This window comes from Pristiophorus japonicus, chromosome 16 (assembly GCF_044704955.1).
Source record: "Pristiophorus japonicus isolate sPriJap1 chromosome 16, sPriJap1.hap1, whole genome shotgun sequence".
NCBI classification, from domain to species: domain Eukaryota; kingdom Metazoa; phylum Chordata; class Chondrichthyes; family Pristiophoridae; genus Pristiophorus; species Pristiophorus japonicus.
Window position 1 is genome coordinate 32,842,029 of NC_091992.1, and position 55,763 is coordinate 32,897,791.

At 45.6% G+C, this 55,763-nt stretch overlaps 1 protein-coding gene across 1 annotated transcript; it reads right to left on the reverse strand.

The window, feature by feature from the left end:
- Positions 1 to 832: 832 nt before the first annotated feature.
- LOC139226150 (acrosin-like) lies at positions 833 to 50,940 on the reverse strand. Its single transcript, XM_070856792.1, has 6 exons — positions 50,850 to 50,940; positions 46,896 to 47,021; positions 39,026 to 39,224; positions 29,304 to 29,566; positions 17,271 to 17,413; positions 833 to 1,213 (listed from the first exon to the last, which is right to left on the reverse strand). Exons 1-6 carry the CDS (start codon positions 50,938 to 50,940, stop codon positions 833 to 835), a joined length of 1,203 nt encoding a protein of 400 aa, XP_070712893.1.
- Positions 50,941 to 55,763: the final 4,823 nt, after the last annotated feature.

Sequence of the window (55,763 nt, forward strand, 5' to 3'; positions counted from 1 at the left end):
TCTGGGGACTGCCTCATTTTGTCCTTTTGCCATGGTGGAGCTAAACTGTTGAGCAGGAGACCACCCAAGTCTCATTAACATGTTTAAACACTGGCTTATTTCATTTGATAATTCTTCCACAGCAATGTGGAAATAACAAAATACTAAGATTTGTTTTAGATTAACTTTACCTTCATTCTTAGTGTCAGCTGTGGCTCAGTGGATAGCACTCTCCTCTACTGAGTCAGAAGGTTGTGGGTTCAAGTCCCACACTTCAAGGACTTGAGCATAAAAATCTAGGCTAACACTCTAGTGCAGTGCTGAGGGAGTACTGCACTGTTGGAGGTGCCGTCTTTCGGATGAGACATTAAACTGAGGCCCCGGCCAGTGGACATAAAAGATCGCATGGCACTCTTTCAAAGATGAGTAGGGCAGTTATCCCCGGTGTCCTGGCCAATATTTATTTCTCAATCAACATAACAAAAACAGATTATCTGGTCATTACCACATTGCTGTTTGTAAGAGCTTGCTGTGCATAAATTGGCTGTCGTGTTTCCTACATTATAACAGTGACTACACTCCAAAAGTATTTCATTGGCTGTAAAGTGCTTTGGGATGTCCAGCAGTTGGCAGTAGATAAAAAATGCAAATCTCATTGTTTTGTTCTATTGCTTTTTGCGATAGGGGTGAAATTTTCCTCATTAAAGAGCAAATAATAGATTGAAATGGGGGATGAGGGCAGAGATATGATGCACCTTAATAAAGGTTAAACCACATTGGATGCAACATCAATTTTACTAAGGGTTTTGTGTTTCTTTCAGAAAAGTATTTTCATTATTACAAAAAATGTAGTTCAGGAACAACAACTAGTACAAAAGTGATACAAAACAATAAGCAAATTTAAAAGAAGAATTGTTCGTCCAGGTAAGTTTCTGTGTACCAATGCGATAGGCGACACTGGTGTATTCTCCTCTATGCCAGTGGAGACTGGCGGCTTTTCTTCTACTGTACTTCCAGCTGCTGCACCGCTGTTGTCATTCACACTGCCGGGATTTCCACTTTGGGGAATCGATATTCCAGTTTTCTGTTCAATCCAATCACCATATCTGCTTGTGCTTGAATAAACACCGGGCTTAAAACGCTGTGCACAGCCTTTTCCCCAGCTAACTATTCCAACCACGTAAAACCGATTTGAACCTTTAGGCACACATGACAGAGGTCCACCGCTGTCACCCTGAAGAAAAACAAAGTCAGACCAGTATCTGTAAGTGAGCCCGTTTGCAGACACATTTTATGCATACTGTTGAATAAGGTACAATGGAGTAGAAATTGAAATATTTCAACATCCGTTTATTTTATCTATTTTGACTTAGTTTAAAAAAAATATGTAGTCACAAATAATAATTATTCACAAAGTCAACATCCAAAAGTAATCTTCACATCGTCAAAACTGTCTATCAACAAACACCAGCTGAATGAGTAAATGGGTCTGCCATTGTGCTTACATAATATTTCACAGGGTTAAAAAATATTTGTTCTTTTGTCGTTCAGCCCACATATTGTTGCTGAGTTAAATATCCTAGCCTCACAGTTCTACTGGTGACAGAAACATTTAGATATGTAACACTTCCTTAGACCTGACACTAGAATGTGCCTACAGACCATTAGCCCTCATGCAGATCTACGCCACCTTAAGGCTTTTGAGATATGATCATTGTAATAGAAACATAGAAACATAGAAAATAGGTGCAGGAGTAGGCCATTCGGCACTTCGAGCCTGCACCACCATTCAATATGATCATGGCTGATCATGCAACTTCAGTACCCCACTCCTGCCTTCTCTCCATACCCTCTGATTCCTTTAGCCGTAAGGGCCACATCTAACTCCCTTTTGAATATATCCAACAAACTGGACTCAACAACTTTCTGTGGTAGAGAATTCCATAGGTTCACAATTCTCTGGGTGAAAAGGTTTCTCCTCATCTTGGTCCTAGATGGCTTACCCCTTATCCTTAGACTGTGACCCCTGGTTCTGGACTTCTCCAACATCGGGAACGTTCTTCCTGCATCTAACCTGTCCAATCCCGTCAAAATTTTATATGCTTCTATGAAATCCCCTCTCATTTTTCTAAATTCCAGTGAACATAAGCCTAGTCGATCCAGTCTGTCTTCATATGCAAGTCCTGCCATCCCGGGAATCAGTCTGGTGAACCTTCGCAGCACTCCCTTAATAGCAAGAATGTCCTTCCTCAGATTAGAATACCAAAACTGCACACAATACTCAAGGTGTGGTCTCACCAAGGCCCTGTACAACTGCAGCAAGACCTCCTTGCTCCTATACTCAAATCCTCTCGTTTTGAAGGCCAACTTGGCATTTGCTTTCTTAACTGCCTGCTGTACCTGCATGCCTACTTTCACTGACTGATGTACCATGACACCCAGATCTCATTGCACCTCCCCTTTTACTAATCTGTCATCATTCAGATAATATTCTGCCTTCGTGTTTTTGCCACCAAAATGGATAACCTCACACTTATCCACATTATACTGCATCTGCCATGCATTTGCCCACTCACCTAACCTGTCCAAGTCACCCTGCAGCCTCTTAGCATCCTCCTCACAGCTCACACTGCCACCCAGCTTAGTGTCATCTGCAAACTTGGAGATATTACATTCAATTCTTCATCTAAATCATTAATATATATTGTAAATAGCTGGTATCCCAGCACTGAACCTTGTGGTACCTCACTAGTCACTACCTGCCATTCTGAAAAGGACCTGTTTATTCCCACTCTTTGCTTCCTGTCTGCCAACCAGTTCTCTATCCACGTCAATACATTACCCCCAATCCCATGTGCCTTAATTTTGCACACTAATCCCTTGTGTGGGACATTGACAAAAGCCTTTTGAAAGTCCAAATACACCACATCCACTGGTTCTCGCTTATCCACTCTATTATTTACATCCTCAAAAAATTCTAGAAGATTTGTCAAGCATGATTTCCTTTTCATAAATCCATGCTGACTTGGACCGATCCTGTCACTGCTTTCCAAATGTGCTGCTATTACATCTTTAATAACTGATTCCAACATTTTCCCCACTGCCGATGTCAGGCTAACCGGTCTATATTTCCCTGTTTTCTCTCTCCCTCCTTTTAAAAAAAGTGTGATTACATTAGCTACCCTCCAATCCATAGGAACTGATCCAGAGTCCATGGAATGTTGGACCACCAATGCATCTACTATTTCTAGGGCTACTTCCTTAAGTACTCTGGGATGCAGACTATCAAGCCCTGGGGATTTATCAGCCTTCAATTCCATCAATTTTCCGAACACTATTTCCTGACTAATAAGGATTTCCCTCAGTTCCCTCAGCTCCTCCTTCTCACTACACCCTCGTTCCCCTAGTATTTTTGGGAGGTTATTTGTGTCTTCCTTAGTGACCTACATTGGTCTTCACTAATCTTTTTCTCTTCACGTATCTATAGAAGCTTTTGCAGTTAGTTTTTATGTTCCCTGCAAGCTTACTCTCATACTCTATTTTCCCCCTCCTAATTAAACCCTTTGTCCTCCTCTGCTGAATTCTAAATTTCTTCCAGTCCTCAGGTTTGCTGCTTTTTCTGGCCAATTTATATGCCTCTTCCTTGGATTTAACACTATCCCTAATTTCCCTTGTTAGCCATGGTTGAGCCACCTTATCCGTTTTATTTTTACGCCAGACAGGGATGTACAATTGTTGAAGTTCATCCATGTGATCTTTAAAAGTCTGCCTTTGCCTATCCACCGTCAACCCTTTTAGTATCATATTCCAGTCTATCCTAGCCAATTCGCGTCTCATACCATCAAAGTTCAGGACCCTAGTCTCTGAATTAACTGTGTCACTCTCCATTTTAATGAAGAATTCTACCATATTATAGTCACTCTTCCCCAAGGGACCTCGCACAACAAGATTACCAATTAATCCTCTCTCATTACACAACACCCAGTCTAGGATGGCCTGCTCTCTAGTTGGTTCTTCGACATACTGGTCTAGAAAACCATCCCTTATACACTCCAGGAAATCTTCCTCCACTATATTGCTACCAGTTTGGTTAGCCCAATCTATATATAGATTGAAGTCACCCATGATAACTGCTGTACCTTTATTGCACGCATCCCTAATTTCCTGTTTGATGCCATCCCCAACCTCACTACCACTGTTTGGTGGTCTGTACACAACTCCCACTAGCGTTTTCTGCCCTTTGGTGTTCCGCAGCTCTACCCATACAGATTCCACATCTGGTTCCAATGTCCCAGGAATTTGAATCCCCCCCTTGCACCATTCCTCAAGCCACATATTCATCTGAACTATCCTGCTATTCCTACTCTGACTAGCACATGGCACTGGTAGCAATCCTGAGATTACTACCTTTGAGGTCCTACTTTTTAATTTAACTCCTAGCTCCCTAAATTCAGCTTGTAGGACCTCATCCCATTTTTTTACCTATATCGTTGGTATTTATATATACCACGACAGCTGGCTGTTCACGCTCCCCCTCAAGAATGCCCTGCAGCTGCTCTGAGACAACCTTGACCCTTGCACCAGGGAGGAAACATACCATCCTGGAGTCTCGTTTGCGGACGCAGAAACACCTATCTATTCCCCTTACAATAGAATCCCCCATCACTATAGCTCTCCCACTCTTTTTCCTGTCCTCCTGTGTAGCAGAGTCACCCCTGGTGCCATGAACTTGGCTGCTGCTGCCTTCCCCTGATGAGCCATCTCCCTCAACAGTATCCAAAATGGTATATCTGTTTTGGAGGGAGATGACTGCTGGGGACCCCTGCACTGTCTTCCTTCCCTTGCTCTTCCTGATGGTCACCCATTCCCTATCTGCCTGTGTAACCTTTATCTGCGGTGTGACCAGCTCATTAAATGTGCTACCCACGATGTCCTCAGCTTCGCGGATGCTCCAGAGTAAATCCATGCACAGCTCCAGTGCTGCAATGCGGTCTGACAGGAGCTGCAGCTGGACACACTTCCTACACACATAGTAACCAGGGACACTGGAAGTGACTCTGACTTCCCACATAGCACAGGAGGAGCATGACATGGCTCTGGGTTCCCCTGCCATGACTTAACCCTTAGATTAACTGAATTTGGCAAGAATGCCAAAGGTTTCCTACTAATAAGAAAAGAAAAAGAAAAGTAAAAAGAATACTCACCAATCAACCAGGCAATCACTTACCCACTTGGCTGTGACGTCGCTCTTCAATTTCTTTTTACTTCTATTTTGCCTTTTGTCCCTGCACCAGCTAGCTGCTCCCGACTGCTGCTCCTCTGACTGCCGCTGGCCTTTTATTGGCCTCGAGCCTCCCGCTCCCGCTGGCTTCTCCCAACTGCTGCTCCTCCGACTGCCGCTGGCCTTTTATTGGCCTCGAGCCTCCCGCTCCCGCTGGCTTCTCCCAACTGCTGCTCCTCCGACTGCCGCCTGCCTTTTATTAGCTTCGAGCCTACCGCCCCTGCTGGCTGCTGCCGGCTGCTCTGCATGGGTCAATCAGCCAAGCAATCCACAAACAAGGAATACATCTTCCACACAAATCCACAGAAAATATTCTGCAGAATAAATTACTTTTTCCTGAAGTAATTGCACCTGTCAAGCACTACGACTTTGGGCCTATAGCCATCTGATTCAACACACCAATTAGCTTTCAGCTTACCTTCATTACCTTACCGCTACAGTCCCAGTCCTGGCACTTAAACCCTCTGCTCCATGGCAATCCAGAATTATTCTTCCCTCTGAAGCTCCAGCTTATGGAGGACCTGATACAGCCTCAGTGCTATTTTAGGAAAGGAGAAAAGCAATTTGCAGGGCTCTCTCCTCTGCCTAAAGAAGCAGAGTACCTCAAACTCAAGAGATATGGAGCAATGACGTTAGAAACTCCAGATGTGCAGAGCGTGATACAGACCAGAAGTGAACTAAAGGATCTGCTATCCATTGGAACTGAAAAGCTCCTCTAGAACAAAATATTATAAACAGGAGAAATGTTGACGACGTTATTAACATATACAATGGCCCAGAAATCCTGGTCTGCTGCTTCCCACGGGCGATCGGGTAAAAAACTTTAAAAAGATGCGCACTTACCAGAACCTGCTGCGCCCACACGAGTTCCTGGACTTGAGGCCTCCACTGACTGTGCGTCGCAAGAGTTTTCAGGACATTTGCTGGGTAAGATGTGGGTAAATACCGCTATCTTGGCCATGCGAATGTCCTGCATGTGGAGATACGGATGATCTATCAAGCTCCAGCTTGACAGATCAGAAAAGCTGGTTTTCAGCACATGCGCATTGTGCGCTGAAAACCGGCTTTTGCGATGTCTTCCCAGGTCCGTACACACTCCGTATGGACTCGGGAGGCCGGGATTTCTGTCCCACTATAATAACAAAGGCGGCACAGAACTGTGCCAACAATCAAGAACACAGAGGATACGTTAGCCTCACACAAGAGGAAGATCAGCAAAGGATTTTAACGATTTCTAGGTCACAGAATACCGAGCAACAACCCACCACCTTGTCATCCTCCCCCTCTTCCAGCATTTCTAGGAGTGGGCTTAGTTACTGCACACCACAACCTCAGTTAGGAAGATCCAAGCAACAGTACAACATCCCCAGTGTTTGAAACTCCTTGATCCAATGGCTACTCAACCAAGATCTACAAGGCCCAGCTCCCTGATGTGACAACCTTCTTGTTGCAATTCGTCCACTTTGCCCGAAGAGACAGGTGGTCTCCTAGACATTTCAAGACAGCTGCAATCACACTAATTCAAAGGCATAGACCCTGTCGTCAGCTCTTCCTATTGATCCGTATCGCTGCTTAAAACTGACTACAAAATACTGACAAGGATGGACACCAGGATGGACAAAGTCACCTTTGTCTAGTTCACACTGCCCAATCAGATTTTATACAGGGAAGCTATTTCAGAGATAACATGGTACACCAACTCAACAAGGGAGACCACTGCAGCAGCAGCAAGACCCCCACCCTGGTATTCTCCCTGGACCGCAGGGAAGGTTGGAGCGAGAATTCTAATTTGCTGTACTAAGGCAATTGGCCGCTAATGACACATTCTGGAAGAGGATTAAAATGTTGTACTTTGAACTCCAGATCCATTGTGTGGACCAATAACCTCAGTTCTCTACGTTTTCCCTCTGAGGGACAAAACAAGTGTTGTGTATGTATAATATAAGTATACTCCCTGTACATTCAATGTACAGTTACATAAGATTACTGGATGTACCTTCACACTGTATACAATATGCTTGTACCACCAGAGGGTGCAACTGGTGGAGACCTAGGGATCACCTGTACATGACAGGTAACCAGTTATAAAAGGGAGCTCACTGTGCTGTACTCTCACTCAGGAGCTGTAATAAATGGACTAAGGTCACCACAGTTCAAGTACAATACTTTGCCTCGTGGAATCATTACTAGAGTGCTTACAGACACAACAACAAGGATGACCCATATGCCTCAATCCTCCTTGTCCTTGCTTCAGAGTAACTTCAGCCATCATAAAGAACAGGCTGGATGAGCTCAACACAAAATATTGTATGCTAATGACATCCTATTCCAGCCCGGCCTGGAAATCGGCGTGGTCCCGGCCTGCAAGACCATCAGCAGGCCGGGGCCATTGGAGGGAGCAGCGTGCGGTGGCATACCACTGCAGGGAGCAGCGTGTGCTGCTGCAGGAGGGCGATGGCTATGAAGCCAGGAGGGGCGAAGGAGTGGCAAGAGTCCGTAGAGGGAAGTGACCGGGGCCTAGGAGAAGCGCGAATCTGGGGCCCAGAAGAGGAAAGGGCCCAGCCCACACTGTGATATGTGTGTACGCTCGGTCTGTGCAGCAGAGCTGGTCTCCAGTTAGTCTCGGGTAACCCTTGCCACTGGACCAAGACCGAGCTCTGTCAAGCCCGTGTGGTGGCTGGTGTGCAACGGCCACCACACGTTAAAAAAAATCCACGCACAGGCATCTTCCACCCTTCACGATGTAGTTCAGGATCTGGAATATTAGGTCCTTCATTGAAACGCCTGTGAACTCATCCCTTTTTGGCGTGGAAGCAAGTCAATCCTCACTTCGAGGGACTGTCTATGATGATGATGATGACTCCTCGAACTCACAACCAAAGGATCAAAGAATTTTACGAGCTCTCAGAATAAAATCTTAACTATTCCAATTAAAGAGCAGGATATCCTCACAATATTCACGAGTCTTATCACTTTGTGGGGCCAGCAACTGGCTTCAACTATCTTGAACTAACCATAACTCCTAACTCTCCAACCTGTACAATGGTAACAATTTTCTTCCTTCCTTCCTTTCTTTCTTCCGTCTGGACTCTTTGAGTTCAACAATTTCAGATCATAATCACTGCTCCATTTTTTTCAGACAGGTGCTGGTAATGATTCTGCTGATGTCATTTACTGGCCCCACCTTTTGTTTCTTTACTTGTCCCATTACCATTCCCTTTGCTTGCACCATCATCCCTTTTGTCATTTAATCACTTCTACTTTCCACCCTATCACAGACCTTCCCTTTTGTTCTCTCTTCACCCCGTCACCCAACTCCCTTTCCCTGCCTCTATACTTACTTAAAACCTGTTGCATCTGCAACCTTTTCCAGTTTTGATGAAAGGTCACCGAACTGAAACGTTAACTCTGTTTCTCTTTTCACAGCTGCTGCCTGACCTGCTGAGTATTTCCAGCAGTTTCTGCTTATATTTCAGATTTCCAGCATCAGCAGTATTTTGCCTTTGTATTTCAGTGTCAAGTTTTTTTGTCTCATAATACTGCTGTGAAGCACCTTGGGACTTTTCACTATGTTAAAGGAGCTATATAAATACAAGTTGTTGTTGTTAGTAACTTCTTTCTATCCTGGACAGCATATCTCCTAACCTAAGCATGGAGAACAACCTGCAATATCCCTTCTGGGAAGAGCAAGCACAATAAATATGAACATACTCCCTCACCTCCGTCATCCATTGCAGATACTCCCATTTAGGTTCCCATTTCAGCAGGTGCATCTCCAGATTGTTATCGACAGGCAAGAAACCATAATTTAAAAATTTTTTTTTTTTTTTATTCGTAGCCAATCTTTCCAATTCTTTGTCAAATCACAAACGCCAGAGGTCACCTTGCACACATCAAGGATCACTCTGCGCCAATGCTCTTAGCCAAAAGGCCGAGAGCCACTGCACCGTTCCTGGAAGTACTGCAATACCAGGTTCGTGCCATGGAGGTGGATGGGTCAGCAACCCCACACACCTCCGTGGAGGTGGATGGGTCAAGCCACCCCACCCACCTCCTATTTCAAACCATAAATACACATCAAACACCTTCAGGCCCCCAAATATAAAGGAGGGCCTGGCCTTCCCAATCTCAAGCATTACTAGTGAGGTGGCCCAATTCTGTAATTATGGCCTGGAACCTGGCATATCCATGGGACCCATGACTGGGCTCAGAAACCACAGCTTCCAAAGCGGCCTACATCTACAGCCTGTGCTTCCTAGATTTCCTGCACAGACCACTGGAGACTTGTAAACCCCCAATAATAGCAGCAATACTCTCAGCATGGAAAGACGTCTATATCTCTGTGAAAGTATCACAGGCTTATGAACCCAACTTGATGCAACGGTGAACTCACAGATGCATTCACTGGGTGCAAATTCCAAACCTGGCATGAGAAAGGCAAGGTCAACTCCTGGACAGATTGCCCCCTTTGAAAGCTGCTGGATAGATTCTGCTTCCCCATTGTGACCAACATTCCTGTCTCCAAATAAAACACTTCCTCTACGACCCAGCCATACTGCAAAAGTTCTATGAGTCAAACCTCATTCTCCGCACCGCCAAAACATTTCCTCCCACCCCTCAATAGATGCAAACTTACATATCTCCAAACCATGCTCCATATTTGTTGCCAGATCAAAATGACAACAGAAAAAGCCTTGACGAGGCCTGGTAACGAGACCTAGGCTGCCAGGTAGCAGTGGAAGGATAGAGAAAAGTATTAAAACAGATCCTCATAACTAACAGCTGCAGCAGAATATGTGAGGACAAGCTCAGGATAATACATAAGCCACAATTTTGAGAGACAGGTCAAACATTAGGTTGTATCAGCCCATGGCACAGGTTAGCCTGTAGTGCTAGCTCATGCAGATGGTGAGCCATGTTTAATTATGCATTAGAAGTCCCCCGCGCCACCCCACCACCTAATTTGAATAGGCTACTGGCACAGGAATCTCATGCGCTCCACTTCCTCTTGGGGCAGGTTCCGGGGCACAACTGAGGCATGTTGGTCAGCACTACATGTTGCTCTGCGTAGCGCCGATGCGTTTCAATGCCCCTCCCCTTCGGTTTAGCAGAGGGCCGCTGCGCACTTTGCTGGGCCTCTGATGGCCTCCACTGGGCCACCAGGGCAGCGTGGTGCCAAGGCCGCAGCCCGGCACCCAAATCAGAGCACCGGGCTGCACAATGGCGGCCTGAGCCGTGCAATGGAAGAAGAAGTCAGGCCGACCGACGAGTTGGCAAAACCGCCTAGATTTCGGCGATAACATCCGCCCCGCGAGTGGAGGCTGGACCCGGTTCACAACCTGCAAGGTTGGCGCTGACAACGGTTGAGACATCCTCACAGGGTGCTGGGCAATTCCCGCCGCATGGTGGCGCTAATGGATCACCGATCACGCCAATCATTTCATCGCCCGCCCCGTCCCCCGCCCCCCCATGGGCGAAAACGGTTTTGTACCCCAGGGGTGCTAATGGGTGTCGCAAAACAGGACAATTTCGACCCCTATTTTTTTATATTCATTCTGGGGTGTGGGCAAGGTCAGCATTTATTGGCCATCCCTAATTGTCCTTGTGAAGGTGGTGGTGAGCCGCCTTCTTGAACCACTGCAATCCGTGTGGTGAAGGAACTCCCACAGTGCAGTTAGGGAGGGAGTTCCAGGATTTTGACCCAGTGACAATAAAGAAACGGCGATATATTTTCAAGTTAGTGTCATGTATTCAACTATCATTGTAACCCATGTATAAACTGACCTAAGTTGTACAACTTGAGAACATTGACCACAAGGGGCGAACTTGTGGGAGACACTCCTAACCTGGACTTTCAGGTATAAAAGGGGAAGCTCCACTCACCTTCATCACTTGAGGTCTTGGTAATAAAGGTAACTGGTCACAGAGTGACCTTCTCTCAAGTATGGGTCGCGTGTGCATTTATACGTACAGTAAGGACATATCATTGGCGAAGAAAAACTGGGAGTTAAACCACGCGAGCATGGCCACTAGCAGCACAGAAGAGAGGTACTGTGTTGGTGATGATTGGGACGACTTTATTGAGAGACTACGGCAAAGTTTTGTCACTAAGGAATGGTTGGGACAGGATTCGGCCGACAAACGCAGGGCTCATCACCTGACGGTTTGTGGATCCAGAACGTACTCCCTGATGAAGGGCCTTCTAGCGCCAGAGAAGTCGGCGGACAAGACGTTCAAAGAGCTCAGTAAGTTGATGGGGAACACCTTAAACCGGCGAGCAGCATGCACATGACGAGACACCGGTTTTTCACGCACCGGCGGCGAGAAGGGCAAAGCGTTCCAGACTTCATGGCAGATCTCCGGCGACTGGCGAGCCTATGTAAGTTCCCAGATGCATGCAGAGCGGAGATGCTGCGAGAGTTTTTTATTGAGGGCATCGGGCACGCTGGAGTTTTCAGGGAACTGATTGAGACCAAAGACTTGACCTTGGAAGCGGCGGCTCTGATAGCCCAGTCATTTATCTCAGGGGAGGAAGAGACCAGAATGATGTATGACAAAAATCTTGGCTCAAATGCGGCAAACGACCAGGGAGTCAACATTGTTAACGCGACACACAGTTCTCTAGGCAAACAAGGGCAATTGGACATGCCCCAGCATGTAGTCGAACCCAAAGGGGGAATTCAACAGAGACAATGGCTGGCTGAACGATGATTCATGCCATCGCAATGGCCAATGCGGCCAGTAATGGGGCCATCAAAACTTGTTAATGGTGCGCTTAAGGACAGTTACAGAGACAGTCAGAGACGATCGACTGATAATAGACCTTTGTTTCCAACAACAGCTCATGTTGGAGGTGTGGAGGTAAACACACAGCCAGAGCTTGCATGTATCAGCAATATACCTGCAGAAATTGCAACGTCAGCGGTCACTTGGCGTGTATGTGCAGGAAGCCTGCAGCCAGGTTGATATATGAAGAGGACGGGCCTGATGTAAGCCCTACGAGGCCAAATGAATACTGGGGGAAATCGCTGGAAGCTGAAGATCAGCGAGTTCATGTGGAGCACATATACAGTTCATATACCAGGACATCACCGATAATGAAGAAAGTGCTCCTCAATAGCATCCCAGTATTAATGGAGCTAGACACGGGGGCTAGCCAGTCCCTGATGAGGATCAAACAGTTCGAAAGGTTGTGGGTGTCCAAGGCCAGGAGGCCAAAATTATTGCCGATTGATGCACAGCTACGGACATATATAAAGGAGATCATTCCGGTGCTAGGCAGCGCCATGGTAGTCGTGACCCACAAAGATTCGGAGAACAGGTTGCCACTCTGGATTGTCCCGAGGGATGGTCCCACACTACTGGCTTGCTGTCATGAACTGGAAATGGGGCGATGTCAATGCAATTTCTTCTGTGAAGTGAGTATTGTGCTCACAGGTCCTGGACAAATTTGACTCATTTCAACCCGGCATCTGCACTTTCATGGGGGCCAAGGTAGTGATTCACATAAACCCGGACGCCAGGCCAGTACACGACAAGGCCAGAGCGGTGCCGTAGGTGATGCGGGAAAAGATAGAATGCGAATTGGACCGCCTGCTGAGGGAAGGCATCATCTCGCCAGTCGAATTCAGTGACTGGGCGAGCCCGATCATGCCGGTGCTCAAGGCGGATGGGTCGGTCAGGATATGTGGTGATTACAAGGCCACCAGCAATCGCTGTCACTCCAAGACCAGTACCCGCTACTGAGAGCGGAGGACCTCTTTGCGACGCTATCCAGTGGCAAACATTTTTCAAAATTGGACCTGACCTCAGCTTACATGACCCAGGAGCTGGCGAGTGAGTTGAAGAAGCTGACCACCATCACGACACACAAGGGGTTGTTTGAGTGCAACAGATGTCCGTTCTGGATTCGTTCGGCCGCCGCGATCTTTCAGCGAAATATGGAAAGCCTTCTCAAGTCGATTCCAAGGACGGTGGTTTTTCAAGACAACATCCTCATCACGGGTCGCAATACTGAAGAACACCTCCACAACCTGGTGGAGATGCTACGTAGACTAGACCGGGTAGGGCTGCGACTGAAAAAGGCGAAGTGCGTCTTCTTAGCTCCAGAGCTAGAATTCCTGGGGAGGAGGGTAGCAGCAGACGGGATCCAAAACGGAAGCGATCCAGAGAGCACCCAGACCCCGTAACACGACGGAGCTGCGTTCATTCCTGGGGTTTTTGAACTATTTTGGTAACTTTCTTCCCAAATTGAGCACGCTGTTAGAGCCGCTACACGTGCTCCTACGCAAAGGTCGCGATTGGGTCTGGGAGGAGAGCCAGGAAAGGGCTTTTGATAGAGCATAACAAATTGTGTGCTCCAACAAACTGTTAACATTATATGACCCGTGTAAGAAACTTGTTTTAACGTGCGATGCGTCGCCCAATGGGGCCGGGTGTGTGTTGCAGCATGTGAATGCCAATGGTCAGTTACAGCCGGTAGCTTATGCCTCCAGAAGTCTGTCCCAGGCAGAAAGGGGCTACGGGATGGTAGAAAAGGAAGCGCTAGCATGTGTATATGCAGTAAAAAAAATGCACCAGTACCTGTTTGGCAGGAAATTTGAGCTGGAGACAGATCACAAACCCCTAACGTCCCTTTTGGCCGACAACAAGGCCAGAAATGCGAATGCATCGGCCCGCATACAGAGGTGGGTACTTACGTTAGCCGCCTATGACTACACAATTCGGCACAGACCGGGCACTGAAAACTGCGCCGATGCACTCAGCAGGCTCCCACTAGCCACCACTGAGGGGGCAACTGTGCATGATGCTGAGATGGCCATGGCTGTTGAAGCTTTCGAAAGCGAAGGCTCACTTGTGACAACGCGTCAGATTAAAGTCTGGACAAATAAAGACCCGCTACTGTCTTTAGTTAAGAAATGTGTCCTGAATGGGGACTGGGCAGCCATGTACAGGGCATGCCCTGAAGAATTTAAATCATTTCATAGGCGGAAGGATGAACTCTCGATTCAGGCCGATTGCCTACTGGGGGGAAACCGAGTAGTCATGCCCCAGATGGGCAGAGAGGTGTTTATCAGAGAACTTCACAATGAGCACCCGGGCATTGTCATGATGAAGGCAATTGCCAGGTCACACGTTTGGTGGCCAGGGATAGATGCAGACCTGAAACTTTGTGTTCGCATGTGCAACATGTGTGCTCAGCTGAGCAACGCACCCAGGGAAGCCCCCTTAGCCCCTGGTCCTGGCCTGCCAAGCCATGGTCACGCATCCATGTGGACCATGCAGAACCTTTCATGGGAAAAATGTTTTTGGTTGTAGTAGACGCCTACTCCAAATGGATTGAGTGTGCCATTTTAAATTCAAGCATATCCTCTGCCACGGTAGAAAGTCTACGGGCAATATTCGCCGCCCATGGTCTACCGGATATCTTGGTCAGCGACAATGGCCGTGCTTCACAAGCACTGAATTCCAGGACTTCATGGCAGGCAATGGAATCAACCATGTCAGAACAGCATCATTCAAACCGGCCTCAAACGGCCAGGCGGAACGAGTAGTGCAGATAATCAAACAGGGGATGCTCAGAATCCAAGGGGGTTCCCTACAAAGCCGCTTATCACGCCTCCTGTTGGCCAATAGATCCTGACCACACTCGCTCACAGGGGTTCCACCCGCAGAGCTGCTAATGAAAAGGACGCTCAAAACCAGGTTATCCCTTATACACCCTACTATGAAAGAAATTGTTGAGAGCAGTAGTCAGTCACAATGTGACTACCCTGACAGGAATGCGAGGGCGCGATGTATTGATGTCAATGACCCTGTCTTTGTCCTTAATTACACTGCAGGGCCCAAATGGCTTGCAGGCATTGTGATTGCCAAAGAGGGAAATGGGGTTTTGGTAGTTAAACTTACCAATGGACAACTCTGCCACAAACATGTGGATCAAGCAAAAAGGAGGTTCACCAACCCCATAGAAGAAGCAGAGGAAGAACACGACATAGAGTTTACTCCACCACAGGTGACCGAACACCGGAACCAAGTGGAGGAGAGCCCAGCCACTGTGAGCAGTTTGGACAGGTCTGAGGCACCGCAAACAGCAGACACTCAGGCCAGCGCCCAACAACCGGAGCCCCAACTCAGGCGCTCTACAAGGGAGCGTAAACCACCAGAGAGACTTAACCTGTGATCCCAATAAGACTTTGAATACATGACATCACCTCCTCCCCAACTATCATTGTAACCCATGTATAAGCTGACCTAAGTTGTACAACTTAAGAACATTGACCACAAGGGGCGAACTTGTGGGAGACACCCCTAAGCTGGACTTTCAGGTATAAAAGGGGAAGCTCCATCCACCTTCATCACTTGAGGCCTTGGTAATAAAGATAGCTGGTCACAGAGTGACTTTCTCTCAAGTATGGGCCTCATGTGCATTTATACTGTATAGTAAGGATATATCAGTTCGGATGGTGTGTAACTTGGAGGGGAACTTGCAGGTTTCCATCAACCTGTTGCCTTTGTCCTTCTAGGTGGTAGAGGTCACGGGTTTAGGAGGTGCTGCCGAAGAAGCCGCGGCGAGTTTCTGCAGTGCATCTTGTCAATGGTATATACTGCAGCCATGGTGCGCCGATGGTCGTGTGAGTGAATGTTGAAAGTGGTGGATGGGGTGCCAATCAAGCGGGCTGCTTTGTCCTGGTGGGTGTCGAGCTTCTTGAGTGTTGTTGGAGCTGCACTCTTCCAGGCAAGTGGAGAATATTCTATCACACTCTTGACTTGTGCCATATAGATGTGGAAAGGCTTTGGGGAGTCAGGAGGTGAGACATTTGCCACAGAATACCCAGCCTCTGACCTGCTCTTGTTGCCATGGTATTTATGCAGCTGATCCAGTTAAGTTTCTGGTCAATAGTGACCCCCCAGGATTTTGATAGTAGGGGATTCGGCGATGGTAATGTCATTGAATATCAAAGGGGATATCAAGGTGGTGAGACTCTCGCTTGTTGGAGACGGTCAATGCCTGGCACATGTGTGGTGTGAATGCTACTTGCCACTTATCAGCCCATGCCTGAGTGTTGTTCAGGTCTTTCTATATGCAGGCATGGACTGCTTCATTATCTGAGGAGTTGCGAATTGAACTGAACATTGCACAATTAGCTAACATCCCCACTTCTGACATAATAGTGGGGAGGTCATTGATGAAGCAGCTGAAGATGGTTGGGCCTTGACACTGCCCTGAGGAACTCCTGCAGCGGTGTCCTGGGGTTGGGATGATTGGCCTCCAACAACCACAACCATGTGCTAGGTATGACTCCAGCCAGTGGAAATGTTTCCTCCTGATTCCTATTAACTTCAATTTTACTAGGGCTCCGTGATGCCACACTTGGTCAAATGCTGCCTTGATGTCAAGAGTATCCACTCTCACCTTGGAATTCAGCTCCTTTGGCCATGTTTCGATCAACGCTGTAATGAGGTTTGGAGCCGAGTGGTTCTGGCGGAACCCAAACTGAGCATCGGTGAGCAGGTTATTGGTGAGTAAGTGCTGCTTGATGGCACTGTCGATAACACCTTCCATCGCTTTGCTGATAATTGAGAGTAGACTGATAGGGTAGTAATTGGCTGGATTGGATTTGTCCTACTTTTTGTGGGCAGGACATGCCTGGGTAGTTTTCCACATTGTCGGATAGATGCCAGTGTTGTAGCTGTACTGGAACAGCTTGTCTAGCGGCATGGCTAGTTCTGGAGCACAGATCTTGAGCACGACAGTTGGGATGTTGTCAGGGCCCATAGCCTTTGCTGTATCCAGTGCGCTCAGCTGTTTCTTGATATCACGTGGAGTGAATCAAATTGGCTGAAGACTGGCTTCTGTGATGGTGGGGAACTCAGGAAAAGGCCGATATGGATCATTCACTCGGCACTTCTGGTTTAAGATGGTTGCAAATGCATATTTATGAAGTTAGCTCGAGGCATATGATAAAGAGGTATTCTATACTTATCAAACAAGGAAATTATGTTTTACCTGACAAGCATCAATGCCTCCACCTGCAAAACCTGCACAGATCATTTTATCAGTTACTTGATGGTCATACCAGTTGCTCTGTTGGCATGTCTCTAAAGGAATCAGTTTAACTGCAGCCTCCTGAAGTATATGTGATGGTTTGCCTATTAAAAAATATAAGGAATTCATTTTGTATTACAAAACTAGCATGGATCTCAACATTATCATCAGTCCAGCCAGAAGTATAAATGAATAATCCACCTATCTATAATATAGTAAAAGTCCACACTATTTTCTCTGTAACCAACATTTCTATTTCCAAAATAAGATTTCAAATAAAATAAAAACATCAACAATTCTACATTTCACAATAATATCAATTATATTTAGCCACGGAGGTATTTTGATTGTCCTTTAATGAACTTTTTACATGTAAACCTCAGGCTTGCCCGAAAGCCTGACTTTGGCCTTGATATTTTTATCCAGAGCTATGATTCAAGTAGCTGATGGCAGATCCTGAGATCTGAGTATGTGCAATGTGCATAATTTCCCATGGCAGATAGAGACATGAGAGAATATTTTCTCATCCTAATTTGAGTTTATTTTCTTTCCCAAAAAGAAAAAAAAGCAACGTAATTACATTATGAAAGACTCTTCGGAAAATAGAAACTCTATTCATCTTCACCTACATTTTGTTGTTATTTATCCCATCACAAATTGCGCCTGAAAAGGTGGTGGTTACTCTTCTCTTTGCAATCCTTGAGGTGATAGTGTGCTCATGACATTGCTGCTGTTGTCCTCCTCATGGTAGAGGTCCCAGGGAAGGGAAGTCTTGTTGAAATAATATTGGTAAGTTACATCAGTTCATCTGTAGATTGTACATAGTGCAGCCATAGCTTGTGGTGGAGCAGTGGTTATTGAGTCCAGTAGGAGACACACTGAACAAATTAACTGATCTGTCTTGGATGGTATTGAGTTTCTTGAGTGTTGTTGCAGCTACACCCATACAAGCAAGAGGTGCCCCTAATGGTGACCCCAAGATATTAATGGTGTATGACTCAGTGATGGTGGTGCTATTGAAGATCAGGGGGAAATGGCTATGCTCTCTCTGTTCAATTTAGTCATTCCAATTTGGTCATTCCTATGTTACCTGCTACTTGTCAGTCAAGCCTAAATGTTATCCAGGTCCTGTTGTAGGCTGGTATGGGCTGCTTCATTATTGGAGGAGTTGTGAATGGAGCTGAGCACTGCAGAATCTTCAGTGGGCAGCACCACTCCTGATGTTATGATGGAGAGTAGGTCATTGAAATAGCAACTGAAGATGGTTGGGTCAAAGATGTTTTCCTGAGCAACTTCTGCAAGCTCTAAAAACCACAACATCTTCTTTGTGTTACCTATAACTTCATCCACTGGAAAATTTCCCCCTTTGATCCCACCCACTAATCTTGGGCTCTTTGGTCCCTTAAGTGGTCAAATGCTGCCTTGATGTTGAGGGCAGCTAATCTCCTCTAGCATTCAGCTCTGGATTCGGGTTGTGACGAGGTCTGTGAGTTTCTGGCAGAATGCAAACTGAGCACCAGTGAGCGGGTATTTGGTGTATAGGTGCCACTTGATGGCATTACTGATGACTTCTTCCATAACTTTAATGATGACTGGGAAGAGGCTAATAGAGCATTAATTGTCCAGGTTAGATTTATCTTGCTTTTTGTGGAAGGGACATACATGGGCAATCTTCCACATGGATGACAGTGTCATAACTGTATGGAACAGTTTGGCTAGGAGAATGGCTAACTCTGGTGTACAGGTCTTCAGCATTATACCCGGGACGTTGTCAGGGCCCATAGCTTTTGCTATGTCCAGTGTACTAACCTGCTTCTTAATGTCATCTGAAGTGAACCAGATAGGCTGGGCCCTAACATCTATAATGATGGGAGAAAGCAGAGTAGGATCTTCCACTTGCCACCTTTGGCTGATAGAAACATAGAAATCTACAGTGCAGAAGGAGGCCATTTCAGCTCATCGTATCCGTGCCGGCCGACAAAGAGCCCTGAATGTTACATGAACCATGATGTCACATGATAGCATTTCAGCTTGCCTCTTGTACTCATATGCCTCAATTGTGGTCGAGGACAGAGGCTCCTGGATAAATGCCCTTAACAACGTAAATTTATATAGCGCCTTTAACATAGTGAAACGTCCCAAGGCGCTTCACAAAAGTATTATGCGATAAAAAATTTGACTTCATGTAATCAAACAGTTTATTCTCCAGCTCGTGCTGTCGAGATCTGCTAGTAATATGTGAAGACTCTTGTGTATAGTGCGCACTTCCTGTAAGTGTAACATTTACTTCCTGTAACACTTTACTCATCACATTTTGTTGAAATACTCCTTTTTTAATAAAATGGGCAATCTGCCAGCAATATATTCAGTCGTGTATATGCATACTTCCTATACATGTCACACATACATCCTATAAACCTTCCCTGTCATGTCAATTTTCATCATGCTTTTCCTGCCACTTCATCTTACTTATCTCTGATTGGATCTCCCAAGCTTGATCTCCAAGGTAGGTGATGCTATTGTTAACTTATCTCTGAGTATCTTCAAATTATACTCAATAGCAACATTCAGGAGAAACAAAGAGCCGGGCTCCAAGTTTTATATCAGTGATGGATAGTTGTCAAGAGAGTCAATCTGCCCTGCTTACTAATCCAATCCAATGTGGATATGCAATGTGGCCATGTCATTGTGCATGAGGATGGTATTCGGTTATATAAAGGCTTGAACATTATAGAAAGAGTGTTATTTATCAGGTGCCTGCTCTGCTCGAGCACAGTGTTGGGACTGTGGAGGAACCAGCATCAGTCTCTTGGGGCTGTCATGTTGACTATTATTCTCTGGCTTGTGCTCTTCCCCTTCCCTATTCAACAACAGGATATAAATGGTTGCCATGTCTTTTGTGTCTGACGTTAGTTTCATTCTCATCAAAGAATTAAGCAACCTCCCCTTGCCCTCCCTATTCCTCTTCAACTTCTTCCCCTGAGATGGTTATAGCCTGGACAAAGATATTTCACCTGTGGAAACAAGGAGAAGATTGCTCAAGTTAGTGACTTAGGAATACATATGACCCGGAAACACAAAACCACCAAATGGTTTCCAGAGAGATACAATTTCCAGACCAATATTGATAAGTATTTTATTGGTGTGAGCCAATGACTTTACAAAGTACAATGCTGGTATCTTACATTACACTTACTTTTACTGTACAAGGTGATTATTTCAAAATAAAATAAAATGTAGATCAGTCTTATCGGATTGCTGAAATTTTGGGGAACTCCTTTCTCCATCCTGGAACTCCTTAATGTCAATGCCAACTATGTAGATCTTTGCTTATTCTATTCCAATATGTTTTTTTGCCACTTATTCAAGCTTGTTTGCCCATTTCCTACCATTGGCAACTTTTGCGAAATTTTGAAAACATTTTTCACTTTGTGATATAAAAGTCCATTTATATGTTTGCCATTCCTTACTTGATAGCATTAACTTCATGCCAAAGAAGGCATTCTTACGGTCCATGAATCATTTCACTACAATGAACAATTCTGTCTCAGTAAAACATGATCAACTTCTCAGAGTCCAAGTCTCCATCTTGCTCTTTTACCACCACCAGAATATTCACTGGTATTAGTTAAAACATATTAACATATGTAAAATGCCAAGTTCTTGCTCACCGAAGCAATAGATTCGGATAATTCCAACTAGCTTCTGATTTGTATAATCTTGTCACCAGCAGTAAGTTAAGATGCCGTTTGTTGGAATTTGCAGGATTTCCACTTAGTCAGAAAGTAAAAGCATTTTCCACCACATAACTGTCCATGGTGCCATAATGCCTCCGCCTACTCCACGACGACATGCAAGCCATGATCCTGACCAACAGACCCACCACAGACCCGAATTCACGTCCGGACCGGGGTCAAGCAGGGCTGCGTCATCGCGCTAACCCTCTTCTTGATCTTCTTCGCTGCAATGCTCCATCTCACTCTCAACAAACTCCCCGCTGGAGTGGAACGAAACTATAGAACCAGTGGGAACCTGTTCAACCTTCATCGCCTCCAGGCTAGATCCAAGACCATCCCATCCTCTGTCATCGAATTACAGTACCCGGATGACGCCTGCGCCTGTGCAGACAGAGGTTGAACTCCAAGCCATCGTCAACACCTTCACCGAGGCATACGAAAGCATGGGCCTTACACTAAACATCCGTAAGACAAAAGGTCCTCCACCAACCTGATCCCGCCACACAGCACTGCCCCCCCGGTCATCAAAATCCACGGCACGGCCCTGGACAACGTGAACCACTTTCCATACCTCAGGAGCCTACTATCAGCAAGGGTAGACATCAATGGCGAGGTCCAACACTGCCTCCAGTGCACCAGCGCAGCCTTCGGTCGCCTGAGGAAGAGTGTTCGAAGACTAGGACCTCAAATCTGGCACCAAACCTATGGTCTACAGGGCTGTAGTGATACCCGCCCTCCTATATGGCTGAGATGTGGACCATATACAGTAGACACCTCAAATCTTGGAGAAATACCACCAATGATCCTGAAAATCCCCTGGGAGGATAGACGCACCAACATCAGTGTTCTCAATCAGGCCAACATCCCCAGTATCGATGCACTGACCACACTTGATGTCCATTGGGTGGGCCACATTGTCCGCAAGCCCGACTCCCAAAGGAAGCACTCTACACAGAACTCCTACACGGCAAGCGATCCCCAGGTGGGCAGAGGAATCATTTCAAGGACACCCTCAAAGCCTTCTTGATAACATCTCCACTGACACTTGGGAATCCCTGACCAAAGACCGCCCTAAGTGGAGGAAGAGCATCCGGGAGTGCGGCGAGCACCTTGAGTCTCGTCGCCGAGAGCATGCAGAAAACAAGTGCAGGCAGCGGAAGGAGTTGTGCAGCAAACCAGACTCCCCACCCACCCTTTCCTTCAATGACTGCCTGTCCTACCTGTGACAGAGACTCTTAGTGGAAGCAAGTCTTCCTCGATTTCAAGGGACTGCCTATGATGATGATGAATGCCTGCAAGTCTGTAAATGTCCGCAGTCTGTTAAGGGATAGTTTCGCTTTCACAAGCAAAGGTAGCTGTGCATATTTTGCTTTTTCTACAGCTGTTGCCCCATCTAGTGGCACAATTTGCCTTGCACTGGCACTACATAAAGTTCCAGTGCAGTGCGGGAGCTAAAAGCTATGCCATGGCATTTGAAACCCACTGAGCATTGCCAGCCAGTGAGCATTATTCTCAGGCAAAAGTCCAAATACTGTTGAGTGGCATGAAGCCAGTTGAACACCTAACTTATAATTGAGAAAATGTCTATCAAAGGCATTTGTAAGACTTTTAAAGTAACAATTCATATCAAATGGTCATTCAAAGATAATATGACTCCTATATCATACAAATCTGACACAAGCTATGCATGTGCTTTGGTTGCATGGTGCAAATATTAGACAGATTTTCAACAGCTCTAAATAATCAATGTCTCCATCCACTTTGCTATTCCCACTCTACTAAATACCTATCAGCAGTGCCACTTCTATAGCAAATATGGGTTCCTGGTGTGACCACTGATGTGACTTGACCAACATTTCTATTGACATAATTAAGCGCATTAGCATCTAGTTGACAGATCAATAAGAGGCTTTTTTAATTTACCTTTTCACTTTAACTTCATGGCCATAGGGTCCCTGCTGTTCGGCGACCATGGCTGTCAACCTGAGGCGGGAGTTCAGTGGCCATTGCTCCAGCTGATTACTTGACAGCTTCAAATGTACAGTAAAAGCTCCCACCTGACAGATCATCACTTTCCTCAGCCACAAGCTGTTCCTCAGTCAATTTCCAGCATAGATTCCGCAGGCTTTCCACACTCACCTCATTTGAAGAACTCTCTCACCATTGACTGAATGTTTCTGTCATCTCTACTTCAGCTGCGATCTATTCCAACATGGATGCCCTTTACACTGTCTCACCTTGCTCCTCAGAATCCGACCATGATCAGCCCCAAAACCAGCAGCACCAGGCACACCAGCAGCACCAACAATGAGGGTGAGTGTGAGGGGTGGCTAGCAAGATTTGGATGTGATATGTAGATTAAAAAAAGGGATGGGGGGAGGCGGAAGGTAAATTGGTGTGAGTAAGGATGTGTAGGAGTAGGGTAGGGAAGGCAGAGTGATGGGGATGTGATGAGAGGCACAGCAGGATGAAGGAGTGTGTGGCTTTGTACTATCTTGTGATCTACTGAGATAATTGAAAGGTTTGTGCCACTGCATGCAGGTCCTCCTGCTTGTGACCACCTGCGCAATGTGCAACCAGGCTGTGTTGGCCTGAGGAGGTCTCTTCCACCCATCGGAAGGGAAGAGGACCTTCCTGCTTGCTCTGACTCCCTCCATAAGCATTTGGAGGGAGTTATCGGAGAACCTGGGTGTAACCCTGCACTGCTGCGCAATCTTTGTCAGTGATTGCAGCACTTCAATGCTGTAGAACACTGACAGCACAAATATTTAAAGAAAGTTGGCCATGGTCCCTTTAAGGAAACCGGCTGATGACGCATCATGAATGGTGTCACCAGACCCGCTTCCTCTAATTGGCCTGGGAAATGGACAGGGCGGGCGTAACAAGCCCAATCAGCGTAAAATCATTTTCCAGAGCGGAATGGAGCCAGCAGCGGGGTCGGGACCTGCCACTGACATCGCCCGCCCCAGACCCACCGAGGTGAGCAAATCCAGCCATAACTTTTGCTATCATCGTGTCTCCTTTTGTTTATAGCTCTTAAGAATTGACTTGGACATCATTCTGAGACTTTTTCTTGGGAATTCATTAGAAAGACTTATGTTTAAATTAATGTTTAAATGAATGTCACTTCAGATTACCTCCATTATATTGTGAGGTTCTCCAAAAATATATTCTCTCATATTGTATCATCTGAGTGACAACATGTTTACAATCAAACTACACAAATACATTTCCTGATCTTTTATATGATTAGTACACACAGAAACCTTGTGAAAATGTATCATGTAGTTTTGTAATCAGAGCCACAGATCAGTATTATGATCAATAAATGTTTAACAAACACTAAAAATATTTTTACCAATTCCATACTTTGTTTTACATATGTTGCAGAAATGCTAGTACCTTTTAACACTCTTTACAATCATATGGACAGCGGAGGATGCAATATCATAATCATTATGTTGCCAAACTCAACATAAGATGAGCACATCTGTACAGACTTAGGGCTCAATTTTCCCCAGTGATCTGCACCGTTTTTTGGGAGCAGGCTGCTTTTTTTGGCCGAAGTTAAAAAAAACAAGTTTCCCCGATCAATTTGCACCAGCGTAACTCAGTTACTTACAAATTTTTTTAGTTATGTTGTTTTTTCAGCCAAAGGGGGCGTAACCTGCCACCCGCGCCAATTCTGGCCAGTTAGGCAAGTTTGGCCAGTTGGGAGTTACTGCAGTTCTTCTTAGGCTGGCATATGTGGCCTCTGCAGAAAAACCTTCTGGTGAGTTAAGGAGATCTGTGCAGGTAAGTAACTCAGCGCAGGTAAATGCAGCAGCAGCAAAGGTAAGAGAGAGGGGAGGGTTGGGGAGGGGGTGGGGGGGGAAATGAGAGGTGGGGGTGGGGGAAGCCTTTCGGGTGTAATTAGGTGCGGGGACCGAGAGTGAGGAGGTCATTCGGCCTGGGATAGGTGCGGGGGAGTGGACCAGGAGGCCACTTGGCCAAGGATAGGTGCGGGACCGGGAGGGAGGAGGCCATTCGGCCAGGGCTAGGTGTGGGGGACCAGATCGGGAGGCCATGCAGCCAGGGCTAGGTGCGGGGGAGCGGACTGGGAGGCCACTCGGCCAGGGATAGGTGAGGGACCGGGATGGAGGAAGCCATTCGTCCAGGGCTAGGTGCGAGGGAGTGGACCGGGAGGCCGCTCGGCTAGGGCTAGGCACAGGAATCGACACCGGCATCGGGAGGGGGTTGGGGGGGGGGGGGGGAGGGAGGAGGAACTTTAATAATTTAATGCAGATAATTTGCTGCAATGTATTTATTGTGTTCCTAACACAGATGAGGCTGCACACAGGGAGGTTAAAGTAAAAGTGACCTCAGTCTTTAATAAGACACTCCAGAGTGAGGAACAGGCCTTAGGGGCTGGCTTATATACAGTGCTGCCAAGGGATGCTGGGATCCCTTGGGACTTCAGGGGATGAGCTACCTGGTGGCGGAACATGGGAGTGCATGCTTTACAGATACACAACATTACTCCTCCCCCAAAGTCAAAGCGAAAACTATTTACAAGGTGAGGCGGTCGGGAGCCTTTCTTTCCCTGGTGGACTGCCTTGGTACAAATATTTGTGTTGGCTGTGCCTTCGCTGGGCTTGCGTGTTGTTGGCCCTGCAGGGCTGCTAGGTGAGCGTAGCGTTGCTGGACTGTTGGGCGTGATGGGTTCGATTTCCTGGTCCGGGGTGGTGTTATTGATCCTTTGGGTGTGTGTTTTGGGCTTGAAAAAGGTGGTGTCTGCTGTGGGTTGTTCAGGGCAGTCTGTGAACCGCAGCCTCGATTGGTCCAGGCGCTTTCTGCAAATTTGTCCATTGTCTAGTTTGACTACAAACACCCTATTCCCTTCTTTAGCTATCACCGTGCCCACGATCCACTTGGGACCATGTCCATAGTTTAGCACATACACAGGGTCATTCAGATCAATTTCCCGTGACACAGTGGCGTGACCATCATTTACATTTTGTTGCTGCCGCCTGCTCTCTACCTGATCACGCAGGTTGGGGTGAACCAGAGAGAGTCTGGTTTTAAGTGTCCTTTTCATGAGTAGCTCAGCCGGGGGCACCCCTGTGAGCGAGTGTGGTCTCGTGCGGTAGCCGAGCAGTACTCGGAACAGGCGGGTTTGGAGTGAGCCTTCTGTGACTTGTTTAAGGCTTTGTTTGATGGTTTGTACTGCCCGCTCTGCCTGCCCATTGGAGGCTGGTTTAAACGGGGCTGAGGCGACATGTTTGATCCCATTGCGGGTCATGAATTCTTTAAATTCGGCACTGGTGAAACATGGCTCATTGTCACTGATCAGTATGTCAGGCAGGCCGTGGGTGGCAAACATGGCCCTCAGGCTTTCAATGGTGGCGGTGGCGGTGCTTCCCGACATTATTTCACATTCAATCCATTTTGAAAAAGCAACCACCACCACCAGAAACATTTTACCGAGAAACGGGCCCGCATAGTCGACATGGATCCTCGACCATGGTCTGGAGGGCCAGGACCACAAACTTAGTGGTGCCTCTCTGGGCGCGTTACTCAACTGAGCACACATGCTGCATTGCCGTACACAGGACTCTAAGTCAGAGTCGATACCCGGCCACCACATGTGGGATCTGGCTATCGCTTTCATCATTACTATACCCTGGTGTGTGCTGTGCAGATCCGAGATGAACATCTCCCTGCCCTTTTGTGGTACCACTACGCGGTTACCCCACAACCCGAGTCCTGGAAGCATAGGCGACAGGTTGCAACTTCCCCGCAACGTTAGCTTCTTGTAATACACACCCGACTCTGTACGACGACACGTCACATGCTAGAAGTCTTTTACATGGGTTATACAATACAAGCAGCTTGTTGGAGCATAAAATGTTTCTGGCTTTCTCAAAAGCAATTACTTGTTTTTTTCCCCATACCCAGTTCTCACCTTTGCGCAATAACACATGTAGGCGCTCTAAAAGGGTGCTTAACCCTGGTAGGAAGTTACCAAAATAGTTGAGGAGTCCCAGGAACGACCGCAGCTCCGTGACGTTCTGTGGCCTGGGCGCGTTCCTGATAGCCTCTGTCGAATGCCGTCCGCCGCGATCTTTCTCCCCAAAAACTCAATTTCTGTTGCCATGAAGACGCATTTCGACCTCTTCAGCCGCAGCCCTATGCGATCCAGTTGCTGGAGGACCTCCTCCAGGTTTTGTAGGTGCTCGGCGGTGTCCCGACCCATGACCAATATATCGTCCTGAAAGACCAACGTGCGTGGTACCGACTTGAGTAGGTTCTCCATGTTTCTCTGGAAGATCGCTGCAGCCGACCGAATTCCAAACGGGCATCTGTTGTCGATGAACAGTCCCTTGTGCGTGTTGATGCAGGTGAGGCCCTTCGAAGACTCCTCCAGCTCCTGCGTCATATAGGCCGAAGTCAGGTCGAGCTTGTTGAATGTCTTGCCTCCTGCCAGCGTCGCAAATAGGTCGCCTGCCTTAGGTAGCGGGTATTGGTCCTGTAGCGAGAAACGATTAATAGTTACTTTATAATCGCCGCAAATCCTGACCGTGCCATCACTTTTGAGTACTGGAACAATCGGGCTGGCCCACTCGCTGAATTCCACTGGGGAGATGATGCCCTCACGTTGCAGCCTGTCCAGCTCGATTTCCACTCTCTCCCTCATCATGAGGTACTGCTCGCGCCTTGTGGTGAATGGGTCATGTCTCTGGGACCAAGTGGATCTGCACCTTCGCCCCGGAAAAGTTTCCAATGCCAACAAGGTGTGAATTGCCTTACATTCATCCTTTGTTGGGGACTCAGTCACCTGAGGCCTGCTGGCAGTTGCAGACTCATGGGTTCTGCCCTGTACATTTCTGCTCGCAAACACAGTTCCAGTTAATTTGTGAACATTGCTAGCACTTGTGTGCTGAGAGATTTGTTTGGTGTTTTCACTGGTGGACATAAACACCTGTGCTATCGCAATGGCCTTACTGAGGGTCGGTGTCTCTACAGTCAGAAGTTTTCATAGGATGGTCTCATGGCCAATGTCCAGTACAAAACAGCCTCTGAGCATTTGCTCCAGGTAGCCATCAAACTCACATTGTCCTGCAAGTCGCCTTAGCTTGGCGACATAGCTCGGCACTTCCTGACCTTCAGATCGCTGGCACGTGTAGAACCGATACCTTGCCATCAGCACACTCTCCCTTGGGTTAAGATGCTCCCGAACCAGTGTACACAGCTCCTCATATGACTTATCTGTGGGTTTCACCGGAGCCAGAAGATTCTTCATGAGGCTGTAGGTCGGTGCCTCGCAGATTGTGAGGAGGACCGCTCTCCTTTTTGCAGTGCTTCCTTCTCCGTCCAGCTCGTTGGCTGCAAAGTACTGGTCTAGCCGTTCGACATAGGCTTCCCAGTCCTCACCCTCTGAGAACTTCTCCAGGATGCCCACAGTTTGCTGCATCTTTGCGTTGGATTCGTATTCTCGTCGCCAGTTATTGTGTTCCTAACACAGATGAGGCTGCACACAGGGAGGTTAAAGTAACAGTGACCTCAGTCTTTAATAAGACACTCGAGTGAGGAACAGGCTTATATACAGTGCTCCCAAAGAATGCTGGGATCCCTTGGGACTTCAGGGGATGAGCTCCCTGGTGGCAGAACATGGGAGTGCATGCTTTACAGATACACAACAGTATTTGTGCTTGTGAAGTTGCTGCAATATATTTTAAGGTGCTTGTGCAGGTTGCGATCTCGCTGTATGTTTTACTTTCTGGCCTCAGTCCGCATTGTGTCCCTGGTTACCCTGGCAACCCGATGTTTTTGGCGCAGATCAACGCTCCACCCCCAAAACTAAAGGACAGGCTAGGTAGCGCCCAAATGAAAAAAATCTTGGAATATTTTTTTTTGCCGCACTTGGGCCCCCAAAAAGTGGGAGTAACTCTTCATGTACGCCAAAGAAAAGCTTTGGGGAAAATTGAGCCCTTAGTTATTGCATTGCTGATCACATCTGGAGCTACAAAAATTATTCTGTTTTTGTTTCAGCAAGTAATAAGATAATAACTTAAAAATGGTGTTTAAAGAGTTGCTCTGCAGAAGGTATGGTCTCTTCTGGAGTGTCAGCTTCCCATTGGCCAGCATAGCTACTCTGCAATGGTTTTTCAGAGCAAGCTAACCCGGGAGTTAAACCTGTCCCTAAACCTTGTTAATGTGCCCCTTAAAAGTGATTTTATGAGCTCTATATATAAAATATTACTGGTAAGGATACTACCATTTTGTTCCATAAGTCCCCATCCTGTAACGTGACAACGGGTCCACTTGTCATTATGAAATGGGCCTGGTGTTGGTAAGCATGCCGGTCTGACGTTGTCCCCAAACGTGATTGCTTTATTCACTTTAAGCACCGCCACATCATTTTGCGTCATGCCGTAGTTCTCGTGTAATATTAAGGCGTCTATTTTCCGAGTAACTGTCCATCTATTGGGCCTTCCCAATTCTCTTAGTCCCATCACAGCTCTCCAGATATTTTTGTTACTAGCACAATACAAAAGAAAACAGACAACTTTAATGTTGGAACCAAAATCATTTATGCAGCTGACTGGGTTCTTCTTTGACTATACAAACGGGCAGTAAAGCCAAAGAAACAACAGATCTGCAATTAAAATCATAGAAACATTCATAATCAGAATTTTAAAATAATTTAAAAATCTATATACAATTAGTGTTTCATGGTTTACATTAACTACGACTGCAACTAAGTAGATAATCCTTTACGTTATCTAGCAGGAGGCAAAATCACTTGTAGTTAAATGCAGTAACTCGAAAATGACAATACAGTCAACTAATTAGCACTCAAATGGCCAGCTTTGAAAAAGGCTTCAGAGTGAAGCAGGAAATGTTACACTGGTGCTGTAGCAGGTCCTCTTTGGAGATTATGGTTAGGACTTTGCCCGGTTCCCACCCTTTAGTAAATGTGCCCTGGGAGAACTTTATGGTGACCGTGGGTACAAAAAAAAAAATCAGTAATAAAACTTATCACATACTGACACCTTTCAACAAAAATAATTCATCCAAATTGTTTGTAAATTTACAACAAAAGCACCCCAAAAATGTTGGTTGTGTTCTCCTCACTGCATTGTGTGACTGGAATCTAGGGCTACTAGCTCCACAAACTTCTTAGTTAGACACTCATTGTCTTATTTCACAATTTCACAGGAGGCGTCTACAAGTCTGCTCATGCTCCCTTCTGAGGAACTCTGACACAAATTCAGGGAATCTTGAAGACAATTGTGGGTGATGTCTGTGGACTGAAAGCCAGAGTCAGGAAATTCTTGCAATGAACACTCCAAGACCAAGGGCTAGATTTAGAGTTGCCAACCTTCCAGGATTGCCCTGGAGTTTCCAGGAATTAAAGACTAATCTTCTGGACACCGCTGCAAGCAACCCAGAAGAAAAATCACAGGGACAATAAAAAATTGTGTTTCATGTTTTTTTCTATGAACGCTTTTGTTTACGAGTTAGAAAATTAATTTGACATGGGGGATAAAAGGCTGTTTGACTGAGAGTCAAGAATCATCCAATCAGGTAAAGAGTCTATTCACTTTCCAATTGGCCTGGGAAGGTGGTGCACCTCGAGGATGGGCATGTCAATGGCGGGAGTGTGGGGGCGAGGCAGGAGGTGATGAGATGACACCTCCAGGAATATGTCCAACCAGAGTTGGCAACCTTAACCAGAATGCAAATAAAAACATGTAAAACGAGTAGCAAATAATATCTATTCATGAGATGTTTGTTAGACTATGAGCAGATCTATTGAAAAGAATTGGAACTTACAATATATAACAAAAAAGAGAAAGTAGCAAAGACAACAAGAAGCAGGAAGTGACACTATGTTCTTCGATGCAACGCTGTATTTTTATGGTTTTGAGAAAATAAAGTTGAATGGTTCAGAGAATGTACTTAAAAATTGTTTATGGTCAGATCTGGGAGGGAGGTTTCAGGATAGAAGTACAAAATGGTCCAATTAAATCTTAAATATTTATTACTTGTAGGTGTCGTTTTATTTTTCATTCAGTCATATGTTGCACAGCTTGTGGGTGTTGCTTTTCATATTGGCCAATATCAACTTTGATGATGGACATCTTATGGGAGGGAAATTTCGATGGCTGGCCACCCGTTTCTCACCTAAAATAAATGGCGACCGACAGAAGATCTAAAGTAGTGGATAGGGGAATGTGGATGGATGTTATTTATATGGACTTCCAGAAGGCATTTGATAAAGTCCCTCATGGGAGACCGTTAGCTAAAGTTGAAACTCATGGAATTGAAGGCAAATTATTGACCTCGTTAGGAAATTGGCTGAGCGGGCAGGAGATAGTGAGTAGGGATAATGGGCATGTATTCTCATTTACAGGATGTGACTAGTGGTGTCCACAAGGATCTGTGATGGGCTCAACTATTCACCGTATTTATTAACGATTTAGATGATGGATTAGAAAGCCACATATAAAAGTTTGTTGATGACACAAAGATAGGCGGCATTGTAAGCAGTGTAGATAGAAGTATAAAATTACAAAGATATTAATAGATTAAGTGAATGGGCAAAACTGTGGCAAATGTGAGGTCATCCACTTTGGATCTAAAAAGGATAGAATAGAGTACTTTCTAAATGATGAAATGCTAGAAACAATGGAGATCCAAAGATTGTCATGGACAGGTACAGAAAATAATCAAAAAGGCAAATGGAATGCTGGACTTTATATCTAGAGGACTCGAGTACAAGAGGGTAGAGGTTATGCTATAGCTATGCCAAGCCCTGGTTAGACCACACCTGGAGTACTGTGAGCAGTTCTGGGCACCATACCTTAGGAAGGATATATTGACCTTGCAGCGTAGATTTACCAGAATGATATCTGGACTCTAAGGGTTAAATTAACGAGGAGAGATTACACAAACTAGGGTTGTATTCCCTGGAATTTAGAAGGTTTCGTGGTGATTTGATCAAAGATTTCAAGATATTAAGGGGAACTGATAGGTTAAATAGAGAGAAACTATTTCCGCTGGTTGGGAAGTCTAGGACTAGGGGGCATACGCTAAGAGCCAGGCCTTTCAGAAGTGAAGTTAGGAAACACTTCTACATGCAAAAGGTGGTAGAACTTTGAAACTCTCTTCCACAAACGGCAACTGATGCTAGGTCAATGGCTAATTTTAAATCTGAGACCAATAGATTTTGTGCATTGAATGGCGAAATGGCCTACTCCTGTTCCTATGTTCTAACCCCTCTCCCCTCCACAGAAAACTATTAGGAGCAATGAAATTAACTGGAATTTATTATTTTTTGTACAACATTTAACAAGCTGAAACATGAACTCTTAAATTTAATTTGAGATATTTTGGCATGAGCAAACTGCAGGTATATTCAAGGGATTGTTTATTTATTTTTATAAACTTTTATTTAACTTAGTAAAATGTCCCAAGGTACTTCACAGCAGTGTTACAAGAAGAAACAGATAAATTTGACACCGAGCCACAAAAGAAGAAATTAAGGCAGATGACCAAAAGCTTGGTTAAAGAGGTAGGTTTTAAGGAGCATCTTAAAAGGAGGAAAGAGAGGTAGAGAGGCAGATAGGTTTATTGGGGGGGGGGGGGGGGGAGGGAGTTCCAGAGCTTAGGGCCCAGGCAACAGAAGGCACAGCCACCGATGGTTGAACAGTTATCATGAGGGATGTTCAAGAGGGCAGAATTTGAGGAGCAAATTTGGCAAATAACTGTGTAGAGAAATACTGCCATTATTTACAGTTTTCATCCATTGTGTAATTTATTATAAAGAGAGGAGTTGCATTTCTTTTATTTGTGTATCTGAGCAAGAACTCAAAAATGTCAGTCGATATTTACATAGTGCTTTTAACGTTAAAAAAATTACCAAAGGTTCATCACAGTATGAGAAAAATTGATCATAAAACTTTGTCAGATGATTTAGGGAGGTGGCCAAAGCTTGGTTGTAGAGATAGGTTTTCAGGAGCCTTTCAAAGGCAGAGATAAATGTAGAGAGGTTAAGGGATTTAAGGAAGGAATTCAGAGAGTAGGGCTGTGCCAGCATGGTAGAATGGAAGACAATGTGGTGAACAAAAAGTCAGTCAGAGGCTTCCAGGACCGAGGATTAGCATAACAATGGTTACGGTTGAAGAGCTAGAGCTAGGAAGGTCATGCAGGGACTTGTCGATGAGAATGAGAATTCTAAATGTGATGCATTGGAGGATGGTGTCAGTGTAGGTCCTACACCAAGGAGGTGATGGCCAAACTGTGAGGCAGAATATGGGCGGAGGAGTATTAAGTTGGAGATTCTTGAGGTTGAAGATTAGGAAGCAGTGAATTGGATACTTTGACAAATTATAAAGGTTTTGGCAATGTGGCTGAGATGAGGAGTAGATTGAAGGCAGCTAACATTGCAAAAATGGAAATAAGTGGTTTTGGTGATGACTAGGACACAAGGTGTGATATTGCAGTCAAAGTTGAACCAGATAATATGGTTTCTCATTAGCATGGTTCAGTTTTGATGAGCAGCCAGAATGGGGGTGGAATCAGTGTCAAGGAAGCAGAGTTTTTAGGGAGTAATGAGTTTGGTTTTGCTGTTGTTCAATGAAGGAATTTCTGGCTTATCCTCAACTAAATATCAGGCAGGTAGTCTGGGGTTAAAAGATATGCTGTAAAGGTAGAACTCTGTGTCTTCAATGTAAGCCTACAGCTGATCCCTTGACAAATGGTTGATGTCACTGAGGGGTAGCATGTAGATACGAAAGAGAAGAGAGAGTGAAGGATAGACTTTTTGGGAACTCCAAAGTCACAGAGGCAAAGCTATTGCTGAATATGGGTGGCTTCACTGGGACAAGCAGGTGTGGAACCACACAAGGGCAGTCCGTGGAGCTGGACCGTGAACGAGAAGTGGTGGAGGCCATGTTGAATGCCACAGAGGTCAAGATGGACAATATGCTACAGTTGTGGTCACAGAGGTTGCTATTGGTCACTTAGATTAGGATGGTCTTGGTGTTATGAGTAGGGCAGAAAGTGAATGCAAGGTGATTCAAAAAGAAAGTTGTGGGAGAGGTGTGCACACAGCTGAGAAGTGATAACATATTCAAGGACCTTGGACAGGAAAGAAGGTGCTCCCTAAAGTCCAAAAGTCACAGGGCTAGATTTTCCATTATTTTTGCATGTAAAGTGCTCACTTAACGTCCATTTTACCGCTGAAGTGAGGTGTAACACCCAGATATCGCCCATTTAGCCACAAAATGGAAACTGATGGCCATTTTTCGAACACTTATTGCCGAGCATTACTTTCGCCATGTATGTAACGCTGGGAAAAAATACCACCCGCCCACTTTTTTTGGGCGGAATCATCAGAATGGGCGAAACCAATGCCCATATCATCGCCCAGCGTTACTTTCCACACGTAATTAACGCCGAGATTCAATAATATCGACCGCCCACTTTTTTTTGTCGTAAAGATCACATTTGCCGAAACGAATGCCCCGGAGGTCACCCAGCGTCACTTATATCGCTCGCCCAAACCACCACTCTGAAAAAGGGGAACTGTTCCGAATGAATCACAGCGGTGTGGGCGCCTTTTTTCAAATCGCAGGTCGCTTCATTGAAAAAGCTACTTCAACTTCGGGAGAGTTTGGATTGACTCTGGAGTTCTTCTCAGGTGAAGTGACCACCTGAACAGATATCTTTTCAGACTCTGGATGATTGGGTTTTACTGCAGGTGTCTTTTAGTGTGGAAATGATTGCTTCTGATCAATCGCTATTATACTTTTATTGGAACAGGGCTAGCCATTTCTCAGCCTGCATCGATTAATACGCAGATGCTGCAGAGTGCAAATGGCACAATGTCTAATGCACATCATTATGTACCCAATCTAAGACATGCCAGAATGAAAGAGGTCCAGACCACACACACCCCGCACTTAGTGAGAAGAGGTCTTACCGCAATGTGTCCGAGCACACCTGCCTTCAGAGACTGCGCTCCCACAAGGTGGTAATCAATGAAATATGTGAGCTCATCAGGCCAGATATGCAGCCTGTCATCAGGTCATCACTGTCAGTCGAGGTCAAGGTCACTGCATAGCACTGTCTTTCTATGCATCCGGTTCCTTTCGGGCCTCCGCGGTCAAGGTTTCCCCTCTGTCTCACCATGCGACACATCGTTGCTTTAGACAAGTCACGGAGGCTTTGAACGCACGTAGGATGGACTTTATCAGCTTCCCCATGACCATGGAGGCTCAGACTGACAGGGCTGGAGCATTCTACCACATTGCTAAGTTCCCCAGGGTGCAGGGATCATTACAGTGCACTCACATCGCCATGCGGACACCTTCTCAGGACGCAGAGCTTTTTCATAACTGAAAAGGATTTCACTCCCTGAAGGTCCAACTAGTTGTCCACCACAACCAGATAATAATGGCAGTGAATGCCAAATGTCCGGGTAGCTTCGATGAGATCACATCCTGCGTGAGAGCGCTGTCTCTGACTTGTTTAACAGTCAGCCACAAGGACAATGCTGGATGCTTGGTGACAACCGATAAGCCTAGCCACCTGGCTGATGACCTCCCTGCATGACACCCACACCGAGGCTGAGAAGCGATACAACCAGAGCCAGAGAGACACACGCCAAGTGTTCCAGAAAAACAATAACTGTGCTTAAGCAGCACTTTAGATGCCTGGAGCACTTCAGAGGGGAGCTAGAATACAACCCTGAGCAATTAGCTAAATTCGTGGTCGTATGCTCCATGCTGCACAACCTGGCTATCAGGAGGGGACAAAAAGGGACTGATGGTCCACCTCAGGAGAGAGAGGAAGAGGAGGGCGGGGGGCTGGATGCTGAGCTAGGCCAGACAATCAGGCTGACTATGCAACCATGCCCATGCCCCCCTCCAGACCATAGGAAAGCTACATAGCTGCAAGACTCTTGCGTCAGGAGCTCATAAATGAGCGATTTGCCTGAAAAAATGTTGGTGATTGACAAAGCTGACACACTGCTGTGTGTGGGTGCAGCACCTTGGTGCCAGTTAAAGTTTAAGTTGATTCAAATAAAGTTTTATTTAAACCTTTCATGTTAAGGAATCACCAGTGTGTAACAGTCCAGCTATCTGAGACAATGTGCAACAAGGTTATGTTGAATAAAAAACATTTTATACGACCATTGGTCTGATATCATAAGTATCACGGGCAAAAACATCCCACCCCCACCCCACTTTTTTGACCATTGATATCAATCAAAAGTTCAACATGACCAGCAACCACAGAATACAAATGCAAAGCAGGAGGGTGGCCCCCTCCCCCCATACATTACAACAAATTGCATACACCCAGATGGAGATATAACACAGCCATCACCTGCGGACATGCACGTCACTTTCCTTCCCCCCGCTCCCGTTCTCCTCCCCACCTATACCCCTTCCCCTCCTCGCTCCATGCCGCCTGGCCGAAGAGCTCCTCAGGCGGTGCCTCATTGAGGGGGTGAAGGCAGAGGTGGTAGTTGCATGGCTACAGGAGCGGTAGATGCCGAGGTGGGAACATTCTCGGATCCAGAAGCAGGATCTTGGTCCTGCCTCTCATCTGTCGTTGGCACTGGTGGTGCGGAACCTAGGGGTGGGCTCAGAGGCCATTGGGAGACCTGTGCCAGCAGTGTTCCTGGCTATCATCTCCAGGGCCTCCACTATCCGCGGAACTTACTGAGTCATGGTGGCCAGCTGTCGGGATATGCCCCCCAATGCATCGAGGATCTGGTCACCAATGTCTACAGTCCTCCTGGACAACTGTACCATCTCTCCGCTCTCATGTGGCACTCGTGGACCAGACCTGCCGCGTCCACAAAATCTCCGCGGGGTCGGCACCATCCTGGGGATAAATGGGGTGCCCTGTGGTGAGGTGCTTGGGCCCGGTACCTCCAGAGTGGAGGCAGGAATGGCCGGAGGAGCACTAGATGGCCTTGGGGTGGAATGCCTTCTGAAGCCTGGCGATGCAGGTTCCTCGAAGTCCGCGCTCTCATCCATAGACAACAGACCCAGCGGATTGACAGGCGCGAATCGGAGCTCCTTCGCACCAGATGTAGATCTTCCGGCGAGTCTGGCCTCTGTAGTATTGCCTTGGGACGTGCTGCTGGTTGAGCTACAAAACACAAATGAGGTTATTAGAGAAGGGGGTGCTAGGGTTACAAGGCGAGTCCAGCGCTACACACAGCATATGCATGACAAAAGCACAACTGCTATCAAAATCATCACAGACATCACATTTCATGACCATCAACACATTCTGCATTGCAATGATTTTCATCAGGCCAGCATTATTTATAGGACAATTTCATAAATCATCTATCATATTATTGTTCGGATACGAGTGGCTGTGGCAATCACGCAATGGTGTATACTTTACTCATGTGGCATCACTTCAGGGTCTGCAGCTCCTTGCGTGGCTGTCCGGGGGTGCCTCCCCACGAGTGCAAGCACCCGCTCCTCCACGTCAGTGATGTCACTGGGGACTGGTGGCTCCCCCACCCGTTCGCCTCTGCATGGACCTCATCGTCGATAGCTTCTTCTGTAAAAGGTAACAGGATGACATGGCATGAGATCATTGCATGATATCATTGCTAGGTACTGTCACAGAGACTGATACAACACATAACCGGCAGATGTAATCATGATTATTATGATAATTATCATTCTTTACCTAAAGACGTATATCGTGACCGCAGGCTTTGAGTACAACATTCCCGGTAAAAGTGAAAGACCTTACATCTGATGATAGTCACTCATGACTCTTACAAATCAAATTATATAAATACACAAGTACATGTAAATCAATGTAATACTTACTCTTGCGGATCCGACAAGGTCATTCCATTGTTTGTGGCATTGGTTGCCCTCACGCTCCTTGTTGGTCGCCGATGAGACCACCTCTGCTATCTCGGCCCATATCTTCTGGTAGGCCTTTGGGGTAGGCTTCCTATGCCCTCCCTGGGTCAAATCACCCCAGCATAACTCAACCTCCTGCAGGAGGGAGGCATTTGCCTCGTCCGAGGATCTCTTCACTCTTTAGCGCCCTCCAATGTGCTCCTCTCCCAGCTCACTGCTCTCGTCAGTGTCAGTCTCCACAGCGTGCTGTGATGCCTCCTTCTCTCCCTTTATTATAGGCACCAAATTCGGGCAAATATCTGGCTGACAACAGCTAATTTTTTCCTCACAATTTGCTCTAAAGCTCCAAGCTCTCCCTCTTCCCTCCCAAAGCAGCCACACCACACCCACACACGCCTTCACTTCCTCTCAGCTCCCTCTCTCTCTGTCTCCCCTTATGCACATATCATAATGACCCTTGACCTCCTGGATCGCGGGAATCGAGCTTGGCCATGTCATTGCTAAGGACGGCAACACTTTACGGCAGACGGTCAGAGAGATTTAATGCTACCGTTCATTTCATATCGCTTGCGGTAACGCCCAATTTAAAAAATGGAGACGAGGGGCTTTGAGAATGGGTGACAAGCCGGTGATCTGAAAACCCATTTTTACCGCCCACGCCGGAAATACCGCCCATTTTTGGGTGATCTGCACAAAAGTGTAAAATCTAGCCCACAGACTTGAGTGAACAACTAGCCTTGTTTCTGGCCTTCCTCCCAACAGACAAATTCTGATACTACTCCAGGATCATCCTGCAAAGCAAGGATAAACCACAACACCTTTTCTCAGCAATAAACCACCTCCTGAAACCTGTTACCCTCCCCCCACCCCTACCTCCAACATCAAGTGCGGGAAACTCATGTACTTCCACTGAGTAATCTAATTTGATGTTGTGAATTGGAACTGAATTCTTAATTATTGATTATAACTTGTTGTGTGGTGCAATGGTAACTTTGAATCTGGAATTAAGAAATAAGCAACCCGAGCCTGCTCAACATCTCCTACAGAATATTAAAATAATAATCTTAGCTGGAAAACATACGCGTATCCTTCGCCATGAGGAAAGCAGTGCGCTGCTGATAAAAGCCACCATTGACTGATAATTGTTGCTCCACACAAGTGCGCATTTATAGTTGTCACTTGAAGGCTAACTTGCCAAGGCCATGCGCCTTCCACTGCAGACCGACCTCCTACTATTCGAGATTGACTTGATTTTACTGTAACAGATCTTGTACCGCATTCTGAAAAGAAAGATTTACATTTACAAAGCTTAATATCTTTCCGTTATACCGGCAGAACTCATAAGGTTTCTTCACACAGACACCCTTGATGATCTGGAGCCAGTGCAGTTCCCAGAATGTCAAACCATTGGAGAGGATTTTCAGTTCTTGCTATAGCCAATTATATACTAACAAGCTCAGCATGAACTGTTCACTGTGTTAAGATTTTGGCACTATAATGATAGCTAAATAAATAAACCTGCTACATCATCTTTTTGGAAGTGGGGCAAACACAAGAAAAATGTTTTCTGCTTCTGCTTTGCCATTCAATAAGATCATGGCTGATCTTCAACCTCAACACCACTTTCCTGCCCAATCCTCAAGTCCCTCGATTCCCTTAGAGTCCAAAAATCTATCTATCTCAGCCTTAAATATATTCGATTAAGCATCCACAGCCCTCTGGGGTAGAGAATTCCAAAGATTCACAACTCTGAGTGAAGATATTCCTCCTCATCTCAGTCATAAATGGCCGACCCTTTATCCTGAGACTATGACCCCCAGTTCTAGCCAGGGGAAACATCCTCTCAGCATTTACCCTGTGAAGTGGGGCTATCGAGCTCTGTTATAATTAAAGGATTAAGAATGGATCTCTGAATTAAAATGAGCTGACATAGGCTTTTGTAGTGGTCAACCTTATAAAAGGTGTTTAAAGGGAAATAACATATCAGAATGATTAATTGTTACAAGCTGTGTAACCTGAGGACAATTACAGGAGGCCCAACTGTTGAACCACAGGAAACCCAGAGGGGCAGATAAACAGGGCAAGGGGTCAAAAGTGACATAATGGAAAAAACTTCATCTGGTCAAGGCAAGGGAGATAAGATAACATTCCAATGTGCTAATGAACTTTTGGGACACAGTGAGGTTTATGGAAAAGCACTGGAGATAGGTGTGGTCAGGATTGTACCTTTATTTTGAGTGACAAGGGTTTTGACCATTCAAATCAATGTATGTCTCATGTTTTGAATGTCCGGCCATTATAGGCCAAGGAACTGTATAAAAACTCTGTGTTTCCTTTGTTCAGGGAGAGCAAGTGCACCCTTGCAAGAAATTAAAGACTACTTGAATCTTCGAACTCAGACCTAGTGTTGAGTGTTCATTTGAAATACTCCACTACAATTGGCGCTGCGAGCTGGGTCTCAAGCGGGTGGCGGACACCAGCTGATGGAAGCCATGTCAAAGGCGTGAGTATGCTTTAATTACCACACAGAGTTAGGACAAGAGCAGAAATCTGTCTGGTGTCAGCTGCCTGAGAGATCTGAATCTACAGGTCTGGCCGAGACGTCAAGTAGTCAGCAGAAGATCCCAGGTGAAACAATTGCAATCGGTTATATAGAAGTGTGTCTGTGTAATGTTGCGATTGATAATTGATAAGGTTGCAAGTAATGGCCTCACTTGAGGAATAAGTAAGGGACATACCGCTGACAACCAATAAGGTTGCAAGTATTAGTCTCACTCAGGGTGAGTAAGTAAGGGACGTACCGCTGACAACCTACAGCCATGGGAAGTGAGAAACTCGAGTGGGGACCAGGGGTCCCGGACATGGTACCTAGCAGACAAAAATCAAAAACTAATTGAAATAATGATTAAACAAAATTGGAAACCAGACAACCCACCCGCTGAACAAAGAAAATGATGGGAGTCGGAAAACAAACACAAGGAGGAGAAAGTCCTCATTTTAGTCACTTGCGCATATTATGAATTAAGTAAATGGCTAGAGTATTGACTGAGAAAATGACAGTAGATGTGATGAAGACAGCATCCATCAGGACACATAAAAAAGGAACTGCCAGCAGCCCCCATCAATTAGAGACAGTGTTGGGGGGGGGGGGGGCTGGTGGTAGGACATCCGAAGTCTGTTATAACTGCAACACACTGACAAACGTGGTGGAAATGTAGAGAGAGAGAGAGGCTCTTTGTAATGCAAGAAATGAGAGGTCGAAGTTAGGTGCTATGGTGACCGTTTTAAAAAAAAGCAGGAAGCAATTCTAAAAAGGAGATGTTCAGTGGGAATCCAAACCATGAATGGTAGGCATTTATCAGCAAAAAGTGCTAAAAACTACAGGGGCAACAGATTATGGTGCAGATTATAAAACAAACATTAAATGGTACGACACTGAAAAGTGCAGAGGAACAAAGAGACCTTGGCGTGCATGTCCACAGACCTTTGAAACTGGCAGACTAGGTAGATAAGGTGATTAAGGCGGCATATGGAATACTTGCCTTTATTAGTCGGGGCATGGAATACAGGAGCAGAGACGTCATGCTTGAACTGTAGAAAACTCTAGTTGGGTCACCACATTACAGGAAAGATGTGATTGCACTGAAAAGGGTGCAGAGGAGATTTACAAGAATGTTGCCTGGACTGGAGAATTTTGGCTGTGCGGAAAGATTAGAGATGCTGGGTCTCTTTTCTTTGGAACAGAGGAGGCCTGAGGGGAGACTTTATTGGAGGTGTATAACATTAGGTGGGGCCTGAATAGAGTGATAGGAAGGTCCTGTGTCCCTTAGCGGGCGGAGAGGTCAACAACCAGAGGGCATAGGTTTAAAGTAATTGAAGGGAGGTTTAGAGGAGATATGATAGGGATCAGAAATTGAAAATTGATTTCAGGAATAATGGATAAATAGTTATAACTGAATCAAAAGGAGAAAAAGGGAAGATCATGTTTCTTTCTTACTGTTCACATGTTTTTCTTTGATGTTTCAGTTAAGTTTTAGGAAAACATGTGCGATTGTTCCTTTGTTTGGCTGTGGCTCCTCCCCCTTTTCCAAGTGATATTGGAAAGTTTAATATTGGAGTTACCGAGGTTAATTAACCTATTAAAAACCAGACTTTATTATGGCCATGATCAAATTCTGGTTGATGTAAATTGTGTGGAGAGTCTTTAGTTCCGGACATAAGGCATTTCACATTAATAATTGGTATGGTTTTTTAAAATTCTGACCAATGTGTAACTGGGGAGAAAAGAATGAAATACTATTATGTGCAAAGTTGTTTTTCTGAATGTTTATTTTGAGAATAAAAACATGGAGACTTTACAAAAGTAACATTTTTAACTGGAGAGTTTAAACTGAAAAATGGTTTTGTAGGCTGAAATCAACATTTATTGATGGTGTCTGTGTTTGTCAGCTTTCGAAACAAAGGGAATGAACTCTTTCACAGGCAGCTGTGAACTCTGTTTTAACTCAGTGGGTGATACCTTTTTAATATTGGAAATCTTCTAAATTTGAAGAGAATCACCAGAGATTCTGTTTCTTTTCAAGTAGGTGACCATTGGGAAGAAGCGATTATTTAAAGGGGTTAGTGGATTGTGCCTGAGGGGTCAGGAGAGCACATCACTGTAACCGACTACAGCTGAGAGTAAATCTCAGAAGTGGGATTTGTCCTCTCCAGGGGAATGAGGAAGAAGGGGTGCCTAATGGGATACCCCCACCTAATCAGGTACAGTATGATCCAAAGGGAAATGGACAGGACACGGGAGCTGGAAGAATTTGTCCACAGACATACCTCGCAAACCCCGCCAATCTCACAAAAGTAGTAAGAGACATATCATGAATGGTAGACGTAGGGATGGCCATTATATCAAGGGGTGCAAGGACGGGAGCGTGGTTATACAAGCAGTAGCCCAGTCGTCTCCCTTGCGTAACAGCTTGTGCAACGGTTCCAGTAAGGTGCTCAACCTTGGAAGAACGTTACGCAATTGTTGAGGAGTCCCAGGAACGAGCGCAGCTCCATTACATTTCATGGTGTGGGTGCATTCTAGATGGCCTCTGTCTTTGAGTCCGTGGGTCTGATGCCGTCTGCCGCTATCTTTCTCCCCAGGAATTCTACCTCTGGCACCAGGAAGACACATTTGGATCGTTTCAACCGGAATCCAACTCTGTTTAGTCGACTTAAAACTTCTTCCAGGTTGTGCAGGTGTTCGGAGGTGTCGCAGCCAGTGATGAGGATGTCGCCCTAAAATACGACGGTGCTTGGAACCGATTTCAACAGGCTCTCCATGTTTCTTTGGAATATGGCTGCAGCCGAGCGAATCCTGAACGAGCACCTGTGGTACACGAACAGTCCTTTGTGCATGTTAATTTTTTCGACAACTTAACCAGCTGCTGGATCATGTAAGTGGAGGTTAGATCCAGCTTGATGAATGCCTTTCCCCCTGCTAATGTCGCGAAAAGGTCATTGGCTTTGAGTAGTGGGCACTGGTCCTGTAATGAGACTCGGTTGATCGTTACTTTGTAGTCGCCACAGATTCTGACCATGCCATCACTCTTTAGTACCAGACCAATCGGACTGGCCCACTCATTGAACTTGATTGGCGATATGATTCCCTCGTGTTGAAGTCTGTCCAATTTGATCCGCTCGAGTCTTGTGATGAATGGGCCGTGCCTTGGGGACCAAGTGGATCTGTACTTTGGTGCCTGTGAAGTTGCCGATGTCTGGTTCAAATAAAGATGGGAACTTGCTCAGCACATGAACACAGGAAGCATTGTCCACTGACGATAATACTTTGATGCCTTCCTAGTTCCACGAATCTTCCCTATCCAGCTTCTGCCAAGCTGCGTTGGCCCATTGCCTGGTACAATCCACAGTGGCAGCTCATGTGCCTCTCCATCATAGGATACTTTTACGTTCGCACTGCCAATAACTGGTATCAGTTCCTTGGTGTAAGCGCGCAGCTTTATCTGAAATCGGGCTCAGCTTGGGTCTTTGTGCTTTGTTGTTGCCCCACAGCCTATCAAATGCCTTCTGGCTCATTATTGACTGATCCGTCCCCATGTCCCGCTCCATGGATACAGGAACGCCATTTAATTTGATTTTTATCATCATGGGAGGACTTTTTGTGGAGAAGGTGTGCACCCTGCACACTGCTCCCTCGGGCTGAGTTGCCTTTCTAGCTTGTCCTTTGTGATCCACGCTGGATCAGGACTCTTCTGCGGACTCCACTGCCATGTGGTGAGTTGCAGTACGTTTGCACATTGGCTGGAGATGGCCCCTTGTTCTGCAGCTTTTGCACGCATAGTCTTTAAATCGACATTGATAGGCCCCATGATTACCCCCGCAACATCAGCATTGTGTTAATGATTTCGCATTTACACCCCTTGGCGGCCTAGCAGCAGCAAGCTTGTAGACTCTGCTCTGTACAGTTCTTATTAGTTCAACAGTTCTGCCTGCAATCGGCATTATTTTACGTACAGTACTTGCCAGTGAGCTCTAATTCTGGTAGGAAGTCATCTGTATGGTATCGTGACTCGAGAACATGAACTCCTGGCTTATGGTGATGGCCTTCTTCAGATCAACGGTTTCGGCAGCCAGTAGCGTGTGAAGGATAGCCTCGTGGCCTATGCCCATCACAAAAGTGTCTCGCAAAGCATCATTCAAAAATCCCACGAATTCACACGGTCCCGCGAGCCGTCTGAAGTCGCCGATGTACTTCGCCATGTCCTGGCCCTCCGGGGGCGGAGTGTGTAAAAGCGATACCTGGCCGTTAAGATGCTCTCCGTTGGTTTGAGGTGTTCCCGAATCAGCGTGTGCAGTTCTGCATATGACTTCTCCGTTGGTTTCACTGGTGCAAGCAGATCCCTGATTAGGCCGTAGACCGTGGACCCACAGCTGGTCAAAAGAATCACCCTGCGTTTTCCTTTCAGTGCCTCGCCGTCCAGGTCGTTGGCCACAAAGTGCTGGTCAAGCCGCTAGATAAAGGCTTCCCAATCTTCATCCTCTGCATACTTTTCTAAAACACCAACGGCAGCCATGACTGCGTAAAAGTTTGTGATCTGTAACTCATCGACAGTTGTTATATCTGCAATTACCATTGAATAACTCCATGAGGCCTTGTACTGTGAGTAAGAGCTATGTGACTTCAGTCCATTTAATACGACTGTAAAGTGAGAGGCAGCATGCCTTTTATATTCCCCTGCACACCTGGGCAGGTAACCCCTGGGACCTCCAACAGCAGCACCCTCAGGTGTACATCGTACATAATTACATAGTGAATACAAAGTGTTTGCATACATGACACGGACGATGTGGCCCGCCCAATGGAGCTGATCGAGCGTGGTCAATGCTTCGATGCTGAGGATGTTGGGCTGAGCGAGAACACTGACATTGGAGCGTCTATCCTGCCAATGGATTTGCAGGATCTTGCGGAGGCAACGCTGGTGGTACTTCTCCAGCGTTTTGAGGTGTCTGATGTATATAGTCCACATAGGCGGGCGGGTATCACTACTGCCCTGTAGACCATAAGCTTGGTGCCAGATGAAGTCCTGGTCTTCAAATACTCTCTTCTTCAGATGGCCGAAGACTGCGCTGGCACGCTGAAGGCAGTGTTGGACCTAGTCATCATGTCTGCCCTTGCTGATAGACTCCCACGGTATAGAAAATGGTCCACGTTGTCCAAGGCCTCGTCATGGATTTTGATAATCAGGGGGCAGTGCTGTGTGGCGGAGTCAGGTTGGTAGGGGACCTTTGTCTTACAGATATTTAGCGCAAGGCCCATGTTCTCATACGCCTCAGTGAAGGTGTTAACGATGGCTTGGAGTTCGGCCTCCAAGTGTGCATAGATGCAAGCGGCGTCTACGTACTGTGTCCAATGACAGCGGGTTGGAGCCCGCTGTCAACCTGCCTCTATGTCAAGTGCCGGGGCAATCTCTTCCGCCCACTGGAAGGGAAGAGAATCTCCCTGCGTGCTGTGACTCCCTCCATAAGCATCTGGAGGGAGTCGTGGGAGAGTCAGGGTGCAGCCATGTTCCTTTGTGCAATGCTCGTCAGCACAACTGTCAAAATCAATGCGGACATGGTCCCTTTAAGGAAACCGGCTGACGACACGTCAGCAAATAACATCATCAGAACCCCTTCCTTTTAATTGGCTGGCAAACTTGCAGGGTGGGCTCATCAACGTAAAATTCTTTTCACAGAGCGGGATGGAGCCAGGAGTGGGGTCACTATCCGCCACCTATGCCGGCCACACTGAACCCGCCTCGGTGGGTGAAATCACGGCCTCTGTGTCCTCCTCACAGCTTACTTTTCCACCTAGCTTTGCATTATCAGCAAACTTGAATACATTACACTTGGTCCCCCTCAACTAAGTCATTAATATAAATTGTAACAAGCTGAGGTCCCAGTGCCAATTCTTGCGGCACCCCACTAGTTACAACCTCCAAATCTGAAAATGGCCAGTTTATCCCTACTCTCTGCTTTCTGTTCTTTTAGCAGTCCTCTATCCATGCTAAAATATTATCCCCAATCCCATGAGTCCTTAACTTGCGTAGTAACCTTTCGTGTGGCACCTAATCGAATGCCTTTTGGGATCCAAATACACTACCTCCATGGGTTTCCCTTAGTTACATCCTCAAAAAACTCTTTCATTAAACCATGTTGACTCTGTTTAATCATATTATGATTTTCTAAGTGCCCTGTTATCACTTCCTTAATGGATTCCAACATTTTTCCTACTCCTGATGTCAGACTAACTGGCCTTTAGTTCAGTTTTTTTCTCTCCATCCTTTCTTGATTAGCGGTCCAATCCACTGGGACAGTTCCAGGATCTCAGGAATTTTGGAAAATCACAACCAATGCATCCATTATCTATGCAGCCACCTCTTTTAGAACCCCAGGATGTAGGCCATCAGTACCAGGGGATTTGTCAACTTTTAGTCCCATTAAGTTCCCCTGAACTTTCACTTTACTAATATTAATTAGTTCCTCACTCTCATTAGACCCTTTGTTCCCCACTATTTCTGGTATATTTTTGTCTTCTACTGTGAAGACAAAATATTTGTTTAATGAGTGAACAGTTATATTTCACTTTTTAATCTGCTGTTTGCCTACAGCAAGTTAGAAAACTAGCAAAATGTTGACACCAGAAAGTGATAACTCAAAAACAGCTCTGAAGATCAGCCTACCACGTTGAAAGTGTAATGGGTCATGCACTTGTCAATTTAAGTCACAGATATACCTAATAACCCATTGTATAGCAGAGGATTGTGGCAAAAATTGAAGGGATTTTCTTTGCTTCTGGAGGAGAAGTTGAAATGTTGCTAAGTCTACAGTTAAGTTGGAGTTAACAATTGTCAGTGTTGTGGGGGTATGTTTCTCCCACTGATCCCCCAGGTCAGAGGCTGGCACTCTTCTGACTTCTCCTCCCTATACTCCACGCCAACTGACACTAACGTTTATATCCTGATTTGCAAGCAAGCTACTGAGTTGAACAAGCAAGTCGCTTACAACTAGGGATGGGCAATAAATGCATAATTGCCAGCACCACAAGAACAATTTTTTTTTTTTTTTTTAAATTGTCATTTGTATCCAAAAACTAATGGTCTATCTCCTCAATTAAATATTATAACATCCTTCAAGCGGCTTAACCAGTGTTGAAAGAAAAGTTAATCAGGAAACTGTGGCGATTGTGTGTTGTTAGTTTGAAGTACTAATTAAATTACCTACTGCCAGGTGCCTTGTTCACAAGCCAGTGTGGGAGACACCTGTCCCCCCAAAAAAAAAGAAAAAAAAAAAAAGAGGGCAGTTATAAGTGTCTGGAGTGTCCCCAAGATCGGGGGGCACTTGATTTAACTGTTTAATTTTGTTCTCCAATCAAAAAAGAGTTGTGGGAGACACCTGATCACATGCTTCCCTGTGGACACAGAAGAGATTTGTATAGCATTCTGGGCAACCTTGCAGAAGCAGTGAGCCAGCGTGGGAATGTTTAATTCCCACAATCATGTTTGTCACCAGATACTGACAAGTGGACACAACTCAAGAAATGCTGAAATGTCAACATTTGACATGAATGTATGAGTGTTTTGGCAAACGCCATCTGCCAGGACATTCTCTATATTTGATAGTGTCAATAAATTCAAGGGGGAGCTGGATAGATGTTTGACAGAGAAAGTGCTTGAGAGATATGGGAAATAGAGTAGTCTCTGGTATTTTTTGAATTTAGGATTTAGTCAATTAGATGGCAATGGTCTTTCCCAGTCCTATACATTCCTATGTCCTGCTACCTTATGTTGACTCTCCTCATAATAGATAGAGACTGTATTTCAGAGTAATCAACTATTGATTATCCTTTTTTATTTAAAGAAAGGTTTTGCAATGATACCAACTTGCTGTAATTGATATGCAGACTTCACAACCAAATGTTCAGTTTGCAAAATTCTGGTGTATTAAATTGAAGATGGAAGAGTAATGGCAGAAAATAAGACATAGTACACAAATATATATTGCTGCTACCAAGTACAAGTAAGTTCCCCTAATTTTCAAGAGCTTGGTACAGTTGAGACTAGAGATACTCGTCTTTATTTAGCAGGGTCTTCTTTAGGTCCTTACTGTGAATAAACACCATTTGGGATTTTCTGCTCTTTGCGGGACATGAGGCAATTGAAATCCATGACCCAGAGTTGCAGTTTACTAGTTTTTCCACTGTCATTTGGCCCAGGAGTGCTTTGGGGAATTCAAAACAACTAATAATCTTGTAGCAATTACATCATAATCTGAACTCTTCACTGTGGGTCATGTACACAGTGACATATAAATGGGAGTCCTGATAGTCACTTCCACAAAAACAGCCCCAGCAAGAAGTTATAAAACGCTGTAAAATTAATACCATATATATCCAATGCCAGGGTGCTGAATTCCTCCATTAAATAATTGCCTAACCTCTACAGGGTCCCATTTTTCTGTGTCTCAGAATATTACGAATGCTGTCATTCCTGCCCATTATGGAGCAGGGCCACAATTCTACACTTGTAATAATCTTTGACACCTCAGCAGATGTTATATTAACATTTGCAATATTGGGAGAGATAAGGAAATAATCTGTAATATGCTATTTTATATCTGCCATTTAATCATAAAGACTCAAGGTTATGTCTAACAGTTTAAATGACTAAGTTGCAAACCTGGCGTTAATATGCCCGGACTAATAAATCCATGAGCAGAAACGTCAAAAAATCCTCATTTTGACTGGGGTTTATTTTTCTTCTGAAGGCAATTTTAACTGGAAAAAAAGAATCTTAGTTATCATGAATACGACAGCCAGGCAATAAACTTACCTATTTTTGGTTCTCCATTTGCTAAAATAATGAAACCCGATAAAAAGACTGCACAGAACAAGAAACTATCGCTGAAACTCGGGCGGATATCCGTGCTCATTATCCAGGGTTGTTTGACTGCAGCCACTTCAGTCAAGCTGCAGCGAACGTCACTCAGCCATATTATGACGAAAAATCACCATGACTGTTCACTTCACAATGTCTTTCATCAGAAATCAATGCAATGAATGATTGCATGTTTCACTGAAATGAGATAACCGTTAGACATAATCGGGAACTGGTCAATATCACACAACATAACTGGACGTTTGATACAGTTTCTGTCTAGAGTACACTTCAACTATTACCATGTAAATGGTTATTTAAGACTTCCAAGCAGGGGCGCCCGAACCCTCAGAGTATACTAATTCATCAAATCTCGGCTTCTCGGTCACTAGGTTGCTATTTTCTTTATTGATCTACAAGCTGCTTATTTCTGTTGTTTATGTGTTCTCCAATGATGGCACCATTTCCCTTTCCAAAATTGTGTTGGGTTCCTCAGGAATATGTCAATATTTGCTGGGGTGCTAGAGTGTGTCAGTATTTGAAAGAGGTCCTCCCCTCCCTTATGTAATCTAATGATAGTGTAAGCACTTTCTAATAGTCATTCAATTTGCATTTAATATATTCTTCCTAAGAGCATGATGTATGATATTCAGTAATGGGGCTGAATTTGCTGCCCCTACAGGCGCATACGAGGGAAAGGGCCTCCACGGGCGGAGAGTTGGGCATTTGTCCAACGAATGCCTGTGAAATTCTTATGCCTGCTATATACACACATACATACACACACATATATCTCGATATAGAGATAGAGATGATATATATATATATATATATCTATTCATATAGATAGAGATAGATGGCATGGTAGAAGGTACAGAACAGTTTTGAGGATTTTGTGGAGCCACAGGAAGAGCAAACTGCTGTTCCTACTCCCCCAAATCCTTCACAAAACATTGTTTCACCTTTTTCTGAGCGAACCCTTTAAAGGTACTTTGGTTTGCCCCTTTAACCAGGGTAAGTGGATGGGGCTGGCCAAGCATGCGTTAATTTGCAAATGTCACTGAGAACCCAAACTCATTGCACGAGCTGGCAATTTCATTTCATACCTCATAGGACCCCGATATATTAATGAGGCTCCCGCCTATTTCCAGCTCGAATATGGCAGCAGGCAGGGCCATTTTTTAGTGATTTTGGTATCACTACCGCCCCATCTCTATTGAAAACAGGACAGCAGAGAGACTAATATTTCCCTCACTGCGTGCAATCCTGGGCACTTTACTTTCGAAAAGGCCATTAGTGGTTTATAGGAGAGGAGAGGAGACAGTCACAAGACGGTCCCGAGACTGAAAATTCAATGGTATGAAAGATACGGAAGGGTGAAATTACTCAGTGCATGGGCAGCATATTCAATGGGAATTAACATTTTGGGCTTTTTTGTGAAATACATGCACAAATGTTCAACTTTATTCCATTTGCCAATCTCCCACCTACCTTCTAAATGCAGTGATGTCAGGAACTCATTCAGCTCCCTTTTGAATGTTTGTAGCAAATCCAAACTCATTGCACGAGTAGGCAACTTCATTTCATACCTCGACGACTCACTATGAGAAGAAATCCTGTCGGAGAGCTAAATTGGTTCTATGCTTATGCAATTTATACTATGCGAGACCCTACTATGCTAGGAATACTTACTGGTTCCTGATGCATGGGGGGAACGCAAATGTAAAACCTGCTGTATTCAATAGTCACTTAATTGGTAGAAATAAGGTATTGTGAGCCATTCTAGCTATGGAATGCACAATTATGTGAGAGCGCAGAAAGCGTGAGACAACATTTGCATGGCAAGATCTGCAGGTCGCAGTAAATGATCACAGTAGGTCATACATAACCTTCCCTAGAGGTGCATATTTGTAGTTAGTAAGTGATGCCAATCATAGTTTGAGTACCTTAGTGCAGAATTAGCTTGCTGCAAATGCAACACACTGGGAAATAATGGAAATGGTTGAGAAAGATCAGCAGATTAAACAAAGACCCTAGAATGATGCAGTGAGAAAGATTGAATACTGGCTATAATTATTCACATGTAGAATTGGCAATCACAAAGCACTCAGTCAGCTCTCACATATTTTCTGTGGGTAAGATACTTTACATTCAGCTAAGCTAAGCATGCCCATAAAACTGCACTGGTGCCCAAAATACATAGGACAGAAATAAAGAAGGATCATTGATATAGCGGCCTTCATGCTCTCAGGACGTCCAAAAGCACTTTGCAGCCAATGAAGTACCTTTGACATGCAGTCACTGTAGTAGCAATGGAGGAAACGCGGCAGCCAATTTTGCGCACAGCAAGGGCCCACTAACAGCAATGAGATATTAATGGCCCGGAATTTGCGGTAGTAATAATGGCAAAGCTGTCAGCGCTCAGCGTTATTACTATGTAAAACTGACAGCAACTTTTGGCGTCTGTACATGTGCAGTTAAACGCGGAAATCCAGAAGTTGCTGTCAGTGATATCCTGCCCTCCACAGGGTGCGCTTTGCAGTCTTCACCGATGGAATCATTAAAAATTACTGAACTGTAGTGAATTTCAATTTTTTAATGCAATATTCTCACCTTAAAAACCAATGAAAATTATTCAAACAAGAGTAATTGAATTTTTAACGGCGTACTAATTCACAATTGCTGCTGAACAATCTTTCTGGCCCTGAAAAACAAAGTGTGGAGTCCCACTGTCTCAGAAGATCGTTTAAAAATTGCAGATTTTTAATAAAATATATATATTTTTAAACATTTTTGTTCTGATATTTACGTTTCTTCCTTAACCCCATGTGCATGTTACAATCTTAATTTCACTTTCTGTACAATGATTTAAATGTGATTTATATTCTCTGCTTTTTACTTCCTGCTTTTCTATCCGTGAGAATTCTTCAATCTGATTGGCTGATCACCCTGCCTGCTGCCTGCCTGTTGCTGAACACCACAGATCCCCTGTAGATAGGGCCAAATTGAAACCAACATCGGAAAAGAAGAAATCTATGTTCCGGAATCCTGTCTAACTCCGCCTTAAATATATTCAATGACCCAGCCTCCGCAGCTCTCTGGGGCAGAGAACTCCACAGATTTACAATCCTCTGAGAGAAGAAATTCCTCCTTATCTCAGTTTTAAATGGGTGGCCCCTTATTCGCAGACAATGCCCCCTAGTGTTAGTTTCCCCTGTGAGTGGAAATATCCTTGTCGAGCCCTCTCATTTTCTTATATGTTTCGATAAGATTACCTCTCATTCTTCTGAACTCCAATGAGTATAGTCCCAGCCTACTCAACCTATCTTCATAAGTCATCTCCTGAATCAACCTAGTGAACCTTCTCTGAATAGCCTCCAATGCAAGTATATCCTTCCTTAAATACGGAGCACAGTGCTTGTTGGTCCTGGTTCATTTCCTGTTAAGCAGATGGTTGATGGGGTGGAGCAGACCTTGGGCAGCACATGGGCACATAATGTCAATTTAGGATAAAAACAGAAAATGCTGGAAATACTCAGTAGGTCAGGCAGCATCTGCAGGGAGAGAAACATAGTTATCATTTCAGATCGATGACCCTTCGTCAGAACTAGAAAAAGTTTCTCCCTCCACAAATGCTGCCTTACCTGCTGAGTGTTTCCAGCATTTTCTGGTTTTATTTTAAAGTTCCAGCATCCACAGTATTTTGCTTATGTAAATTTAGGACTCAATAAAATCTTTACGCAAAGCATAATACAGCTGTTAATAACTAATAACTAATTTTTATACAGAAAAAAATACTTGTGTTGTATTACTAGGGGGAGGGGGTGTAGATTATTATAACATTGCGGGGGGGGGGGTCTCGGAAGAATTAAGGTTGAGAACCCCTGATCTAATGCATATTCATCTTCATGCAGAAAAAGGTTGCGTTTAAAAGAAAAGCTATCAAAATGCAGACAGGTGGAGGGCGTCACACTCCCTTTGATGAGATGATCATAGAGGGCATCATCTAGGACAGTATAGACAGCACTGGCCCCCCAGTCATCAAGATTCACGGCACGGCCCTCGACACCGTGGACCATTTCCCATACCTTGGGAGCCTCTTATCACAAAAGCAGACATTGATTCGGAGATTCAACACCGCCTCCAGTGCGCCAGTGCAGACTTTGGCCGCCTGAGGAAAAGAGTGTTTGAAGACCAGGCCCTCAAATCTACCACAAAGCTCATGATTTACAGGGCTGTAGTAATAGCCGCCCTCCTGTATGGATCAGAGACATGGACGATGTACAGAAGACACCTCAAATCGCTGGAGATATATCACCAACGATGTCTCCGCAAGATCCTGCAAATCCCCTGGAAGGACAGGTGCACCAACATCAGTGTCCTCGTCCAGGCCAACATCCCCAGCATTGAAGCACTGACCACACTCGATCAGCTCCGCTGGGCAGGCCATATAATCAGCATGCCAGACACGAGACTCCCTATGCAAATGCTCCATGCGGAGCTCCTTCATGGCAAACGAGCCAAAGGTGTGCAGCGCAAACATTACAAGGACACCCTCAAAGCCTCCCTAATAAAGTGCGACATCACCACTGACACCTGGGAGTCCCTGGCCAAAGACCGGCCTAGGTGGAGAAAGTGCATCCAGGAGAGCGTGGAGCTCTTTGAATCTCAACGCCGAGAGCGTGAAGATGTCAAGTGCAGGCAGTGGAAGGAGCGTGCAGCAAACCAGTCCCAACCACCCCTTCCCTCGACGAATGTCTGACCCACCTGTGACAGAGTCTGCGGGTCTCGTATTGGACTGTTCAACCACCAAAGAACTCACTTCAGGAGTGAAAGCAAGTCTTCCTCGATTCCGAGGGACTGCCTATGATGATGATGATGATAGACAGTGATACGTCCTTACTACACAGTATAAATGCACACGAGGCCCATGCTTGAGAGAAGGTCAGTCTGTGACCTGTCCTTTATTCCTTAGCACTCAAGTGATGAAGGTGGGTGGAGCTTCCCCTTTTATACTTGAAGGTCCAGGTTAGGAGTGTCTCCCACCTAGTGGTCAGTGTTCTCACGGTGTACAACTTAGGTCAGTTTATACATGGGTTACAATGCTGATTGAATACATGACATCACCTCCCCCCCCAAAGTCTTATTGGGATCACAGGTTGAGTCTCTCTGGTGGTTTACGCTCCCTTGTAGAGCGCCTGAGTTGGGGCTCCGGTTGTTGGGAGCTGGCCTGAGTGTCTGCTGTTTGCAGTGCCTCAGGCCTGTCCGGACTGCCCACAGTGACTGGGCTCTCCTCCCTTTGGTTCCGGTGTTCGATCACCTGTGGTGGAGTGAACTCTATATCGTGTTCTTCCTCTGCTTCTTCTATGGGGTTGCTGAACCTCCTTTTTGTTTGATCCACATGTTTACGGCAGATTTGTCCATTGGTAAGTTTAACTACCAGAATCCTATTTCCCTCTTTGGCAACCACAGTGCCTGCGAGCCATTTGGGCCCTGCAGCGTAGTTGAGGACAAAAACAGGATCATTTACATCAATACATTGCGCCCTCGCATTCCTGTCATGGTAGTGATATTGTGACTGGCGCCTGCTCTCGACAATTTCTTTCATGGTGGGGTGTATGAGGGATAATCGGGTTTTGAGCATCCTTTTCATTAGTAGCTCTGCAAGTGGAACCCCTGTGAGCGAGTGTGGTCGGGTTCTATAGGCCAACAGGAGGCGTGATAAGCGGGTTTGTAGGGAACCCCCTTGGAATCTGAGCATCCCCTGTTTGATTATCTGCACTGCTCGTTGTGCCTAGCCGTTTGAGGCCGGCTTGAACGGTGCCATTCTAACATGGTTAATTCCATTGCCTGCCATGAAGTCCTGGAATTCAGTGCTTGTGAAGCACGGGCCATTGTCGCTGACCAAGATGTCTGGTAGACCGTGGGTGGCGAACATTGCCCGTAGACTTTCTACCGTGGCAGAGGATGTGCTTGAATTTAAAATGTCACACTTGATCCATTTGGAGTAGGCGTCTACTACAACCAAAAACATTTTCCCCATGAAAGGACCTGCGTAGTCCACATGGATGCGTGACCAAGGCTTGGCGGGCCATGGCCAGGGGTTAAGGGGGGCTTCCCTGGGCGCATGGCCCAGCTGGGCACACGTGTTGCACCTGCGAACACAAAGTTCCAGATCTGCGTCTATCCCTGGCCACCAAACATGTGACCTGGCAATTGCCTTCATCGTGACAATGCCCGGGTGCCCATTGTGGAGTTCTCTGATGAACACCTCTCTGCCCATCTGGGGCATGACTACGCGGTTTCCCCACAATAGGCAATCGGCCTGAATCGAGAGTTCATCCTTGCGCCTGTGAAATGGTTTAAATTTCTCAGGGCATGCCCTGTTCGTGGCTGCCCATTCCC

What these genes read in the sequence shown, in the direction of transcription:
- LOC139226150 (XM_070856792.1), bottom strand. Translation starts at nt 50,940, where the DNA reads ATGAAGTTGCCTACTCGTGCAATGAGTTTGGATTTGCTACAAACATTC. An exon ending in GACATCACTGCATTTAGAAG is followed by an intron (nt 47,022 to 50,849) that starts GTAGGTGGGAGA and finishes TTGTCTTCACAG; the next exon opens with TAGAAGACAAAAATATACCA. An exon ending in GGGACTTATGGAACAAAATG is followed by an intron (nt 17,414 to 29,303) that starts GTAGTATCCTTA and finishes ATTTTTTAATAG; the next exon opens with GCAAACCATCACATATACTT.